Source organism: Salvelinus alpinus, chromosome 8 (genome assembly GCF_045679555.1).
Source record: "Salvelinus alpinus chromosome 8, SLU_Salpinus.1, whole genome shotgun sequence".
Lineage (NCBI taxonomy): Eukaryota > Metazoa > Chordata > Actinopteri > Salmoniformes > Salmonidae > Salvelinus > Salvelinus alpinus.
This window is the reverse complement of record NC_092093.1, coordinates 17,723,249-17,795,337: the sequence shown is the minus strand read 5'-3', so window position 1 is coordinate 17,795,337 and position 72,089 is coordinate 17,723,249. Positions and strand designations below refer to the sequence as shown.

At 44.3% G+C, this 72,089-nt stretch overlaps 1 protein-coding gene across 2 annotated transcripts; it reads left to right on the top strand.

Annotated features, from left to right (window-relative positions):
- The first annotated feature begins 19,015 nt into the window (after window positions 1-19,015).
- LOC139582653 (synaptosomal-associated protein 25-A) lies at window positions 19,016-68,492 on the top strand. 2 transcript variants are annotated; one of them, XM_071412848.1, is made up of 8 exons: window positions 19,016-19,302; window positions 33,820-33,963; window positions 36,853-36,894; window positions 39,658-39,706; window positions 44,233-44,350; window positions 51,669-51,788; window positions 65,776-65,920; window positions 66,929-68,492. In XM_071412848.1, exons 2-8 carry the CDS (start codon window positions 33,892-33,894, stop codon window positions 66,995-66,997), a joined length of 615 nt encoding a protein of 204 aa, XP_071268949.1. In that variant the 5' UTR covers window positions 19,016-19,302; window positions 33,820-33,891; the 3' UTR covers window positions 66,998-68,492. The 2 variants fall into 2 exon arrangements, with proteins under 2 accessions (XP_071268949.1, XP_071268950.1); XM_071412849.1 differs by lacking the exon at window positions 44,233-44,350 and adding an exon at window positions 43,927-44,044.
- The last annotated feature ends 3,597 nt before the right edge of the window (window positions 68,493-72,089 follow it).

The window sequence follows — 72,089 nt, the reverse complement described above, 5'->3', positions numbered from 1 at the left end:
GAGACTACTACATTACTAAACCATCAGTAATGGTCCTGAAGAGACTTCTACATTACTAAACCATCAGTAATGGACCTGGAGAGACTACTACATTACTAAACCATCAGTAATGGACCTGGAGAGACTACTACATTACTAAACCATCAGTAATGGACCTGGAGAGACTACTACATTACTAAACTATCAGTAATGGACCTGAAGAGACTACTACATTACTACACCATCAGTAATGGACCTGGAGAGACTACTACATTACTAAACCATCAGTAATGGACCTGGAGAGACTACTACATTACTAAACCATCAGTAATGGACCTGGAGAGACTACTACATTACTAAACCATCAGTAATGGACCTGAAGAGACTACTACATTACTAAACCATCAGTAATGGACCTGGAGAAACTACTACATTACTAAACCATCAGTAATGGACCTGGAGAAACTACTACATTACTAAACCATCAGTAGTGGACCTGGAGAGACTACTACATTACTAAACCATCAGTAATGGACCTGGAGAGACTACTACATTACTAAACCAACAGTAATGGACCTGGAGAGACTACTACATTACTAAACCATCAGTAATGGACCTGGAGAGACTACTACATTACTAAACCATCAGTAATGGACCTGGAGAAATACTACATTACTAAACCATCAGTAATGGACCTGGAGAGACTACTACATTACCAACCATCAGTAATGGACCTGGAGACACTTCTACATTACTAAACCATCAGTAATGGTCCTGAAGAGACTTCTACATTACTACACCATCAGTAATGGACCTGGAGAGACTACTACATTACTAAACCATCAGTAATGGTCCTGAAGAGACGTCTACATTACTACACCATCAGTAATGGTCCTGAAGAGACTACTACATTACTAAACCATCAGTAATGGACCTGGAGAGACTTTTACATTACTACACCATCAGTAATGGACCTGGAGAGACTACTACATTACTACACCATCAGTAATGGACCTGGAGAAACTACTACATTACTAAACCATCAGTAATGGACCTGGAGAGACTACTACATTACTACACCATCAGTAATGGACCTGGAGAGCCTACTACATTATTACACCATCAGTAATGGACCTGGAGAGACTACTACATTACTAAACCATCAGTAATGGACCTGGAGAGACTACTACATTACTAAACCATCAGTAATGGACCTGGAGAGACTACTATATTACTAAACCATCAGTAATGGACCTGGAGAGACTACTACATTACTAAACCATCAGTAATGGACCTGGAGAGACTACTACATTACTAAACCATCAGTAATGGACCTGGAGTGACTACTACATTACTAAACCATCAGTAATGGACCTGAAAAGACTACTACATTACTACACCATCAGTAATGGACCTGGAGAGACTACTACATTACTAAACCATCAGTAACGGACCTGGAGAGACTACTACATTACCAACCATCAGTAATGGACCTGAAGAGACTACTACATTACTAAACCAACAGTAATGGACCTGGAGAGACTTCTACATTACTAAACCATCAGTAGTGGACCTGAAAAGACTACTACATTAGTACACCATCAGTAACGGACCTGGAGAGACTAATACATTACTACAACCATCAGTAACAGACCTGGAGAGACTACTGCATTACTACACCATCAGTAATGGACCTGGAGAGACTACTACATTACTAAACCATCAGTAACAGACCTGGAGAGACTACTACATTACTACACCATCAGTAATGGACCTGGAGAGACTACTACATTACTACACCATCAGTAATGGACCTGGAGAGACTACTACATTACTACACCATCAGTAATAGACCTGAAGAGACTACTACTTTACTAAACCAACAGTAATGGACCTGGAGAAACTACTACATTACTAAACCATCAGTAATGGACCTGGAGAGACTACTACATTACTAAACCAACAGTAATGGACCTGGAGAGACTACTACATTACTAAACCATCAGTAATGGACCTGGAGAGACTACTACATTACTAAACCAACAGTAAAGGACCTGGAGAGACTACTACATTACTAAACCATCAGTAATGGACCTGGAGAAACTACTACTTTACTAAACCAACAGTAATGGACCTGGAGAGACTACTACATTACTAAACCATCAGTAATGGACCTGGAGAGACTACTACATTACTACACCATCAGTAATGGACCTGGAGAGCCTACTACATTACTACACCATCAGTAATGGACCTGGAGAGACTACTACATTACTAAACCATCAGTAATGGACCTGGAGAGACTACTACATTACTAAACCATCAGTAATGGACCTGGAGAGACTACTATATTACTAAACCATCAGTAATGGACCTGGAGAGACTACTACATTACTAAACCATCAGTAATGGACCTGGAGAGACTACTACATTACTAAACCATCAGTAATGGACCTGGAGTGACTACTACATTACTAAACCATCAGTAATGGACCTGAAGAGACTACTACATTACTACACCATCAGTAATGGACCTGGAGAGACTACTACATTACTAAACCATCAGTAACGGACCTGGAGAGACTACTACATTACCAACCATCAGTAATGGACCTGAAGAGACTACTACATTACTAAACCAACAGTAATGGACCTGGAGAGACTTCTACATTACTAAACCATCAGTAGTGGACCTGAAAAGACTACTACATTAGTACACCATCAGTAACGGACCTGGAGAGACTACTACATTACTACAACCATCAGTAACAGACCTGGAGAGACTACTACATTACTACACCATCAGTAATGGACCTGGAGAGACTACTACATTACTAAACCATCAGTAACAGACCTGGAGAGACTACTACATTACTACACCATCAGTAATGGACCTGGAGAGACTACTACATTACTACACCATCAGTAATGGACCTGGAGAGACTACTACATTACTACACCATCAGTAATAGACCTGAAGAGACTACTACATTACTAAACCAACAGTAATGGACCTGGAGAAACTACTACATTACTAAACCATCAGTAATGGACCTGGAGAGACTACTACATTACTAAACCAACAGTAATGGACCTGGAGAGACTACTACATTACTAAACCATCAGTAATGGACCTGGAGAGACTACTACATTACTAAACCAACAGTAAAGGACCTGGAGAGACTACTACATTACTAAACCATCAGTAATGGACCTGGAGAAACTACTACTTTACTAAACCAACAGTAATGGACCTGGAGAGACTACTACATTACTAAACCATCAGTAATGGTCCTGTAGAGACTACTACATTACTAAACCATCAGTAATGGAACTGGAGAAACTACTACATTACTAAACCATCAGTAATGGAACTGGAGAGACTAATACATTACTACACCATCAGTAATGGACCTGGAGAGACTACTACTTTACTAAACCATCAGTAATGGACCTGGAGAGACTACTACATTACCAACCATCAGTAATGGACCTGGAGAAACTACTACTTTACTAAACCAACAGTAATGGACCTGGAGAGACTACTACATTACTACACCATCAGTAGTGGACCTGGAGAGACTACTACATTACTAAACCATCATTAATGGACCTGGAGAAACTACTACTTTACTAAACCAACAGTAATGGACCTGGAGAGACTACTACATTACTACACCATCAGTAATGGACCTGGAGAGACTACTACATTACTAAACCATCAGTAATGGACCTGGAGAGACTACTACATTACTAAACCATCAGTAGTGGACCTGGAGAGACTTCTACTTTACTAAACCAACAGTAATGGACCTGGAGAGACTACTACATTACTACACCATCAGTAGTGGACCTGGAGAGACTACTACATTACTAAACCATCAGTAATGGACCTGGAGAAACTACTACATTACCAACCATCAGTAATGGACCTGGAGAAACTACTACTTTACTAAACCAACAGTAATGGACCTGGAGAGACTACTACATTACTACACCATCAGTAGTGGACCTGGAGAGACTACTACATTACTAAACCATCAGTAATGGACCTGGAGAAACTACTACTTTACTAAACCAACAGTAATGGACCTGGAGAGACTACTACATTACTACACCATCAGTAATGGACCTGGAGAGACTACTACATTACTAAACCATCAGTAATGGACCTGGAGAGACTACTACATTACTAAACCATCAGTAGTGGACCTGGAGAGACTTCTACTTTACTAAACCATCAGTAATGGACCTGGAGAGACTACTACATTACTACACCATCAGTAATGGACCTGGAGAGACTACTACATTACTAAACCATCAGTAACGGACCTGGAGAGACTACTACATTACTAAACCATCAGTAATGGACCTGGAGAGACTACTACATTACTAAACCATCAGTAACGGACCTGGAGAGACTACTACATTACTAAACCATCAGTAATGGACCTGGAGAGACTACTACATTACTACACCATCAGTAATGGACCTGGAGAGACTACTACATTACCAACCATCAGTAATGGACCTGGAGAGACTACTACATTACTACACCATCAGTAATGGACCTGGAGAGACTACTACATTACTAAACCATCAGTAATGGACCTGGAGAGACTACTACATTACTAAACCATCAGTAATGGACCTGGAGAGACTACTACATTACTAAACCATCAGTAATGGACCTGGAGAGATTACTACATTACTAAACCATCAGTAATGGACCTGGAGAGACTACTACATTACTAAACCATCAGTAATGGATCTGGAGAGACTTCTGCATTACTAAACCATCAGTAATGGACCTGAAGAGACTACTACATTACTACACCATCAGTAACGGACCTGAAGAGACTACTACATTACTTCACCATCAGCATTGGACCTGAAGATGGCGGTAATGGGGGAGTTGATTGGCTGACCGGAACGCTGATCTCCATAACCCAGAAACAGGACAACACAGAGCATGAAGCATCCCCTGAGGAGCACTGGACAACAAAGAGCATGAAGCATCCCCCGAGGAGCACTGGACAACACAGAGCATGAAGCATCCCCCGAGGAGCACTGGACAACACAGAGCATGAATCATCCCCCGAGGAGCACTGGACAACACAGAGCATGAAGCATCCCCTGAGGAGCACTGGACAACACAGAGCATGAAGCATCCCCCGAGGAGCACTGGACAACACAGAGCATGAAGCATCCCCCGAGGAGCACTGGACAACACAGAGCATGAAGCATCCCCCGAGGAGCACTGGACAACACAGAGCATGAAGCATCCCCCGAGGAGCACAGGACAACACAGAGCATGAAGCATCCCCCGAGGAGCACTGGACAACACAGAGCATGAAGCATCCCCCGAGGAGCACTGCAAGGTTAGGTGAGGGGAACACACACACATAAAAATAATAAATAATAACTGTAATTCCTGAACCAACACTTGCACAATATCCCTTCCTTCCTCTGCCTCTGACAGCTGCTTCATTGAGGAAAATGTACTTACTATGACTCTGCTATGTGGTTGTCCCATCTAACTTTCTTAAGATGAATGCACTAACTGTAAGACGCTCTGGATAAGAGCATCTGCTAAATTACTAAAATGTCAATCTAAAAATGGAGGTGATCCAATGGCACACTGACAGCACTCTCTCACAGGGTCTTTAAAACAATAACGTCCCTCTTCCCCTACTCCCCTACTCAGCAGTCACCAGCTTTGTCTAAACATCCTAATCATCATCATACGTTCATTAGAAATCATTTTTTCAATTTTGATAGAGACCTCATTGCATCTGCTCATGGGGCATATCAAAATGTAGTCATGCAGCAAGAGGATCTCAGCTGTTCCAATGTTTTATCCCCTGATGCAAATGCTCAAGTAAACACACACACACAGTACACACACACAGTACACATGCACATATGGAGACTAAGAATACACACATTTGTGTTCAGTTGGCAATAACATGCCACTTCCTGTGAGTTAGCCAGAAGGGACGTTCTGTTTTGGTCCAGTGCACCGAAGAATTACAGCATTCAGCTCCGGTCTGCCATCCTGCACTACACGGCTGTCCACGCACACAGAATGGCATCTCTGAACCTTTAAACCCTACTTTCTCTGCATCTCTCTCTCTCTCGTGCGCTTTTTCTCTCTCGCTTTTTCTCTCTCACTTTTTCTCTCTCTCTCTCTCCCTCTATTTATTCTGTCTCAGCCTCTCCCTATCCCTCTCTTTAAATATCGACCACATTCTCTCACTCTGTCACTCTTTAATCCTTCAGTTCTCCTCCTCTCCCATCCAGAGGTAGTAGTGTAGTATGAGGCAGCATTAGCTGTGATGTGATGTGGAGAGAAAGGCCTGTGGGGTGTAGAGATTAATTTCAATAGCAAGTCAATATTCTCCCTGACAGCCATCCTTGCCATTGGATACAAGACCTTCAGTCTCACATTTATCAATGTCACGACATAGCCCGAATCTATCAATACATCAATTATCAGATCTATCAATACCTCAATTATCAGGTTGAATATCACTCTCTGCGGTCGACACTGAGGCTGAGAGACGTTCCTTCTTCTGGCCTCATTAAGTTTGTGTGAGGTTGAAGCACCTTCGCTATACTATGCAACACAATCCCATACAATAAATTGGTTTTATTTACACACATACAAAAACATGTGCCACAATGGTGCACTTGAGCAGTTTCTACTACAGAGAGCTGCGTTGCAGTATAGTGTACATGTTGAGAAAGCAGTCCATAGGGTGTTATTGAGAATGATAACAATAAATAACAAACAAACTGAAACGCATATAGTAACTCAACAGTGCCTGCACACAATGATTTAATTTATGTTACCACGGTAACAGAATCACAGAGACACTAGTGATTATTAGATCAGAGAATTTACTGGGAAAGAAACCAGATCAGTTGTAACTACTGTATTGAACTGAACAAGAGCTATACAAAATGACAGTTGGATGATATACTGTAGGGTACTGTATCAAGACAAGAACAGTATTCAGTGACTACATCCGGACAGGTATGCAGTACATATATGAGTGCGTTTGCTCTAGTAACTGAGGTGTGACATTAAGCCTCTCTATCACCGCCAGGTGAACAGAACAGTTGTTTTTTTGTGGAATATGCTGAGTCACAGGATGAGCCCATAGCTGCAGCAGCAGCAGCCTCCCCTCCCTGCATCTCTCCTCCCCACCCTCCCCTCCACCACCCTCTCCTCCACCATACATCCTCCCCACCCTCCCCGCATCTCTCCTCCCTATCACTCTTTCACTCTATCTCTCTTGCAAATCTCTTCCCTCTATCTCTCTCTCTGTCTCCTTCAGTCCCTATCTCACTCTCTCTGTCTACCTCCATCTTTCTCTCCGTCCCCCCTCCCTCTCTCAGTAGTTTAATAAGAATGAAACCATTCTGAGAGAGATGGGATGTCAGAGATTACAGGCTAGCCTGATACAGAGCTGATAATTCTGCTGTTACTGCTAATCTCCCTCTCCAGCCACTGCTTCTGCTCTCTGACCGCTAAAAACAGCAACACTCTATCCTCTATCCCTCCCTCCCTCCCCTCCAACCAGAACACTCACAACTTCAAAGAGACTATTTTTGAAAAGTTTGACGTTTTCTTTTATGTCCTGGAGAAGGAAAAACGACAGGCAGAGAGGATGAGAAGAAAATGGAGGTCTTGTTTAGCATGTGAGATACTCTTCTTCTCCAAGACAGATTGTCAGTGACTGCTACTCTGCTGGTGTTCTTACCTACATGAAGGATGTTTTATTCAAATAATAAATAAATAACTGACGATGCAGGATACGGATCACTTTAAGCTGTCACTGTTACCATACAAAAGTCTCATGTTTTTCTGTGATGCATTTGTCAAATGTTAATTCATTACCATAGTAGTAAAATTATAGAAAATGAATATACTTTACATTTAGTAAATCTGCAAAGCTGCGAGCATATGAAGAGTTCATTTCCAAAGCTATATATCCAACAACTTTTCACATTTGTGTTTTTTCAGATTGCTTGTGTGTACCTTCATGTGCGTTTAAAATATTACTGTTCTCAGATGTTTCATTGATAGATTTTAGATGTGTAGTATTTTTGTTGTTGTTTTTTTCTACGGCTGGTCATGCTTTCCACCTGGCTACCCCTTCCCCGGTCAACAGCACTGCACCCCCCACAGCAACTCGCCCAAGCCTTTCCCATTTCTCTTTCTCCCAAATACAGTCAGCTGATGTTCTGAAAGTGCTGCAAAATCTGGACCCTTACAAATCAGCCGGGCTAGATAATCTGGACCCTTTCTTTCTAAAACTATCTGCTGAAATTGTTGCCACCCCTATTACTAGCCTCTTCAACCTCTCTTTCGTGTCGTCTGAGATTCCCAAAGATTGGAAAGCAGCTGCGGTTATCCCCCTCTTCAAAGGGGGGGACACTCTTGACCCAAACAGCTACAGACCCATATCTATCCTACCCTGCCTTTCTAAGGTCTTCGAAAGCCAAGTTAACAAACAGATTACCGACCATTTCGAATCCCACCATACCTTCTCCGCTATGCAATCTGGTTTCAGAGCTGGTCATGGGTGCACCTCAGCCACGCTCAAGGTCATAAACGATATCGTAACCGCCATCGATAGGAAACAATACTGTGCAGCTGTATTCATTGACCTGGCCAAGGCTTTTGACTCTGTCAATCACCGTATTCTTATCGGCAGACTCGACAGCCTTGGTTTCTCTAATGATTGCCTCGCCTGGTTCACCAACTACTTCTCTGATAGAGTTCAGTGTGTCAAATCGGAGGGTCTGTTGTCCGGGCCTCTGGCAGTCTCTATGGGGGTGCCACAGGGTTCAATTCTTGGACCGACTCTCTTCTCTGTATACATCAATGATGTCGCTCTTGCTGCTGGTGAGTCTCTGATCCACCTCTACGCAGATGACACTATTCTGTATACTTCTGGCCCTTCTTTTGACACTGTGTTAACAACCCTCCAGGCGAGCTTCAATGCCATACAACTCTCCTTCCGTGGCCTCCAATTGCTCTTAAATACAAGTAAAACTAAATGCATGCTCTTCAACCGATCGCTGCCTGCACCTGCCCGCCTGTCCAACATCACTACTCTAGACGGCTTTGACTTAGAATATGTGGACAACTACAAATACCTAGGTGTCTGGTTAGACTGTAAACTCTCCTTCCAGACTCACATCAAACATCTCCAATCCAAAGTTAAATCTAGAATTAGCTTCCTATTCCGCAACAAAGCATCCTTCACTCATGCTGCCAAACATACCCTTGTAAAACTGACCATCCTACCAATCCTCGACTTCGGTGATGTCATTTACAAAATAGCCTCCAATACCCTACTCAATAAATTGGATGCAGTCTACCACAGTGCCATCCGTTTTGTCACCAAAGCCCCTTACACTACCCACCACTGCGACCTGTACACTCTCGTTGGCTGGCCCTCGCTTCATACTCATCGCCAAACCCACTGGCTCCAGGTTATCTACAAGACCCTGCTAGGTAAAGTCCCCCCTTATCTCAGCTCGCTGGTCACCATAGCAGCACCTACCTGTAGCACGCGCTCCAGCAGGTATATCTCTCTGGTCACCCCCAAAACCAATTCCTCCTTTGGCCGCCTCTCCTTCCAGTTCTCTGCTGCCAATGACTGGAACAAACTACAAAAATCTCTGAAACTGGAAACACTTATCTCCCTCACTAGCTTTAAGCACCAGCTGTCAGAGCAGCTCATAGATTACTGCACCTGTACATAGCCCATCTATAATTTAGCCCAAACAACTACCTCTTTACCTACTGTATTCATTTATTTATTTTTGCTCCTTTGCACCCCATTATCTCTATCTCTACTTTGCACTTTCTTCCACTGCAAACCAACCATTCCAGTGTTTTTTTACTTGCTATATTGTATTTACTTCGCCACCATGGCCTTTTTATATTTTTATTTATTTTTATATATATTTTGTTTGCCTTCACCTCCCTTATCTCACCTCACTTGCTCACATTGTATATAGACTTATTTTTCACTGTATTATTGACTGTATGTTTGTTTTACTCCATGTGTAACTATGTGTTGTTGTATGTATCGAACTGCTTTGCTTTATCTTGGCCAGGTCGCAATTGTAAATGAGAACGTGTTCTCAATTTGCCTACCTGGTTAAATAAAGGTGAAATAAAAAAATAAAAAAATAAACACAATATTGTTGAGCTGGAATGTAATGTCTGTATCATATTTGACTGTGATATGTGGTTGTCTCCTCTAGCTATCTTAAGATGAATACACTAACTCTGAGTCACTCTGGATAAGAGCATCTGCTAAATGACTAACATGTCAAATGTAAATGTTTTACATACATATCTCATATTACTGTACTGATGTCACAATTGTATCATTTGTACAGTTCTTTATTTTTTTTTAAAAGTGTTATTTGTTGCATTTGACTGTGTAAACCTAGCAAGACTACTTATTTATCTGAGAGCGAGGCGGATACATAGCATTTTGCAAAAAAACATAATTATTTGTCCCTCTGAAAGGACGCCATCAAGTGATAGATTTTAAACAAATACATGTCTGTCATTGAATAACTCCATGCCATGATTAGATAGTGAAAAAAACACACCAATCTTTTCATAATATCTTTAAACAATAAATGTGTTTTGGAATAAACTCTTCATATCTACTATGTTCTGTATTACAAATGCACAACTTTTCATGGTACTGGTAGTATGGAACTGCAAAATAGCTGGCAATCTATAAATACATGCAGTTACTATCTGTTGGTTTCATGAATGGAATGGCCTGCAAGAATCTTCTTTGCCCCTCTCTCTCTCCCTCTCTCTCCCCATCTATCTATATCTCTCTCTCCCCCATCTCTCTTTCCCCATCTATTTCTTTCTCTCCTTCTCCTCTCTAAATTGATTTTTCATGCAGTGTTATCATTATCATTAATTTAGGAGACAGGAAGGCTTCAGAGCCATAGAAGATATATTTATTAGACTGCCAAACAGAGGTAGAGAGGGGAACATTCCCACGCTGCCTGGAGAAGTCTACACTGCTCATTAGGAAATATCAACTACTAATTTCCCATGTTAATTTCCTTTGATTGATACGAAATTAAAGCCTGTGTTTATCATCCATGTGTCTATGATTATATTGATAACTCCCTCATACATGACTGTGATTATCCTTGTCTTGAATACATGTACTGTAAGACAACGGTTAGGTGTTGCTGGCATTGTAACGGTGGTCCTCCTCTTCAATCGAAAAGGAGGAGTAGTGATGGAACCAAGGCGCAGCGGGTTGTGAACACATAATTTATTAAAGAAAACACGAACTTGACTAAAACTAACAAAACAACAAACGGTGTAGACAGACCTGGGGCCTGTTGCACAAAACTAGGATAAGGGATTAAGCCAGGATATCTTGGTGATCCTGGCTCAATTGATCCGTAATCCGGTTGCACTAAAGATGGATAGGGGGCAGGAGGATATGTTATGGTATAAATTACCATGGAGATTTATTCTGTGGAGCTAGCCTGCTCCAGACCAGGCTAAATTCCAGGATCTATTTATTCTCATCCCTAATGTCAGTCAGCAGTCACCACAAATGGAAACCAATAGTTATTTCACTGCTCACTATACATTGTTATCACATAACTAGACCCACTGTTATTATTTAAACGTTTGTGATCATTAATTTCAATGATTTTGGATAAAAAATGATTTTTAGATGATGTTGCTATCATTAGATAATTTACAGTTTCCCATAGACTATAAGGCTATATATAAAATGATAGAATATTAGGGCCACAGAGGGGAAAAAAACACAAGTCATAATATTGTAACCAGTTGTTTTAAAGGACAGTTGTTAAAATGACAGATGTGGGGCATTTCGTGAAATTGTACTTCAGTATGGTTTCATAAACAAAGACATGCTGATGTGCCAGAATATTAAGTATCACATTGTCATAAGTATCAAAACTGTAAAAACAATATGTAGCTTTTCTGCAGAAAGAACCAGCCTCATAAATTTATGACTTTATCCTTTTTCTTCAGTGTCAAATCAAATCAAATTTTATTAGTCACATACACATGGTTGACTAAAACTAACAAAACAACAAACGGTGTAGACAGACCTGGACGACGAACTCACATAAACACGAAGAACGCACGAACAGGGAAAATAGCCTACACATAAATGACGAATGAACAAAACAAACCGAACAGTCCCGTATGGTGCGACAAAACACTGACACGGAAGACAACCACCCACAACAAACACTGTGAAACAACCTACCTAAATATGACTCTCAATTAGAGGAACGCCAAACACCTGCCTCTAATTGAGAGCCATACCAGGCAACCCTTAAACCAACATAGAAACAGACAACATAGAATGCCCACCCAAACTCACATCCTGACCAACTAACACATACAACAAACTAACATAAATAGGTCAGGAACGTGACATAACCCCCCCCTTAAGGTGCGAACTCCGGGCGCACCAGCACAAAGTCTAGGGGAGGGTCTGGGTGGGCATCTGACCACGGTGGTGGCTCAGGCTCCGGACGCTGTCCCCACACCACCATAGTCACTCCCCGCTTCTGTATCCCCCTCCCAATGACCACCCTCCAACTAAACCCACCTAGATGAAGGGGCAGCATCGGGATAAGGGGCAGCAGCTCCGGGCTGAGGGACTCTGGCAGGTCCGGGCTGAGGGACTCTGGCAGGTCCGGGCTGAGGGACTCTGGCAGGTCCGGGCTGAGGGACTCTGGCAGGTCCGGGCTGAGGGACTCTGGCAGGTCCGGGCTGAGGGACTCTGGCAGGTCCGGGCTGAGGGACTCTGGCAGGTCCGGGCTGAGGGACTCTGGCAGGTCCGGGCTGAGGGACTCTGGCAGGTCCGGGCTGAGGGACTCCGGCAGGTCCGGGCTGAGGGACTCCGGCAGGTCCGGGCTGAGGGACTCCGGCAGGTCCGGGCTGAGGGACTCCGGCAGGTCCGGGCTGAGGGACTCCGGCAGGTCCGGGCTGAGGGACTCCGGCAGGTCCGGGCTGAGGGACTCCGGCAGGTCCGGGCTGAGGGACTCCGGCAGGTCCGGGCTGAGGGACTCCGGCAGGTCCGGGCTGAGGGACTCCGGCAGGTCCGGGCTGAGGGACTCCGGCAGGTCCGGGCTGAGGGACTCCGGCAGGTCCGGGCTGAGGGACTCCGGCTGGTCCGGGCTGAGGGACTCCGGCTGGTCCGGGCTGAGGGACTCCGGCTGGTCCTGGCTGGAAGGCTCTGAAGGCTGGTCCGGTCTGGCGGAAGGCTCTGGCTGATCCGGTCTGGCGGAAGGCTCTGGCTGATCCGGTCTGGCGGAAGGCTCTGGCTGATCCGATCTGGCGGAAGGCTCTGGCTGATCCGATCTGGCGGAAGGCTCTGGCTGATCCGATCTGGCGGAAGGCTCTGGCTGATCCGATCTGGCGGAAGGCTCTGGCTGATCCGATCTGGCGGAAGGCTCTGGCTGATCCGATCTGGCGGATCCGATCTGGCGGAAGGCTCTGGCTGATCCGATCTGGCGGAAGGCTCTGGCTGATCCGATCTGGCGGAAGGCTCTGGCTGATCCGATCTGGCGGAAGGCTCTGGCTGATCCGATCTGGCGGAAGGCTCTGGCTGATCCGGTCTGGCGGAAGGCTCTGGCTGATCCGGTCTGGCGGAAGGCTCTGTAGGCTCATGGCAGACGGGCAGCTTTGCAGGCTCATGACAGACGGGCAGTTCAGGCGCCGTTGGGCAGACGGACAGTTCAGGCGCCATTGGGCAGACGGGCAGTTCAGGCGCCGCTGGGCAGACGGGCAGTTCAGGCGCCGCTGGGCAGACGGGCAGTTCAGGCGCCGCTGGGCAGACGGGCAGTTCAGGCGCCGCTGGGCAGACGGGCAGTTCAGGCACCGCTGGGCAGACGGGCAGTTCAGGCGCCGCTGGGCAGACGGGCAGTTCAGGCGCCGCTGGGCAGACGGGCAGTTCAGGCGCCGCTGGGCAGACGGGCAGTTCAGGCGCCGCTGGGCAGACGGGCAGTTCAGGCGCCGCTGGGCAGACGGGCAGTTCAGGCGCCGCTGGGCAGACGGGCAGTTCAGGCGCCGCTGGGCAGACGGGCAGTTCAGGCGCCGCTGGGCAGACGGGCAGTTCAGGCGCCGCTGGGCAGACGGGCAGTTCAGGCGCCGCTGGGCAGACGGGCAGTTCAGGCGCCGCTGGGCAGACGGGCAGTTCAGGCGCCGCTGGGCAGACGGGCAGTTCAGGCGCCGCTGGGCAGACGGGCAGTTCAGGCGCCGCTGGGCAGACGGGCAGTTCAGGCGCCGCTGGGCAGACGGGCAGTTCAGGCGCCGCTGGGCAGACGGGCAGTTCAGGCGCCGCTGGGCAGACGGGCAGTTCAGGCGCCGCTGGGCAGACGGGCAGTTCAGGCGCCGCTGGGCAGACGGGCAGTTCAGGCGCCGCTGGGCAGACGGGCAGTTCAGGCGCCGCTGGGCAGACGGGCAGTTCAGGCGCCGCTGGGCAGACGGGCAGTTCAGGCGCCGCTGGGCAGACGGGCAGTTCAGGCGCCGCTGGGCAGACGGGCAGTTCAGGCGCCGCTGGGCAGACGGGCAGTTCAGGCGCCGCTGGGCAGACGGGCAGTTCAGGCGCCGCTGGGCAGACGGGCAGTTCAGGCGCCGCTGGGCAGACGGGCAGTTCAGGCGCCGCTGGGCAGACGGGCACACCTGTAGGGAGGAGACGGAGAGACAGCCTGGTGCGTGGGGCTGCCACAGGACCCACCAGGCTGGAGAGACCTACAGGAGGCTTGATGTTAAGAGGCACCTGAAGGACCGGGCTGTGGGGGAGTACTGGAGCTCTGGTGCGCAGCCTTGGCACCACTCCCCCAGGCTGGAATACTACACCAGCCCGTACCCTCCAGAGTGCAGGCACAGGTTGAACCGGGCTGTGGATGAGCACTGGAGATCTAGTGCCTACTACGCGCACTTCTCTCTTAGGCTCCACTACCACATTTGCCCGGTACGAGCGGAGCGTAGGCATAGGACGCACTGCACCCTCCCAGCGCTCCGGAGACACAGCACGCAGAGCCGGCGCAGGATACCCTGGACCGAAACTGCGTACCGGAGACCAGACGCGCTGAGCAGGCACAATACGCCCCGGCTGGATGCCCACACTCACATGACACTTTCGGGGGGCTGCTCTATAGCGCACCGGGCTATGGGCACGCACTGGCGACACCGTGCGCTTAACCGCATAACACGGTGCCTGACCAGTGACGCGTTGCTTATAATAAGCACGAGTGCGCTCAGGTCTGCTACCTGGCTTAGCCACACTCCTCTCTAGCCCCCCCCAAAAAAAAATTCTGGGGTTGCCTCTCGTACCTGTCCCGCTGCCGTGCTGCCTCATGTCGCCGCCGCTCAGCTTTCGCTTCCTCCAGCTCAGCTTTGGGGCGGCTATACTCCCCAGCCTGTGCCCAGGGTCCTTCTCCGTTCAACTCGTCCTCCCAAGTCCACAAGTCCTGGTTGCTCTGTTGAGCTCTCCCTTTTCCCCGCTGCTTGGTTCTGGTAATTTGGTGGGTGGTTCTGTAACGGTGGTCCTCCTCCTCTTCAATCGAAAAGGAGGAGTAGTGATGGAACCAAGGCGCAGCGGGTTGTGAACACATAATTTATTAAAGAAAACACGAAAACACGAACTTGACTAAAACTAACAAAACAACAAACGGTGTAGACAGACCTGGACGACGAACTCACATAAACACGAAGAACGCACGAACAGGGAAAATAGCCTACACAAAAATGACGAATGAACAAAACAAACCGAACAGTCCCGTATGGTGCGACAAAACACTGACACGGAAGACAACCACCCACAACAAACACTGTGAAACAACCTACCTAAATATGACTCTCAATTAGAGGAACGCCAAACACCTGCCTCTAATTGAGAGCCATACCAGGCAACCCTTAAACCAACATAGAAACAGACAACATAGAATGCCCACCCAAACTCACGTCCTGACCAACTAACACATACAACAAACTAACATAAATAGGTCAGGAACGTGACAGGCATAGGCTGAAGACATAGGTTGGAAGAAGCAATCATGGTTTCTAGTGAAAGCTAAGCACACCAAAAGGTAGGCTGTAAGAGGTCAGGCTTGCAATTTCCCCCGAACAAGCCAGAGAGAATTGGCTTGTACTTTCCAATCAAATCTAATCTAATTGTATTAGTCATGTACACAGTTTACAGCAGGTATAAAAGGTGAAGTGAAATACTTGTGTGCTAGCACCCTCAACATAACAGTACAATAACCAATATAAATAATTGGAGTCAAATCAAGTAATAGTAGAACTAGTATGCATAATAAGAGCCTGATATGTACACAATAGAATAATAGATCATGAATGTGCTGTCAAGTGTGACTGTGTTTACAAATGTAAAGTGGGTAGTGTCTTCTGGTTGTGCAGTTGAATAAATAGTATATACTTGTGCATGCATGCGTGTGTGTGTGTGTTTGTGTCTATGTCTGTGTGTGCATGCGTGTGTGTCTATGTCTGTGTGTTTGTGTGTGCATGCGTGTGTGTGTGTGTGTGTGTCTATGTCTCTGTGTGTGTGTGTGTGTGTGTGTGTGTGTGTGTGTGTGTGTGTGTGTGTGTGTGTGTGTGTGTGTGTGTGTGTGTGTGTGTGTGTGTGTGTGTGTGTGTGTGTGTGCGTGTGTGTGCGTGTGTGTGCGCATGCATGTGCGCGTGCGTGTCTGTGTGTTCTTGTATGTGCTTCATTACCTCTGCTAATTCTACTGTTAGCACTGTTACCACTAGAACTGGCACTATCATTGCTTTCTCCTGAAAAAAAGTATTCCGCATGAGTAGGGGAGACCAGGGTTGGTTCACACTTTTTACTCTTGTGTGTATTTCTCAACACCTGTATATCTTACAAGACTTTTTTCAATATTAGGAGAAAGACCAAAGTCTTGGGTTGAAATGGAGACCTTTTATATCATTATATCGTATTCCAATATGTTGTTATAAGCCATCAAACACACTCTGTCCACCAGCGCCATCGCAGGGTTGGATGTCACACAGAAGTATTTATTTTTTTACCTTTATTTAACTAGGCAAGTCAGTTAAGAACAAATTCTTATTTTCAATGACAGCCTAGGAACAGTGGGTTAACTGCCTTGTTCAGGGGCAGAACGACAGATTTGTACCTTGTCAGCTTGGGGATTCGAACTTGCAACCTTTCGGTTACTAGTCCAATGCTCTAACCACTAGGCTACCCTGCCAAATGGGGTTGGATGTCACACAGAATGAGGTTGGAGGTCACAATGTAACTTATTTTGTAACAGGAAATTAAGCAATATGGCATACAGAGCCGTTCTTTGATCAAATTATATTTACTAACAAAATTCTGCATTTTGTGTCTTGAGAACAACAGATTGAGTAAATGTGTTTGTGTATGAATGTGTGGGTGTGTGACAGAAAACAATGTGTATAAGAGAGAAGCAATGAAGGGATCTCTTCATAGCACATACTGTAAGAGCTTGGGATTTATTGTAAACTGGCAGTGGCAATGTTGATTGTGACAACCAACCCCACATTCCATGTGACAACCATCCCCAACAACATAATTGTTCATGGATACTCCCATAATTCAAACATTTATGAAGAAAATTCCAAGATATTTTTTTAACCACCTATGAAAAACACTAATTCCCATCAGCTCAATGTTTTGTCATGCTGACATGAATTGACCAGGTGGAGGATCCGCCCCTTTTTCCAATTTTGGCCTACAATGACATATCAAATCTAAGTGCCTGTAACTCAGGCCCTGAAGCAAGGATATGCATATTCTTGGTACCATTTGAAAGGAAACACTTTGAAGTTTGTGGAAATGTGAAAGGAATGTAGGAGAATATAACACAATAGATCTGGTAAAAGATAATACAAAGACAAAACCAACCGTTCTATTGTATTTTATTTGTACCATCATCTTTGAAATGCAAGAGAAAGGCCATCATGTATTATTCCAGCCCAGCTGCAATTTAGATTTTGGCCACTAGATGGCAGCAGTGTATGTGCAAAGTTTTAGACTGATCCAATGAACTATTGCATTTCTGTTCAAAATGTTGTTTCAAGACTGCCCAAATGTGCCTAATTGCTTTTTTAATAACTTTTCATATTCAAAACTGTGCACTCTCCTCAAACAATAGCATGGTATCCTTTCACTGTATTAGCTACTGTAAATTGGACAGTGGAGCTAGATTAACAAGAATTTAAGCTTTCTGCCAATATCAGATATGTCTATGTCCTGGGAAATGTTTGTGTAACTTACAACCTCATGCTAATCGCATTAGCCTAAGTTAGCGCAACGTCCCGCAGGGGACCCACTGATCCTGAAGAAGTTTTTTAACGAATTCACACAATTTAACTTGAAAATTATTACACAACTCCATTTAGATTGGGAGTAATTAGCACTGTGACAACCAACCCATGAGACAACCAACCCGGTCTCCCCTAACTTATAGAAGTTAGAGTAGTGATTCAAAACTTTACTTGTGTCCTTTCTGTTTTGTTTGGGATTCACAGTGACTGAAGTACAGTGTGCATTGTTAGGTTAAAATGTGGGTGAGTCAGGAAAATAATGACTGTAAAATGTCAATATATAAAAAAGCAATGCGTCATTGCTGTTAGAGAAAGTAACGACCACCCATTAGTATAACGCTATAGACTATTCACAATTCTGTTTCAGAGCATCCAATAGGGTTATGTTGTTGTGCGGGTGCTGTTTGTTTCAATAGGACTAAATCACACGTTAGTAGTAAATCCTCAATAATATCGTCATACCGAGCATGTGTAGGCCTATTATGCTACCTATTTCTCATCATAAAGCCACATAAATATCTGTTTTGGGCGAGAAACTGTTTAGAATCGATGGCTGAAATGTGATACCATGACACGACACATGTAAACACATTCACAGGCTGTTGTTTGCCCAAAAAAATACATGGCGATTTCCGTTGAGCAGTTACCGGTGCGCATGCAGCTGCTCATTACCAAGCTTGCAGAAGTGCCTCTCTTTTTGACAGATAGGCCTATCTATTAAAAGCTGCTGACGTCAAAAGCGACTGCCATCTTTGACTAGGGCAGAGCTGCTGCGTTCCATTGAAGAACTGAGGAGGTATCAACCACGCGCAGTGCCTTTGCAGCAATCCAGTCCTTACAGAACGGGAGTGATATCGGTTAGTTGTTGAAATACGCAGACATTTCCTCCTGCTGACTGCAAGCCACCGACCACGGCACAGGTAGGAGAACACTTTAGATTTCTCTATTCTATTATAACGCAAATGTTTTATTTTCGGGGGTTTTCAACAAAATATTTTCAGTACAAAATTAAGTACTCGTTTTTTTAATTGTGAAGCCGTTTTCGATTGAGAGCATCGGAGGATATGTTTTGATAAACCCGCATGACGGTAGCACTTGCTTAATAAAGGTTTATTCGTTGCCTTTTTGTTGAATTCGCATGTCTGATTTTGAAATATATCAATTGTAGACATGCCGGGGTTTGCCTCTTTCTAATTACATGAACCTTGTGCTGTGCGTGTAAATCTCCACGAGCAGTCGATTTTCTGAAATTGAAGGATGCTGTATGTGCTAATGCGTAAGGTGTGGGCGTTTTCTGCGTTTCAGCACCTTGGACAATGACAGCTGGGGCTCGGCTGCGCTGTTGTCTCTCTTGCTCTCAAACTCTCTCAGAAAATAAACAGACAAACACGCACAAGAAATTCAACAAAGCCACGGCATTCTGCTTTATTAGATATTCAAACCGTATTAGATATGACTTGTTGTGTTTTGCACCAGCATGCTTTGAAACGTGTGTTTATTTAGAAGCTTTTGGGGATTTTGCGCAGAGCTGGTTTATCACTCCCTCGAGTGATGCTTAAGAGGATGGTATTTTACGACCGCTTCTGAAATATGGGTAGGAAACAGCTCACTGCTAATGCCGCAGTGGAATCGTGAATGATAGTAAGTTTAGCAAATCAAAAGTGGGGGTGATTTAGTGCAGATTTGGAGCCTAATGTGCGTTAAAAATGCAGTTGGGGAGAAACATCCCAAGGGGGTGAAAGAAGGGGTCCTCAATTGATTTGGGGAATGTCATTATAGTAAACTGCGCCAGAGTGTGTCGATGGGAGGAGGGAGGGGGGGGGGGGTAAATAGGGGAGACACGACCGACAATCCTCATCAATATGCCACTATATATGTACGTCCGTCCGTGCTCGCTGGCTGTAGCCTACTCAGTTTGTTGCGTCAAAATGGCCACATCCCTGCCATGCCATTTAGGTGACGAGGCATCGGTAATTACCGTCTGTGTCTTCCCGGTGCTAGAGGATGGGCGGGGGCTCGAGGCGAGAAGAGCGGGGGAGGACGGTGAAACCCGCACTATGACATCCTATAAGCCCCCATCCATCCTCGCCATCCTATACGTATATGGACTGCACCTCGACTACATCAAACCACAGATGAGATCCTTAGATCGTCGACTTGTCAAGCACGAAGCATGTGGTGAAATTTACACCAAATCTGTTATGATGTATGTGCATTTAAATGGTCTTCTCTCCATCATGGCTCAATGGAACGTTGTTGATTGCTGACCAGACCTTTAAGGTTTGCGGCAAATTAGTTATTTAGGTCACGTGCTCCTCTACGTGCTCTTCTTCGCAGGTCGCACCTGGAAATACAGTTTTTATATTTCAGCACCACGTGATGTTGGACCACCGTCGCATCTCCCCCATTTGCTCTACCTGAGGGTTTTCAGTCTCTTGTGCCATAACATCAGAGGGAAAGACAGAGAGACAGAGACAGGAAGAAAGAGACAGCGAGAGAGAGCGAGGAAAGAGAGAGAGAGAGAATATCAAAATGGAGAAGCTAGTAACAGGCCGTTAGATATGAGAGGAATCCAGCATTGAATGGGGTGTTGAGAGGGCCGGTGTTGAGCTGACAAATAAAAGGACATGCACGCATGCTTTCGGTTGACATGGCTGCTATAGCCTACCATATCGCATCATGCGGCTTCCATCGGTTTGACTGCAGAGCGTGGGCGGCACTATAGGGCTTTTTCCACGAGTAAATGGTGACTCATATACCATCAGCGGTAGCGGTTGATTGTTTTTCGGAACAGCCGAAAAACATTTATATAGCTGCTCTCTCTCTCTCTCGCTATGTGTGTCTGGTATACCGAGCTGAAATCTATAGAATCAAACCAATGCCTCGGAAATCAATGTTTTTTTCAGACTTGCTGAACTGTGCATTGTGCGTATTGGTGCATGCGGCTATCCATATTTTTTTCTGGGCATATACTCTCCAGATAACAGTAAATGACTGCCGACGTTACCAAATTTCTCCCTAAAAAGCTATACTGAAATGGACATTTGGCCAAGAAGTCCGTTGGGAGTGAATCGATTTCAGAACATTTAACTTATATCACAATCTATATGATTGCAGCCTTGGATTAATTAATTCACTTTTTTTTGCCAAACATACCAACGAATAAATGCCTCACTGTTACTGATTGATAATGATGCTTGTCAACTGAACGAACCATGGCATTCTACTGTAATTCGACGTGCATTTGTGATGTACTGTATGCCTTGAGGAAGCTGAAGAATCGTGCATTTGTGATGTACTGTATGCCTTGAGGAAGCTGAAGAATCGTGCATTTGTGATGTACTGTATGCCTTGAGGAAGCTGAAGAATCGTGCATTTGTGATGTACTGTATGCCTTGAGGAAGCTGAAGAATCGTGCATTTTGTTCTGCTTTTTAATTTGATATAAGAATCACAATATCATATAATTCAGTTTCAAGCCAAATAGTCGATGTCAGGAGGACTGTGTGTGATGGTATCTCCATAATGAGGTCTGTTATGATGTTGAGTAATGTGCTGTTCTGACCAACGGAGACTAGTGGACGCTATTCTAGGTTCTTGGCCCTGGAAAAGGACTGTAGATTAGGTTTTCTGTCAGGAAGTACTGTATTTTGCGTTCCAAAGGGCACAGTATTCCATATTTAGTGCACTACTTTTGGCCTGGGCCCATAGGGCTCGGGTCAAAAGTAGTGCATTATGTAGGGAATATGGTGCCGTTTGCAAAATATGTGTATGGATTGACTGTATTGATATCATAATCTGGCAATTTTTGTGTAGGCTATTATCAATTCAGAAACCTATAAGATCTAACACATACGTGGAAACATTAAAGTATGTCGCATGATAAGATTCAATCCGACACTATGTTTAAGCATTTCAGAGTATGTATAGGCTTCTATCAGGTACAGCGTATTCTGTCTCGCTACATAACAGAGGCCTACTCCAGTAGCATCAGTTTCACCAAGAGAGTTAACCTTGCCTTTGACCTGATGACAGTAGTGGAACAGGAGGAGGGGAGAGGATTTGGCATCTACTCTTTACCACAAGGGAGTTAGTCTCATTTTCCCTGAGACAATCAGGTAGTAAACAATAAGACAAAATGGCTGCTGCTGTAGAGCAGAGGAAGCTGTGGCGATGTCCGAAGATTGAGGACTTTGGCGCGTTCCCTCCGTGACTGCCTATGACACATGGCTGGGACACATCGATGGGAGAATCTCTCGATAACAATCTGCATCAGCCCTGGGACAAAGGAGTTGTACAATTTTGTTAGAAGATGTTGTAGAATTTTTCTATACCTGAAAGCTCCTCGTCTTTGTAGTGAAGATGAAACAGAGAGCTATGATGTCACCTTTCGTTGCAGTCTTTGAGATAGTTGTATAATGTTATGTAGGCTCCAACTAATGATTCCATTTGGCTGACAGTCATATAGTTATATTTCCTGCAAATGTCAGAGTCATCAACATGGTTGTTGGTTTTCGATGTACTTTACTGAGCTGCATTGCACTATTCAGCTTTTCAATCAATCAAATTGTGTTTATATAGCCAGAACCCTAGCCCATGGACCCCCACAGAGCATGTTGCTAACAATTATTCATTGGTAATAATAGTGAGAGAGGCTGGAGTGTCACTCTGGGGGCTGTTCCCATCTGAGCTCTTCTTCGCTGGTGCTACTGGAGTTTTTACCATGATCCTCTCTTCCCACCACCCACCAATCAGAGGAGGGGCTGGTGTTCCTCAGAATTATGGAAAAGAGAAGATAATGGTGAATGAAAGGATTAGTGAGAGAAAGAGAGAGAGTGATAAAGAGAGAGAGCGAAGAGGAAGAGAGATTGTACCTTTAATCTTCTATACTGCAATGACAATGCATCAAAACATTTAATCCACTGCAGGTACAGTAGTACATCTACTAAATGTTTACTTTCGAGTAGAGATGGCCAAATCTGATGAGGGTGAATTATCCTTGGTAAATATTGTTTGTCTTCTTGTTGTTGGACCTTCTCCAAATCATATAGCACATATATCATAAAAGCTTTTGTAAAGAATATTTGTTGGTTTTCATAGACCTCATAAACTATCTCTGTTTTTAGAACATTACATTGGTCAGTGATGACAAGACATATGGTGTGAGCAGGCCTGCCAGTAACAAGGTATGACGCAGACTGCAAAAGTACTAAGTCTCGTGCTGCAAGTTGCTGTAACCACAGATATCATCTTCCCAGTCAGTTGTATGATGGAAGGATTCCTCTGTGTTGAGTTACGAGGCATATGATTGGTTGAAACCTCCCTGGTCTGGACTGAAGCACGGACATCGCCATCGAATCCCTTCTTCAGTGAGCCACGTTAACCAAGTCATCTGGTCTAGTCAACATGAATGTGCTTGGGCCGTTTACCATTACATGTCCTATAGTGAGCTCAGGTGCCTGACAATAGGCCAGACACACATTAGTATTGTGTTGACTCTGGGCTGCATTCAACACCATTACTGTATCTTATTCAGAAGCCAATGAAGCGTGGCGAGTCTCTGTGGTGATATTGTTGCTCTACCTTTGTCAATCTGAGGCTGGGTAATTTAAGATGCTGCAGTGCAGGCAGTGGGGGTTCTGGTAGATTATTCCGGGGGTTTTCTGGCTTGTAAACAACTCAGTTGTTGTTAGACTGTCTGCCCTAAGATTGGAAGGTTGGGTGTTCGATCCCCAGGCAAGTCATATAAAAGACAGTTAAAAAAATAAATAATGGGACCCTATGTGTTTCTGCTTGGCACTCAGCATTAAGGAGATAGAATTCGGAGTAAGGCCCTCTGATAGACTAGTATCCTGTCCAGGGGGTTGCTTGTACATCACACTATAGAAACAGGAGATTGGCTCCTGCTGTTGTGAGCCAAGGCTACTTACTTTATTCTGGCTTGCACATACTGTACCTAGAACTGCCTGATCAGAATTCACAGTGAATGAGTAATGACCCTCTGACTGTATGCAATACATTGGCTTTATTGTCATCACTGCCTGGGATTGGATCTTTCTCCTCTCTTTCTCTTTCTCTCTTTCTCTCACCTGCACGCATGCATGCACATGCACACACACATTTGATTTGCCTGAGAGATTTTGATTTGATCTAATCTGTGTGTGTGTGTTCTTCGTATAGCCGTAATATGATAATGATGCAGATGTTGGTTCACTGAGCTAAAGCTTCATGGCAACATAGAGAATATCAATTAGGGACAATTCTAGGTAACATGCTTCAATTTCCTGCCTGGCCAATCAGCTCAATGCATATTTGTCTTGACTGGATTTACACTCATAATAAGTGATTTTTCTCTCCGTCTGAAGTCTTTTTCATAGTGGATTATGAACATCTCTCTCTTTTGCTTGCTACTAGTAACATGTAATAAATAGTAGGTTAGAACATGCTTATTACATGTATTAGCACCTATTAATGTTAATATTTAACCAAATGTAAAGATAATCATGAGGGATTGGGCAGAAGAAGAAGAGGAAGAGAAGAAGAATAGCAGTACACTCTTAGAGATCCTGTCTGTAATTCAATGAGTGCACTAGGGAATAATACGATGTCATTCAGACATAGCTATTATTATTAGATATTGTGAGTGAGGGTCTTGTCAGAATGTGTTTCTTGGCCCGGGGGCCCGCTAATTGCTTTTTAATGTCTTTGTCTTTATGACTCCTCAGATATTTAATAGCCTCTAATGCTGCCACTTCTTGGCTACTGAGGCTGCTGTCGCAGGACAACGGAGAAATTACATTTTGGGGCTGATTTGACTGATTCATGGCAATTCTTCCCACATAATTCAATGTGTCCCAGATGACAGCCTATCCATTTGGGACACAGATAAATGATGTGGGGAAAATTGCCATAAATCAGTCAAAAATAAGCCATGAATGTGTTCACGGAATCGGAACATCTATGGAATTGGAACATCAACGTGTTTGAATGGAACATTGTGGGGTAGGAATCTGAATAGGCTGTATTACAGTACAAACACATTCCAGAGTAAAAAAACATGATTAAGGGGATAATGAAACAAATCAATATTGATTAAGACAAAACACTTTGATTATCTATTACCACAGCATCAGTAAACCATCTGTAATTGTATCTGCATGTTCCTTTCAGGGATGGGGATTGGGTACTTCAATGTGCCCCTTGCGATTCAATTCCATCAAATATCACAACATAAAAAAGCATCTGCTGCAGGTTTCGGTGTGCCTCTGCATCTCGACACGGTTTTATCGTCTCAGTCCATTAAAAACTGGAAGGTCATGCTTTTAATTCAAAACAGGCTGCCGACACGTCTCGTAGGGCTGGGACAATAAACTGAAAATGATCGACACCGACCAAACAGACCACTTATTGTGGACATTTAGCTGATATCGTTCATTATGATAAGTAGCCTATACTAGAGAAATGTGAAGTTTAAAATTAAGTTTGCTAATATGGGTGATTGTTGGGACAATTGATAGCTACTACATTCAAACTAGCAGTAGTAGTTTGAAGGGTAATATAAAAAACTGGTGGACATTGTTATAAACTATTTATCGTTATGGTGTTGATTCAGTCAATTTATCTTAAAATTGATTTTTGTCCATATCGCCCAGCTCTAGTGTCTGGTACAGTAGGTTCAGATCATATCCCAGCTCTAGTGTCTGGTACAGTAGGTTCAGATCATATCCCAGCTCTAGTGTCTGGTACAGTAGGTTCAGATCATATCCCAGCTCTAGTGTCTGGTACAGTAGGTTCAGATCATATCCCAGCTCTAGTGTCTGGTACAGTATGTTCAGATCATATCCCAGCTCTAGTGTCTGGTACAGTAGGTTCAGATCATATCCCAGCTCTAGTGTCTGGTACAGTATGTTCAGATCATATCCCAGCTCTAGTGTCTGGTACAGTAGGTTCAGATCATATCCCAGCTCTAGTGTCTGGTACAGTATGTTCAGATCATATCCCAGCTCTAGTGTCTGGTACAGTAGGTTCAGATCATATCCCAGCTCTAGTGTCTGGTACAGTAGGTTCAGATCATATCCCAGCTCTAGTGTCTGGTACAGTATGTTCAGATCATATCCCAGCTCTAGTGTCTGGTACAGTAGATTCAGATCATATCCCAGCTCTAGTGTCTGGTACAGTAGGTTCAGATCATATCCCAGCTCTAGTGTCTGGTACAGTAGGTTCAGATCATATCCCAGCTCTAGTGTCTGGTACAGTAGGTTCAGATCATATCCCAGCTCTAGTGTCTGGTACAGTAGAATTTCTCTACAGATCTATCGTCTCGTAACAGGTTGTCTCCTCCTGCCTCTCCCATAACCTCTCATTCCCATTCTCTCCCTTCTCTCCCCTCTCACTATTTTCCCCACCTCCCCCCACCCCTCTCCCCATCCATCTCACCTCTACCCCCTCCCACCTCTCTCCCCCATCCCACCTCTCTCCCCTCTCCCCCTGTCCCTTGCCAACCTCTGCGGCGGCCGCTCTTTGTCGTGTTTGGCTTGTCACTTGTCATATTTCCCAGGCCCTCCGCGGGCAGTCTGCTGTTAGTTAATGTTCCCAAGAGGAAGGGAATGAGCTAGTTTTGACCAGCCCAGCTGGGTGCCTCCCTGGCCCTAACCGTAACCCTACACAAGGAGACCGCAGAGGTGACTGCCGTGACTGCCTGCCACTGTCAGAGGGGAGATAGGGCTCCTGCTCTGCAGTACATGGGGAGATAGGGCTCCTGCTCTGCAGTACATGGGGAGATAGGGCTCCTGCTCTGCAGTACATGGGGAGATAGGGCTCCTGCTCTGCAGTACATGGGGAGATAGGGCTCCTGCTCTGCAGTACATGGGGAGATAGGGCTCCTGCTCTGCAGTACATGGGGAGATAGGGCTTCTGCTCTGCAGTACATGGGGAGATAGGGCTCCTGCTCTGCAGTACATGGGGAGATAGGGCTCCTGCTCTGCAGTACATGGGGAGATAGGGCTCCTGCTCTGCAGTACATGGGGAGATAGGGCTCCTGCTCTGCAGTACATGGAGAGATAGGGCTTCTGCTCTGCAGTACATGGGGAGATAGGGCTTCTGCTCTGCAGTACATGGAGAGATAGGGCTTCTGCTCTGCAGTACATGGGGAGATAGTATTTGTTTTCTTTCAAGTACTTTGTTGAGCATTTGATTTAGTTGCTGTTTTCTGAAGGGCCAGCAGATGGGCGCGGTTTGCACCTTTGGGACTATTCCATTGGCTCCATTGCTTCTGGCACCGCAAGCTTTAATCAAACATATTGACAGAAAACATGTGTTATCACACTACCTCAATAGTACCTCTACAATATGAGTTTTGGTTCTGACTATTTCAGGGAGATTTGACTGATTGATGGATGAGAAGCAGGTACACATTTTTGTGTGTGGTTTGTATTGAGGATTGGCGGAGGACAATCAACTGTAGAGAGGTGATTTTGAGAGGACAATCAGCCTTTTGAAACAGCCTGTGTGGTGTGAGAAGGTCATGAATGCAAACAGCAGGGTCAGCTACCTTATATCCCAGTGTAAACAGCAGGGTCTGCTACCCTATATCCCAGTGTAAACAGCAGGGTCAGCTACCTTATATCCCAGTGTAAACAGCAGGGTCAGCTACCTTATATCCCAGTGTAAACAGCAGGGTCAGCTACCTTATATCCCAGTGTAAACAGCAGGGTCAGCTACCCTATATCCCAGTGTAAACAGCAGGGTCTGCTACCCTATATCCCAGTGTAAACAGCAGGGTCAGCTACCCTATATCCCAGTGTAAACAGCAGGGTCAGCTACCCTATATCCCAGTGTAAACAGCAGGGTCTGCTACCCTATATCCCAGTGTAAACAGCAGGGTCAGCTACCCTATATCCCAGTGTAAACAGAAGGGTCAGCTACCCTATATCCCAGTGTAAACAGCAGGGTCAGCTACCCTATATCCCAGTGTAAACAGCAGGGTCAGCTACCCTATATCCCAGTGTAAACAGCAGGGTCATCTACCTTATATCCCCGTGTAAACAGCAGGGTCATCTACCTTATATCCCCGTGTAAACAGCAGGGTCATCTACCTTATATTCCCATGTCAACGGGCTTTAGAAGAGAGATGACCCGATTTCAAAAACATCCTCACAATATGCTTCTTTAGCTTACGATGATTTAAAGAGGACTCATTCTTATTCCATAGGCTAATATCTCACAGATTGATGTGTAAATGGTGTTGTGGTGGATACTGTGTGTGGTATTAGCTGGAGCAAAGACTGAGATTAACCGGAGGAAGAAGAGAAAATGGCAGCCGTTGCAAACAAAGGGTCACTGTGAGCACGCAAACACGCACGCAAACGAACACACACACACAGACAAAGAGCTATTCTCTGTTTAAATGTTGGAGCAGAACAATGATTCCGCCTATTGTCAGAACAGACCATGTGCCGGTTTGTCTGTAAGGTTTGGAAATGCCAGTCTAACTGAACATCTGTTTGGTCTGAGTGCTTGAGTCAACCACATAGCTGCTGCCCAATGAATGAATGACGAAGGCAGTTACCTTCAGCTGAAGTTTCGATCAGGGCACGGAACGCATCCCTGAGGAATTTAAAGCACCTCCTTGAAATTCTCATTCCCTCGTTCATTTTGATTTCAGACAGCACGGTAATGTGTTTGTGGTTCTGTACCAGGCAGGGTCTTTATTTGATGAATACGTGTACAGTCATTTTAGGTTTTCCAGGCGAGATCATTTGCAGGCACACGAGGGAGAGCCAGCCGACAGGGGTGGGGGTGGGGGTTTTGAGTAGGGAGAGCCAGCCGACAGGGGTGGGGGTGGGGGTTGGAGTAGGGAGGGCGTTCTGTAAGTACTCTGTGATTGGACAAGGCATGAAATATGGCCGCCTCATAAGATAAGGGAACGTGTGGGGAATTCGAATGAAGCCATCTCAATAAGTTTCATTACTGGACCTGCAGTGATTATAGCTGCCTGACTGTAGCTCAGCCATATAGTCTATGAAGGGTGCCTGTTATATAATACAGTATCTTTGACAGTTACGTTTTGAAATGTGGAAATTGTAAAAGTAACAGATGCATTAACTGGTTAACTGCTTTTTAATATCTTATTAATTCCTCTTTAATATCTTATGAATAAGTCTTTAGTCAGCTAGAAGCGTACACAGTGTTTATTACCTTGGGAAATGTAAGAGCTGTCATATAAAACATTTAACAACATATTGTCTGCTGCCATAATGAAATTATGCTATAGTCAGCAAAGCTCAGTTAAACACTCCCTATAGTGTGTGTGTGTGTGTGTGTGTGTGTGTGTGTGTGTGTGTGTGTGTGTGTGTGTGTGTGTGTGTGTGTGTGTGTGTGTGTGTGTGTGTGTGTGTGTGTGTGTGTGTGTGTGTGTGTGTGTGAGAGAGAGCGAGAGAGCGAGAGAGTTTGTCTTAGCTTGTATCAGGACAAATAGTCAGTTAGGCCTAGCAGTGGCTTGCATGGAGCAGTGGTGGAGAACCTGACGTGTGTTAGAATCATCAATAAGAGGATGACACTGGAAAACATCTCCACAGAATTTTTTTAAATGATATTATGCTTCCTCTGCAGATATTTGGAGCTTCCTACGAATCCCAAATGAAACAATCACCAGTATTTTGGATTTGGAGAGAAAGAGGGAGGCAGGTAGAGGATAAGGTTTGGAGAGAAATAGGGAGGTAGAGGATGAGGTTTGGAGAGAAATAGGGAGGTAGAGGATGAGGTTTGGAGAGAAAGAGGGAGGTAGAGGGAGGTAGAGGATGAGGTTTGGAGAGAAAGAGGGAGGTAGAGGATGAGATTTGGAGAGAAATAGGGATGTAGAGGATAAGGTTTGGAGAGAAATAGGGAGGTAGAGGATGAGGTTTGGAGAGAAAGAGGGAGGTAGAGGGAGGTAGAGGATGAGGTTTGGAGAGAAAGAGGGAGGTAGAGGATGAGATTTGGAGAGAAATAGGGATGTAGAGGATAAGGTTTGGAGAGAAATAGGGAGGTAGAGGATGAGGTTTGTAGAGAAATAGGGAGGTAGAGGATGAGGTTTGTAGAGAAATAGGGAGGTAGGGGATGAGGTTTTGAGAGAAAGAGGGAGGTAGAGGATGAGGTTTGGAGAGAAAGAGGGAGGTAGAGGATGAGGTTTGGAGAGAAAGAGAGAGGAAGAGGATGAGGTTTGGAGAGAAAGAGGGAGGTAGAGGATGAGGTTTGGAGAGAAAGAAGGAGGTATAGGATGAGGTTTGGAGAGAAAGAGGGAGGTAGATGGATAGATTAGATAGTGGATGGGCTTGAAGAGGGGAGGGAGGGGAAGGAGGTCAAGGAAGGTAGAGAATAAGGCAGCGTGTCTGTCTCAGAGGCAGATGTCTGGCAGCTGTCAGAGGGAAACAGAAGACAGTAAATCATAGTAAATTAGCTGAGCCAATCAGTAAATGTGTCTGACCTTGTTAACATGACAGAAACCCATTCTCTCTCTGCTGGATCTGAGGGTAACATAAAGCTTCCTGTTTATCTGTCAGTGCAGATGGACGTGGACCGTTCACCCTCACATTGATTGTGTTGATTCTGTAGTCCAGATTTGTAGGTTGATTGTGTAGCAGCATGTTTACCTCGGGCTCTATTCAATCCGTATCGTGTTGCAGCATGATGAAAATGTAATATTCTCATGTTAGAGGAGACTGCATTCACGGTAAACTCTGCAGATTTCGGCTCAACAGGAAATGACCTTTACATTTCTAGCACGCTATCTGTAACGCTTTACAGATTGAATAGAGTTCCTTGTGTTATCTGAATATTACCTGCTGATTCCCACTTAGATTCCCGTCTATTTGCACTGCAAATAAGTAATTCAGTTGAATAGATTTTCACATGATACCTTAGATATTGTTCTCTTGTGTTATGCATATATTTGAAGTCAGAGGATTGGAATTATATAGTGCTTTTTTATATAGGGTTTTTCCAAGTGCTTTCAAGCTCTCTACATAGTAAGGAGGAGTATATGTACTGTAGCATATACAGTACGTAGGCCAGGTTGTGTCCTAGCTGTGTTTAAAGTCTCAACTAGTTATGACATATGTCTCCAAGTGGTATCCATGTTTCTGTGACAACAACCCTAGTGGATGCTCCTTCAGCATGAATCACGTCTTCACAATGTCCAAGACAGGTGAAAAACCCCGGGCTTGTAGTTCACACTCAGAATGACAACGGTCTCATCAGATCTCAATCTAAATGGATCAGAATCGAAATGGAATCTTTAGATCAGAAACTAAATGGAATCTTTAGATCAGAAACTAAATGGAATCTTTAGATCAGAATCTAAATGGTTCACACACACATATCTCTAGTCCATTGTGAAAACGTTCAATTAATAGCCGGATTAAATAATATGACTCAATAGGTTGATTAAATAAAATTCTATTAATTGATGGCATGTTTTCAGTTGCCCTCTGCACCCCTCAGTTTAGGACTGATTGATGTGCTAGTTTCAGCGGTAAACTGCAGAGGGGATAACAGGCAGCCTTGAGGGGCTCCAGAGAGAGAAGCCGGCCTGTTTGTGTTTGAGATGAAAGCCTTTCTTTCTCTGGTAACACATTTTGATGCCCTGTTTTTCAATCTAATTTGATTTTAAAGGCACTGCTTCTGCTGCTGCCCAGTCGGTAAGAGATTTCTGTAATCCAAGATGGCTGCTGGTCGTGTTTAGCCATGCAGGGGAAGGAAACGTCTAAAGAAAAGCTATGGAGGGAGGAAAGCGAACATACTGTAAACATTGTTTCCACGTCATTTCAACAAAACAATTCAATGTGATGATGTTGAATCAAGGTGGAAAACTGATTGGATTTGAAAAAAGTCATCAACGTAAAGGAATTTAATCTTCTTTTCACCCAACTTTTAACCTAAATCCAATGACAAGACAGTGACATTTTTTGTTGATTTCACATTGAATTCACGTTAGTTGACAACTCAACCAAATGTAAATCAAAACTAGACATTGAACTTACGTTTGTGCCCAGTGGGATAGTTCTCCCGTGGCTGTAAAAAAGGTTATGAGTGATACTGTATTTTGTTAATAACATGATAATATGGTCACTTCTGCATGAGAATATGTATATCTGTATGTAGGAGTCATATATTACAGTATATGACCTAGTCAGTTACCAAGAGGAAGATGGATTTATGATACTGTACGAAAGATTACTGATTACTGTAATACATCTTTAAGATTGCTGTATTAAAGATGTGGCGCTTGTTACAATCACAGATGTTGTGAGATTCCCAAGACACATGTAGGCTCCAACTGCAAGGGAACAGAACGATCTGGGGGGCAGAATATGGAATAGAATCTAGAATCCCTTGTCACGAACGATGATACACTCTCTGACACATAATATTGTACACTACTACACATACCTTTAACGTTGGTGATTTCGATGTTGTTAGGTTGTTAGGTAACCCTTGTAAAGATGATTTATTATAGTAATCAGCGGAACCTTACTGTGAAGGGTACATATATTCTGTGACATGTATACCGATACGATTGCCCCTCAGTGAATGTGAGTGGGTGCTACTGAGGAGAGATCAAACCCCTGTCTGACAGTGGAGGCTGCTGAGGGGAGGACGGCTCATAATAATGGCTGGAATGGGGTCAATGGAGTGGTATCAACCACATGGAAACCACATCTTTGATGTGTTTTGATACCATTCCATTGACTCTATTCCAGCCATTATTATGAGCCGTCCTCCCCTCAGCAGCCTCCACTGCTGTCTACTGTATGATTGAACCTCTAATGATTCTGGTCTACAGGGAAACACAGCACAGGCTTACAGTGTCCAGTGGGCTAGCTAGCCAACCCACAATATCCCTTCGACTTGACTCTCTAAGACTGCCATCATTCTGCAAACATCAATGACTTGCGCACTTCCTTTTCATTCAGTGGAACAAATGCTGTTGCAGTCACTAATCCTCTATTATACTGGGCTCTAACTGCGCCAGGGACTGCAGATGGAAAGCGACTGCCGTTCATTCGCCTGAGATCCAAGAAAATAGAGACAATGTGATCAAACAAAACACACCTGTTTTGGGGGGGAGGTGGGTAGATTCACTTTTGATGTGTAGGTTAATTACTGTGGCATTGGGCAAAACACATCTCAGAAAATAACATGATATAGCACCCTTCCTAAAAAGACACAAATATCTACACTAGCACTGAAGCAATGTATTTGGCACGCATTCTAAGTGGTATTCTAGTATGTCAATTGGAACGTAACCTTAGCACTGGGAACATACTTGTTTAGCTTAGCATGCTAAAGGCTGTCGTTTAGCTTAGCAGACTAAATGATGTTTCTAGCTTAGCGTGCTAAAGACGTTCTTTAGCTTAGCATGATAACATGTGTTGTTTTGTGTCTCCTTTCCTCCGCTAGTCTTCCCCGGCCTCCCAGTAGGATCTATTCTTTCCCGTTGGAGACCAACTCCACCCCGTACAGCCAGTAGCCATGGCTGAAGACTTGGACATGCGCAATGAGCTGTCGGATATGCAGCAACGCGCCGACCAGCTTGGAGATGAGGTGAGCAACACAACCCCTACCCATGCTACTGTTTACCACATCTTCAACAGATTTAGAGGCACGTGAGAGACACTCAAGCCTTCAGGGAGTACACAGAAAATCATCCAGAAATAGGCATATGCAACCACTACACGTAAAACAAATATGAAAAGATGACCTTGGAATAAAAAGGTGTAGAATTGATGATAAACTCATTCCTCACTCTCCACTTGACATAAAATCCACAGATCCAGTTAAATACATCTTCCACCTAAAGTGACACGTTACAGTGTCACACATTACCATAAGATAGCCTGCTAGATGACCTCATCCTGGCAGCAGCAGCCAGTTCCTATAGAGAAGGGTAATGTGCTGTTGGCCTCATCGGCTGCTCAATGCCAGGGTCTGTGTGTCAGGTGGAGGGAGTGTCCAACTGCATCCAGTCTTATGTAACTGTGAAGTGTGTGTGTGTTAGTTTGTACGTGTGTGTGTGTGTGTGTGTGCCTCAGTACTAGCCTGCAGCAGCCTAGCCCACATTTCTCCCGCCTCTCCGATGACTCACACTTTCACAGCTGAGCAGAATATTAAACACTCACACACACATGCAACACAACCAGGACATACAATGGTGGTTCCAATCACAGTTTCCTCTCTCTCTCTGTCCAATCACGTCGCTAATGCTAAACAACATCTCACCTTGAGACGTTTCTTACACAACGGCCATCTTGAAGCTGTATCTCTGAGATTCAGAGTATAGTGGTGGTCACTTGGTTTCTGATGGGGGTGGGGGAGAAGATGACTGTAGAAGAGAGGCTGACTGTAAACGTTACAGCGTTGAGGCTCAGCCTGTGAGCCCGGGCTGTGTCACCTCCCTCTCCCCACCCCCCTCCCCCACCCCCGGGGGCTCAGCAGTGCAGTGAGCTGCCTCACAGAGCGGATCCGAGCTGCAGCCATGCAAAAGGGATAAGATATCACAGCTCCCACAGAAACCCCACAGCCCCAGTACAGCCAGAGCCTCACAGCCACATGCTTAATGATCTCTATTTAGAGAGAAAATTGGAGCATGCCGCTATCGCTCGCTAGCTTGCTAGCTGGCCAACAGTAGAATAGGTTGAAAAGGGGGCTGTGAAATTGATCCCAAGCCTTCAATGTAGAGTATATGCAGTTATTTTACGACATGGTTTACAACAGTTTGAATGATACTGATAAATAGAAGCACTGTTTTAATCTTATTTAAATGCAAATGTATTTAAAATACAAGTTCAGTAATGCTTCCAAACCTTTTAAATGTATTGTTTGCACAGTATTGTCACGATTGTGCATCATTTGGGATTTTGTGTTTTTTTGTGCCTCTAAAGAAACACATCTTATAACCGACTCCCTGTAGCTACATCAGACTTCTGTTATTTCTTATAACCGACTCCCTGTAGCTACATCAGACTTCTGTTATTTCTTATAACCGACTCCCTGTAGCTACATCAGAGTTCTGTTATTTCTTATAACCGACTCCCTGTAGCTACATCAGACTTCTGTTATTTCTTATAACCGACTCCCTGTAGCTACATCAGAGTTCTGTTATTTCTTATAACCGACTCCCTGTAGCTACATCAGAGTTCTGTTATTTCTTATAACCGACTCCCTGTAGCTACATCAGAGTTCTGTTATTTCTTATAACCGACTCCCTGTAGCTACATCAGAGTTCTGTTATTTCTTATAACCGACTCCCTGTAGCTACATCAGAGTTCTGTTATTTCTTATAACCGACTCCCTGTAGCTACATCAGAGTTCTGTTATTTCTTATAACCGACTCCCTGTAGCTACATCAGAGTTCTGTTATTTCTTATAACCGACTCCCTGTAGCTACATCAGAGTTCTGTTATTTCTTATAACCGACTCCCTGTAGCTACATCAGAGTTCTGTTATTTCTTATAACCGACTCCCTGTAGCTACATCAGAGTTCTGTTATTTCTTATAACCGACTCCCTGTAGCTACATCAGAGTTCTGTTATTTCTTATAACCGACTCCCTGTAGCTACATCAGAGTTCTGTTATTTCTTATAACCGACTCCCTGTAGCTACATCAGAGTTCTGTTATATCTTATAACCGACTCCCTGTAGCTACATCAGAGTTCTGTTATTTCCATGATGGTCATTGTAACAATTCACCCTACTGATACGCAACATTATATTTTTAGTTTAACCTTAAAGGTCCAATGCAATAATTTTTATCTCAATATCAATCATTTATGGGTAGCAGTTAAGTATCTTACTGTGATTGTTTTAAATCCAAATGGTCAAAAAGAAACAAAAATAGCTTCTTAGCGAAGAGCAATTTCTCAAGCAAGACTGTCTGGGAGTGGTCTGAGTGGGAATGGCAAAACTGAAAACTAGCTGTTACTGGCAGAGAGGATTGGAACTCAATCCTCCTAACCACTCCTAACCAATCCTCCTAACCACTAAGCTACCTGCCTCTAACCACTAGGCTACCTGCCTCTAACCACTAGGCTACCTGCCTCTAACCACTAGGCTACCTGCCTCTAACCACTAGGCTACCTGCCTCTAACCACTAGGCTACCTGCCGCCACAGTATCATTTTGATTATCATTTTGATTGGATTGGTAATCGATTCCAGTTACAATTTTAGGCAATTATATTTCACGAACAAACATATGGTGATATCTAGAGTAGACCATATGGTGCTATCTATAGTATACCATATGGTGATATCTATAGTATACCATATGGTGATATCTAGAGAATACCACATGGTACAATCTATAGTATACCATATGGTGCTATCTGGAGTGGACCATATGGTGCTATCTAGAACTGCATCTCAACCTCCAGTCATATCTGTCATGTCTTCTGATGCTTTCCAGTTCTAATGTTTCTTCTCCTTTCTGTCCACAGTCACTGGAGAGCACTCGTCGTATGCTACAACTGGTGGAAGAGGTAAGAGAAAGACACTATTCATACTTACAGTGTTCACAACGCCAAGCCAGAATACAATGCCGAGCTGTGCGAGGTATTGACATGGGTAAGACATGCACTGTGTGTTCTTGCATGCACAGAACCAGGATCTGCCTGGCACAGCAAATTTACTGGAGCACATTTAACTCGGAGAGTGTTAAATGTATAACTTTTACAGTGCACGTATGAGTCCTACTAATACAGTGTTAAAATAACAGTGTTGAGAGTTTTGAAATGTTATCTTGGTAAGAAGAGTGGAGATGAGAGAGAGATCAGAGGAGCTAGAGAGAGAGAGAGAGAGAGAGAGAGAGAGGGAGAGAGAGAGATCAGAGAGAGAGAGAGAGAGAGAGAGAGAGAGAGAGAGAGAGAGAGAGAGAGAGAGAGAGAGAGAGAGAGAGAGAGAGAGAGAGAGAGAGAGAGAGAGAGAGAGAGAGAGAGAGAGAGAGAGAGGGAGAGGGAGAGAGAGAGAGAGAGAGAGAGAGAGAGAGAGAGAGGGAGAGGGAGAGAGAGAGAGAGAGAGAGAGAGAGAGAGAGAGAGAGGGAGAGAGAGAGATCAGGAGAGAGAGCGAGAGAGAGAGATCAGAAGAGAGAGAGAGAGGGATAGGGAGGGAGAGAACAGGTCTCTGATGACAGCCTTGTGCTGCATATCTCAAGGTCATATTGATCATCAGTTCATATATCTCACCGAATAGCACAGCACAGCACCACCCTGTCATCACTGGAGGGAGGGAGGGAGGGAGGGAGGGAGGGAGGGAGGGAGGGAGGGAGGGAGGGAGGGAGGGAGGAATAACAGCACCTCGGACGTGACAAACAGACAAGTGTCGGTGAAGATAGAGGGAGGGACTGTCTGACAAAAGAGAAAATGGAGGATAATGGAAAGAGGGAGCAAGAGAGGAAGAGAGGGACGGTTAGACTGCGATGATTAATCAGATGATTAGCGATAAGAGTGTATCACCCCACAGGTCCAGAACACAGATTCTATTTGATTAAAGTGATTATCTCTCTCTCTGTCGTCATAAGATTTAGGTGAGAAAATTCTCTTTTTCATACAAACAAAAATGGATCTGCATTTCCAAATACATAATGATGGAATCCAGGTGTATCCATTTCCATCCATACGGTTTGCATAAGGTGATAGTATCGAGCCAAGCTGAGCCTAGATGAGGGGTTCAGTGCAGTGCACTATGGGGATCGTATTCGATTGTGCCAAGAAGACTCCCCTGGGAGTCATATTAACTAACTTGGGATTTCTCTGGGAAGTGGAATGCTAAATTACAGAATAATTTATACACTGCAGTTGTGGCTTATTCATGTAGTTTTCTACCGACCCTGCGGAGAGTGGTTTGGGCTGGCTATTCGTGTAGTTTTCTACCGACCCTGCGGAGAGTGGTTTGGGCTGGCTATTCATGTAGTTTTCTACCGACCCTGCGGAGAGTGGTTTGGGCTGGCTATTCATGTAGTTTTCTACCGACCCTGCGGAGAGTGGTTTGGGCTGGCTATTCATGTAGTTTTCTACCGACCCTGCGGAGAGTGGTTTGGGCTGGCTATTCATGTCGTTTTCTACCGACCCTGCGGAGAGTGGTTTGGGTTGGCTATTCTTGTAGTTTTCTACCGACCCTGCGGAGAGTGGTTTGGGCTGGCTATTCATGTAGTTTTCTACCGACCCTGCGGAGAGTGGTTTGGGCTGGCTATTCATGTAGTTTTCTACCGACCCTGCGGAGAGTGGTTTGGGCTGGCTATTCATGTAGTTTTCTACCGACCCTGCGGAGAGTGGTTTGGGCTGGCTATTCATGTAGTTTTCTACCGACCCTGCGGAGAGTGGTTTGGGCTGGCTATTCATGTAGTTTTCTACCGACCCTGCGGAGAGTGGTTTGGGCTGGCTATTCATGTAGTTTTCTACCGACCCTGCGGAGAGTGGTTTGGGCTGGCTATTCATGTAGTTTTCTACCGACCCTGCGGAGAGTGGTTTGGGCTGGCTATTCATGTAGTTTCAGAACCCCAAGGTCTCCAAGTGCACTGTAATCCACAGCTGGGATTGGTGAAATGATCTTACACAGATATAGAATAGCAGTGTACAGTCTGCTGTAAGAGAAAAGATGGTGCCTGCATCGTAAATAGGCGTAAAGCCCGATTTTGGCATTATTATCAACTTTCAATCTGATGTAAAGCTTTTCATTTAGGATATTTTTTATCAATCGTCTTTGAATGTCAGCTATTTATAATGTGTCATACCAAACAAAGGGTTAATGTTCCCTGGCTTATAACCTCTGAACCTGATCAATACTACCCCACTTCCTCTCACAGGAGGGTAACAGGCGACGCCACTTTCCCTCAATATCTACATTTTTAAACATAAACGCCTACAACATTAAAACCCGAAGCGCTAACCATTACAGCAAAGTCAAAGACACACAGGTTGGCCAATCCAGTTTAAAATCACACCAGAAACGGTTAGAATATGCAAATATTCTCAGGCTGTCACGATTCGGACAATGTTACTGTTTCTTGAGAGATTTTAAGTTGAGCAAATGGCAAGACCTTGGTCTAACTTTGTCTAAGGCTTGAGGTGGGTTTTATTCTGATGGTCTCTTCCTGTTTTCCAATCATGTTGCATTTGCACTCTAATGTGTATTCTATAAGGCGTCCATGTCCGCCCTTTGTGATCTGACCTCTCTCTTTCTCTTTATTTCCTTCCATTCATCCCTTCCTTCTTCACCTCTCTCCGCGGTGGTTATTGGGGAGTAGAGTAAAGATGCTGGTATCAGGACCTTGGTTATGCTGGACGAGCAAGGAGGTAAGTGTTGGATGTCTTCCGGAAGGGAAACCCAATGGGACGACGTTCCCAGCCTTGTAACTGATGTTTCGCTATGAATAACATAACAGTGCATGTTTTGAAGTAGTTAGCTAGAACGACAGATTCTACCGTATATTTCAACTTGAGTTATTTTCAAGTGCTTTGTACATTGAAATAGACAGATATATGGATGAGTTAGAATAAACTCATATGGTTATCTTTTAGACGTTTATGTAAACAAACAAATGTAGATATTCTTGATGGTTGAATTGTTTCCTGTGGACTTGCTCTTATCCATTACATGCCAGTTCATAACTAAGGTTTTCTCCAACTACCCCCTTTGAAACAATGATTTTCATCTTTTTTAATTTCTGCCCTAATGCTTTATTATGAATTCCACTGCAGGTCAACAATTCGTTTGAAACCTGACGAAGAAACTAACAACTCTTTTTTTTTCCGTTTTCTAACTTTTGGTTTTGTTTGCTAACTGCTTGTTCTTGGTGTGCTAACATATTTTCTTTGGTTCGCTAACTTAATTACCTTAGTTTCACTAACTTATATTCTTTGGTTTTGCTAACATGTTTTCTTTGGATTCGTTAACAGTTTTTCATTCGCTTCGCTAACAGCTTTTCTCTGGTTTCGTACCCCAAAGACGACAAGTATACCTCAAAACATTCTCAGGCCAAACACCGCAACAACCACCCTTTATTTACTATATTTAAGTCTCCATTATACTTCTGTGCCAAAAGTTGAATTGGAGAAGCCCACTTATCCATAATTTGGGTGAATTCTTCCAGTCATGGAGGTTTGTCCCTAAAAGGCCACCAACCGAACAGTAGGCCAACGTGTCAAAGGTGTAGTGATAAAACCGGTTCTGTCTCAGAGTTGGGGAAGTAAATCAAGGATCGATTTAACGACAATATTCATTCTCATTCTTCCATGTATTTACACACTAACAATTGAACACACTTTTGTATCATCCCTGGTTAAATGCAGTTTGTGAATGCACTGTATTATGACATGTCATGAACAGACGTAGCCACACAGAAACAAACAGGACAAGTCAACATGTTTAACACATACTGTACTCCACTAAAGGACTACTGTGCTAGACATATTCCTTAAAGTCTTGTTACTCTATAAAGCAGACGAAGAATGCACACATGATAGTGACCAATAACAAATGTTATATAGAGAAACTAATAACATGGCCTAAACCCTGGTTCAGTTGAACCTTCCCACTGGGCACAGACATCAATTCCACGTTGGTTAAACGTCATTTAATTGAAATGACTTGGAAACAACATGGATTCAACCAGTGTGTGCGTAGTGGGTTATTGGCATTACCACTGGTTTGTTGTGCTTGGATTGACCAGAGGACATATTTGTCCTGCCGGAAGGCATTAGCCTCAATCTAGCCTTCTGATTGGCTGGTTCGACTGCTGTGATCAGATCCTAATGGGGAAAGCCCACGACCGAGGTCCTTAATTACAGACTCACGGTAATCTGCTCATTCCTTTATCATCCCTCCATATCTCAATCATCCCTCCATATCTCTGTCATCCCTCTATATCTATGTCATCCCTCTATATCTCTGTCATCACTCCGTATCTCTATCATCCCTCTATATCTCTATCATCCCTCCATATCTCAATCATCCCTCCATATCTTTATCATCTCTCCATATCTTTATCATCCCTACAAATCTTAATCATCCCTCCATATCTCTGTCATCCCTCCATGTCTTTATCATCCCTCCATATCTCTGTCATCCCTCCATATCTTTATCATCCCTCCATATCTCTGTCATCCCTCCATGTCTTTATCATCCCTTCATAGCTGTATCATCCCTCCATATCTTTATCATCCCTCCATATCTTTATCATCCCTCCATATCTGTATCATCCCTCCATATCTGTATCATCCCTCCATATCTTTATCATCCCTCCATATCTGTATCATCCCTCCATATCTTTATCATCCCTCCATATCACTATCATCCCTCCATATCTTTACCATCCCTCCATGTCTTTATCATCCCTTCATATCTGTATCATCCCTCCATATCTTTATCATCCCTCCATATCTGTATCATCCCTCCATATCTTTATCATCCCTCCATATCACTATCATCCCTCCATATCTTTACCATCCCTCCATGTCTTTATCATCCCTCCATATCTCAATCATCCCTCCATATCTTTATCATCTCTCCATATCTTTATCATCCCTCCATATCTCTGTCATCCCTCCATGTCTTTATCATCCCTTCATAGCTGTATCATCCCTCCATATCTTTATCATCCCTCCATATCACTATCATCCCTCCATATCTTTATCATCCCTCCATATCTCTATCACCCCTCCATATCTATATCATCCCTCTATATCTTTGTCATCCCTCTATATCTCTACCATCCCTTTATATCTCTATCAACCCTCTATATCTCTGTCATCCCTCTATATCTCTGTCAACCCTCTATATCTCTACCATCCCTCTATATCTCTGTCATCCCTCTATATCTATGTCATCCCTCTATATCTCTGTCATCACTCCGTATCTCTATCATCCCTCTATATCTCTGTCATCCCTCTATATCTTTGTCATCCCTCTATCAACTTATCTCTCCCCTTCTGCAATCCATCCATCCAAGGTTACAGGGAAGCGTTTTTAAATCATGAATCTTGTTCTGGAGGCAGCTCTGCAGAGTGGTCACTAGCTGGAACATAAACATCACCCTAACCTTAACCCCACTGCTAACCATAATGCCTAACCCTAACTTTAAATTAAGTCCAAAAAGCACAACAAAATCATTCATTTTTATAATATAGACAATTTTGACTTTGCAGCTGGCACATCTAGTGGAAATCGTGTAGTTCTGCCTCAAGGACAAGACTCATGACAATAAGCGTCAACCTGCTCCAGGGTTGCCTCCACAAAGCCCATTTGGACGGCTCGCTAGTTGCTGAGGTGTCTCTAAGCCTGGCTAGCTGCCCTCTGACCTCCGCTTATTGATGGTGTCGTATTGGAGAAGCCTGAGGCTGATGCAGTGCACAAGGTTTGAATTAATCACAAAGTTAAATAACAAAGAAAATTGGATGGAAAATGTAGGGTCGGGTAATGTTCCACTGGCAAATAAATGTATTATTTCCATTTTACGTTCTTCTTCTCCTCTGTTTAAGTAAAGGTCACATGACTAAGTTGTTGGTACAGTACAAAAGCATGCCAGGGATTTTACAAAGGTGGACAGTGTCAATGGGCTTAGCCTTGACTGTATTCCTGACATTCTCTACTCTACCTTCCAACCTCATCTCACTATAACACATACTGCACGTAATTCCTACGCAGTCTCCTAAACCACGACCCCAGAGTTGTCCATCCCCCACCTACCTGGGGGGCACCCCTCCCACACCAGGGCTGTGGTCAATTCCATTTTCAATAAATTTACTGCAGATAATTAAATTGAAAATGCATTAATTTAATGACAATTTGATTTAAATAAAAGTGAAATTAAATTAATGAGTAAAAAAATCCTCATAAACAATGTTGTCAATTTTCCATTCATTATGAACTTTCTGCTGAATTGACAATGGAATTTACCCCAACCCAACCCAACCCTGCCCCACACCACATCAATAGGACCCACCCAGCTACCTTCACCAGGTCCAGACCCCACTGCCCATGAACGGCATACAGAATTTCCTAGGGGAAGGATACTGTAGGGTAGAATCGGTAGGATTTCAGATTTGCCCTAAGTTTCCATGAAGCTACAACCATGGCGAACGTTGTGCAGGGTTATATCTTTACATTTTCTATTTAAACCACTAATATTTATTTCACATCATTTCCAACACTAAAAGACTTAAATAAGAAGGTCCCTATCAAACATGAACATTTGACAACAAACATCCACTTCCATCCCAAATAAAAATAGTATGTACATTCAAGTAAATAAATAAAAGTTTCTGTAATACAAATAAATAGGTGCTTTTGTGTACGTAAAATGAAATGAGTATATAAAAATGATGTATGGAAACGGAGTGTCTCAGTCATGACTTGAATCAGTCCCCAGTACTCTGAAGATCCAGCTCATGTTACACCAGTGTACTGATGCTCTCAATAGAAACTCACACACAGCTCAATGCTCCTCCTGACTCATATATTTCTGTCATAGTCAATAAAATTCATTCCACTGCTGTCATCCCTTTGTCCTGACCAGAACAACTGGATCGTGTTGAAGATGGCATGAACCATATTAACCAAGACATGAAGGAGGCCGAGAAAAGTTTAAAAGATTTAGGGAAATGCTGTGGCCTTTTCATATGTCCATGTAACAAGTAGGTACTGACCCAACGAGCCCAAAGGTTCTTCACTATGTGGTGGCGTCCAGTTCTTTTCCTTTCGTCACAGTGACTGTCTGAATCTGTTGTCTTCTCTTTGTCTTCTCTCCTCCTTTCTTTCTTTTGTTTCCTTTTCTTCTCACGTGCTTCGTTCTGTGGGGGATAAATTACTTGTGTTTAATCAGAGCAAATGGAGCGCATCGAGGAGGGAATGGACCAAATCAATAAGGACATGAAGGATGCAGAAAAGAATTTGAACGATCTAGGAGCATTCTGTGGTCTTTGCTCCTGTCCTTGTAACAAGTAGGTGCTGCCTGCCTGCCTGCCTGCCATTAAAACCAGGGTACAAGTGGCGTCATAGTGGTCAGTAGTGCGCTAGTCTTCTCCAGCTCTAACCAGACTGACTCCTCCCCTCTAACCTCTAACCTCTGACCTCTTACCTCCACGCTCAATGACTCAACCTGAACCAAGGAGGCCATGACGGCATAAGACAGGCACACAAACACATCCACACAAGACATGTTGTCTCGCACACACACACACATACACACAAGACATGTTGTCTCGCACACGCACACATCCACACAAGACATGTTGTCTCTCACACACACACACACATACACACAAGACATGTTGTCTCGCACACACACACATCCACACAAGACATGTTGTCTCGCACACACACACACATACACACAAGGCATGTTGTCTCGCACACACACACATCCACACAAGACATGTTGTCTCACACACACACACACACACACATACACACAAGACATGTTGTCTCGCACACACACACACATCCACACAAGACATGTTGTCTCGCACACACACACACATACACACAAGACATGTTGTCTCGCACACACACACACATACACACAAGACATGTTGTCTCGCACGCATGCTGTACACACACACACACACACACACACACACACACACACACACACACACACACACACACACACACACACACACACACACACACACACACACACACACACACACACACACACACACACAAAGTGACTGACAGGAGCCTCAGGTCCTCATGGGTCTCGCTCTAGTGATCCTCCGGGCAGGCCTCCAGACATATCCCAGAATCCTTTGCGCCATCCGCAGGCTCGGCTCAGGAGCTCCCCACAGGCCCATATGTCACAGCCTACGCTGAACCAGGGTGTCAGAACAGTGCATGGAGGTTGTTAACAACAATGCACTGTTAGCCTATACAGTGTGTAGAGAGTATCCGAGTTCCCCTCAGCAGCATAATAGCCAAGCTGATTACTGCCCACAAAATGTCCAAACACTTACTGTCCCTAACTAGTAATGCTAGACAGGACATTCTATGACCCCTGAACACATCCAACCACCAAATGTCTTGCCTCCTATCCATCCGCAAACCAAACTCTCCTCCACTCAGACCAGGTCAAAACTCATTAGCAGAGCCCTTCTCCAAGCACCATTCTCCAAGTACCCTTCTCGTCCAAGCAAACTTCTCGTTTGCACACTTACATAAGAGTCCATAGAACAGCACCATTCTCCTCTTGCCAGACTATCAAAGCCACTATAGTTACTATTACTATAATAGCCATTATAGCCACTACTACTATCATAGCCACTATAGTTACTACTACTATCATAGCCACTATAGTTACTATTGCTATCATGGCCACTATAGTTACTATTACTGTCATAGCCACTATAGTTACTATTACTGTCATAGCCACTGTAAGATTCCAAGACTGCTTAACATTTTCCTCATCTGCATGTAAATATACACCATTAGACAACCTAAACAAGCTGACGTCTGTAGAGTAGATCAGTAGCAGCATGGCATGCGTGAGCCATTCTCTCCCTCTCTCTCTCTCTCTCTCTCTCTCTCTCTCTCTCTCTCTCTCTCTCTCTCTCTTTCGCTCTCTTTCGCTCTCTCTCTCTCTCTCTCTCTCTCTCTCTCTCTCTCTCTCTCTCTCTCTCTCTCTCTCTCTCTCTCTCTCTCTCTCTCTCTCTCTCTCTCTCTCTCTCTCTCTCTCTCTCTCTCTCTCTCTCTCTCTCTCTTTTGCTCTCTCTCTCTCTCTCTCTCTCTCTCTCTCTCTCTCTCTCTCTCTCTCTCTCTCTCTCTCTCTCTCTCTCTCTCTCTCTCTCTCTCTCTCTCTCTCTCTCTCTCTCTCTCTCTCTCTCTCTCTCTCTCTCTCTCTCTCTCTCTCTCTCTCTCTCACACACCCAACACAAGAATGACTACTGACTGGAATGACAGGAAAAGCATGACCCTTGAATGCCATGCATGCTGATAATGCACTGAGAGTAATGGTACACATGATGAAATACTGATGCTGATGATGTTCATGATGAACTCCTGTTATTTGTCATATAATTGTAGTAATTTACCACTATTATGGAAGCCACTAGAACATTTAGTATATGAGGTTGACTGAAACCCAGGGCTACATTCTAGTTCTCTAGATCTATACTGGAGAAAAAATCTCAACCCCCTGGATTTAACCTCTATTGTAGGTGTCATTTTTCTTATTTCAATCAAATGGAATTGATCCAATCAAATTGATTTGGTCCAATCGAATGGAATTGATCCAATCAAATGGAATGAAGCTTCTTCACTAGTAGGACGATTGGGATTTAATATTTTATCAGCCTGTCAATCAAAAGCGTTCACCTTGATGAGGGTCTGTCTGCATGTCTGATTTACATAATATCCAAATAGGTCCAGTTATACTGTAAGTTGATGGAGGTTATACAGTATGTGTTACCCAAACAGATTCACTCCCATCAGGGACTTGGGAGTTTATCACCCAAAACATATTTTTAGCTGATAAAAGGAGAAAGATAGAAAGCTATAGCGAGAAAGATACACATGGCACATGGAAAGGATGTGATAACCGAACTGTAGCATATACAACACAAATTGTATAACATCATTGAGACGGGTGAATGTAGGAGGAGAGGAGGAGAGTTAACCAGGCAGTATGTCTGACTGTGTGTGTTTACCACAGTGGTCTGTCAGCGCTGTCAGAGAGCCAAGAGAACCGTCGCCCCAGTCCATTTCTATAAATACTAGCTCAGTGGGAGGGTTTATAATCAGCAATCTTTTCTATCCTCTGATAAAACAAGAAATGTTACAGAAAGGAAATATCTACTGTCCCCAAGCTCCAAGGTTACAGAAAGGAAATATCTACTGTCCCCACGCTCCAAGTTTACAGAAAGGAAATATCTACTGTCCCCAAGCTCCAAGGTTACAGAGAGGAAATATCTACTGTCCCCACGCTCCAAGGTTACAGAAATGTTATATCTACTGTCCCCAAGCTCCAGGGTTACAGAAAGGAAATATCTACCGTCCCCAAGCTCCAAGGTTACAGAAAGGAAATATCTACTGTCCCCAAGCTCCAAGGTTACAGAAAGGAAATATCTACCGTCCCCAAGCTCCAAGGTTACAGAAAGGAAATATCTACTGTCCCCAAGCTCCAAGTTTACAGAAAGGAAATATCTACTGTCCCCACGCTCCAAGGTTACAGAAAGGAAATATCTACCGTCCCCAAGCTCCAGGGTTACAGAAAGGAAATATCTATTGTCCCCAAGCTCCAAGGTTACAGAAAGGAAATATCTATTGTCCCCAAGCTCCAAGGTTACAGAAAGGAAATATCTATTGTCCCCAAGCTCCAGGTTTACAGAAAGGAAATATCTACTGTCCCCAAGCTCCAGGGTTACAGAAAGGAAATATCTATTGTCCCCAAGCTCCAAAGTTACAGAAAGGAAATATCTATTGTCCCCAAGCTCCAAGTTTACAGAAAGGAAATATCTACTGTCCCCAAGCTCCAAGTTTACAGAGAGGAAATATCTACTGTCCCCAAGCTCCAAGTTTACAGAGAGGAAATATCTACTGTCCCCAAGCTCCAAGGTTACAGAAAGGAAATATCTACTGTCCCCAAGCTCCAAGTTTACAGAGAGGAAATATCTACCGTCCCCAAGCTCCAAGGTTACAGAAAGGAAATATCTACTGTCCCCAAGCTCCAAGGTTACAGAAAGGAAATATCTACTGTCCCCAAGCTCCAAGTTTACAGAGAGGAAATATCTACCATCCCCACGCTCCAAGTTTACAGAAAGGAAATATCTACTGTCCCCAAGCTCCAAGGTTACAGAAAGGAAATATCTACCGTCCCCAAGCTCCAGGGTTACAGAAAGGAAATATCTATTGTCCCCAAGCTCCAAGTTTACAGAAAGGAAATATCTATTGTCCCCAAGCTCCAAGGTTACAGAAAGGAAATATCTACCGTCCCCAAGCTCCAGGGTTACAGAAAGGAAATATCTATTGTCCCCAAGCTCCAAGTTTACAGAAAGGAAATATCTACCGTCCCCAAGCTCCAGGGTTACAGAAAGGAAATATCTATTGTCCCCAAGCTCCAAGGTTACAGAAAGGAAATATCTATTGTCCCCAAGCTCCAAGGTTACAGAAAGGAAATATCTACTGTCCCCAAGCTCCAAGTTTACAGAAAGGAAATATCTACTGTCCCCAAGCTCCAAGGTTACAGAAAGGAAATATCTACTGTCCCCAAGCTCCAAGTTTACCGAAAGGAAATATCTACTGTCCCCAAGCTCCAGGGTAACAGAAAGGAAATATCTACTGTCCCCAAGCTCCAGGGTTACAGAAAGGAAATATCTACTGTCCCCACGCTCCAAGTTTACAGAAAGGAAATATCTACTGTCCCCACGCTCCAAGTTTACAGAAAGGACATATCTACTGTCCCCAAGCTCCAAGGTTACAGAAAGGAAATATCTACTGTCCCCAAGCTCCAAGTTTACAGAAAGGAAATATCTACTGTCCCCAAGCTCCAAGGTTACAGAAAGGAAATATCTACTGTCCCCACGCTCCAAGGTTACAGAAAGGAAATATCTACTGTCCCCAAGCTCCAAGTTTACAGAAAGGAAATATCTACTGTCCCCACGCTCCAAGTTTACAGAAAGGAAATATCTACTGTCCCCAAGCTCCAAGGTTACAGAAAGGAAATATCTACTGTCCCCAAGCTCCAAGTTTACAGAAAGGAAATATCTACTGTCCCCAAGCTCCAAGTTTACAGAAAGGAAATATCTACTGTCCCCAAGCTCCAGGGTTACAGAAAGGAAATATCTATTGTCCCCAAGCTCCAAGGTTACAGAAAGGATATATCTATTGTCCCCAAACTCCAAGGTTACAGAAAGGAAATATCTACTGTCCCCACGCTCCAGGGTTACAGAAAGGAAATATCTATTGTCCCCAAGCTCCAAGGTTACAGAAAGGATATATCTATTGTCCCCACGCTCCAAGGTTACAGAAAGGAAATATCTATTGTCCCCAAGCTCCAAGTTTACAGAAAGGAAATATCTACTGTCCCCAAGCTCCAAGGTTACAGAAAGGAAATATCTACTGTCCCCAAGCTCCAAGGTTACAGAAAGGAAATATCTACTGTCCCCGCGCTCCAAGGTTACAGAAAGGAAATATCTACTGTCCCCAAGCTCCAAGTTTACAGAAAGGAAATATCTACTGTCCCCAAGCTCCAAGTTTACAGAAAGGAAATATCTACTGTCCCCAAGCTCCAAGGTTACAGAAAGGAAATATCTATTGTCCCCAAGCTCCAAGTATACAGAAAGGAAATATCTACTGTCCCCAAGCTCCAAGGTTACAGAAAGGAAATATATACTGTCCCCAAGCTCCAAGGTTACAGAAAGGAAATATATATTGTCCCCAAGCTCCAAGGTTACAGAAAGGAAATATCTACTGTCCCCAAGCTCCAGGGTTACAGAAAGGAAATATCTATTGTCCCCACGCTCCAGGGTTACAGAAAGGAAATATCTACTGTCCCCAAGCTCCAAGGTTACAGAAAGGAAATATCTACTGTCCCCAAGCTCCAAGGTTACAGAAAGGAAATATCTACTGTCCCCAAGCTCCAAGGTTACAGAAAGGAAATATCTACTGTCCCCAAGCTCCAAGGTTACAGAAAGGAAATATCTACTGTCCCCACGCTCCAAGGTTACAGAAAGGAAATATCTACTGTCCCCAAGCTCCAAGTTTACAGAAAGGCATTAAATCAATTCAGCCATTTGGTTGCAGACTGAGGACAGACAGACATGGTTTTAGGGAAAGAAATGAAATGAAAAGAAAAACACAGGTAAATATAAAAACGATAGCTCAGGGTTCTCTCATGTTCCATGTTGAATGTTATGAAGCAGAGAACATTTTAAATAATTGCCTACTAGATACAGTATATCATACATTTCACACAGACAGATCTTTTGTGATGATTGTTACCATCTTAACAACTGCAGTGTACTAATAGACTCATTAGACGGAGCCTGAAGCATAGACTCACCCAGGGCCTCCTTTGACACTTGTCATGGTTAGATCTCTGTCAGACAGAGTACATAGAAAATCTAGATACAGCTATATAATTAGTCTTCAATTCATCTTGTTTACCTCGCAGTATTTGTTAGATCCACTGCTATATACTTCTAATAATGTATTTATATATTTATAAAGCGTATTTCTCACACTCGAGGCGCTAAAAGGTATTGCATAAATAATATTTATTCCCTGAATCAAAATCAAATCAAATTGTATTTGTCACACGCGCTGAATACAACAGGTGTAGGTAGACCTTACCGTGAAATGCTTACTTACAAGCCCTTAACCAACAATGCAGTTTTAAGAAAAATATTTACTAAATAAAATTACATTTTTTTTTTTTTAAAGAGTAACAATAAAATAACAATGACGAGTGTATATACAGGTGGTACCGGTACCGAGTCGCGAAACCGAAATCGAGGAAGCCTACGTTTTGTCAAAGATCTCATCTTCTGACTGAGCCGGATAACTTTCACTGATCGACCTTAAGTCTATGTAGTTTCCTTCATTACGAGATTTACAACCTGAACAAGACACTTGATGTTGAAAAAGAAGCATACTCTACAGTAGGGTGTTACATTCTGTTACGTCCCTCCAGTTTGTTTTCTTTTGCAGTTCTTCACACCTGTCCCCAACGATGTGGCAGTCCAGTCCTGTTTCTCAGTGTTGTCTGTCTGCCAAAGCCTTGTGTCTCTGTTCTCTGTCACGTATAGTCACACTGAGTCTGTGTCTCAGATGGCACCCTATTCCCAATGCTGGATGTGTGTAGGGAATAGGATGCCATTTCAGATGCAACCTAGGATATACCTTTGTGAGGGGGGAGGTGGGGGGGACATTTCAATATGAAGGAATGCTTTGGGGCGGGTGGGGGAGGGTGGCACAAAGTGAGTAATCCTAACTGTTGTTTACAAAATGCATGTAAATACTAATGTCACATCTTTCAGCTGGGAAAAGGCATGTGTCTCAGCATACCTTATGCCTTAATACAGTACAGTATGTTATATACCTAGGAGATATAACATCGCATCACACTAATGATGATACAATTAGAGAATGATGGAATGACCAAACCCATGCCTGCTCTCTCTGCTTTGCTTGGTTAGTCTCTAGTCTTCAAGCTATTTCTCATATTTCTATGTGACGGATCGATGCATGATGCTACAGTTACACCTGATAGATGATATCTAGCAGTGGTTAAGCCTCACCCTCCTCTTCCTCGGTCCACTGCAGGATGAAGAGTGGAGGCAGCAAGGCTTGGGGGAACAACCAGGATGGAGTGGTGGCCAGCCAGCCTGCCCGCGTGGTGGACGAACGCGAACAGATGGCCATCAGTGGAGGATTCATCCGCAGGTGAGGGGGGTTAGGGTTGGGGGGGTGACGTGGAGGAACCGGTGGGTTGTTGCTGTAGGGACCAGGGATATCCTGTTAGATAGAGTTGATGGAGCTGTAGGGACCAGGGATATCCTGTTAGATAGAGTTGGGGGAGCTGTAGGGACCAGTGATATCCTGTTAGATAGAGTTGGGGGAGCTGTAGGGACCAGGGATATCCTGTTAGATAGAGTTGATGGAGCTGTAGGGACCAGGGATATCCTGTTAGATAGAGTTGAGGGAGCTGTAGGGACCAGGGATATCCTGTTAGATAGAGTTGGGGGAGCTGTAGGGACCAGGGATATCCTGTTAGATAGAGTTGAGGGAGCTGTAGGGACCAGGGATATCCTGTTAGATAGAGTTGAGGAGCTGTAGGGACCAGGGATATCCTGTTAGATAGAGTTGAGGGAGCTGTAGGGACCAGGGATATCCTGTTAGATAGAGTTGAGGGAGCTGTAGGGACCAGGGATATCCTGTTAGATAGAGTTGAGGGAGCTGTAGGGACCAGGGATATCCTGTTAGATAGAGTTGAGGGAGCTTTAGGGACCAGGGATATCCTGTTAGATAGAGTTGAGGGAGCTGTAGGGACCAGGGATATCCTGTTAGATAGAGTTGAGGAGCTGTAGGGACCAGGGATATCCTGTTAGATAGAGTTGAGGGAGCTGTAGGGACCAGGGATATCCTGTTAGATAGAGTTGAGGGAGCTGTAGGGACCAGGGATATCCTGTTAGATAGAGTTGGGGGAGCTGTAGGGACCAGGGATATCCTGTTAGATAGAGTTGAGGGAGCTGTAGGGACCAGGGATATCCTGTTAGATAGAGTTGAGGAGCTGTAGGGACCAGGGATATCCTGTTAGATAGAGTTGAGGGAGCTGTAGGGACCAGGGATATCCTGTTAGATATAGTTGAGGGAGCTGTAGGGACCAGGGATATCCTGTTAGATAGAGTTGAGGGAGCTGTAGGGACCAGGGATATCCTGTTAGATAGAGTTGAGGGAGCTGTAGGGACCAGGGATATCCTGTTAGATAGAGTTGGGGGAGCTGTAGGGACCAGGGATATCCTGTTAGATAGAGTTGAGGGAGCTGTAGGGACCAGGGATATCCTGTTAGATAGAGTTGAGGAGCTGTAGGGACCAGGGATATCCTGTTAGATAGAGTTGAGGGAGCTGTAGGGACCAGGGATATCCTGTTAGATATAGTTGAGGGAGCTGTAGGGACCAGGGATATCCTGTTAGATATAGTTGAGGGAGCTGTAGGGACCAGGGATATCCTGTTAGATAGAGTTGAGGGAGCTGTAGGCACCAGGAATATCTTGTTAGATAGAGTTGAGGGAGCTGTAGGGACTATGGATATCCTGTTATATAGAGTTGAGGGAGCTGTAGGGACCAGTGATATCCTGTTATATAGAGTTGAGGAACTGTAGGGACCAGGGATATCCTGTTATATAGAGTTGAGGGAGCTGTAGGGACCAGGGATATCCTGTTATATAGAGTTGATGAGCTGTAGGGACCAGGGATATCCTGTTATATAGAGTTGAGGGAGCTGTAGGGACCAGGGATATCCTGTTAGATAGAGTTGAGGGAGCTGTAGGGACCAGGGATATCCTGTTATATAGAGTTGAGGGAGCTGTAGGGACCAGGGATATCCTGTTATATAGAGTTGGGGAGCTGTAGGGACCAGTGATATCCTGTTATATAGAGTTGAGGAGCTGTAGGGACCAGGGATATCCTGTTATATAGAGTTGGGGAGCTGTAGGGACCAGGGATATCCTGTTATATAGAGTTGGTGGAGCTGTAGGGACCAGTGATATCCTGTTATATAGAGTTGAGGAACTGTAGGGACCAGGGATATCCTGTTATATAGAGTTGAGGGAGCTGTAGGGACCAGGGATATCCTGTTTTATAGAGTTGAGGAGCTGTAGGGACCAGGGATATCCTGTTATATAGAGTTGAGGGAGCTGTAGGGACCAGGGATATCCTGTTAGATAGAGTTGAGGGAGCTGTAGGGACCAGGGATATCCTGTTAGATAGAGTTGAGGGAGCTGTAGGGACCAGGGATATCCTGTTATATAGAGTTGAGGGAGCTGTACGGACCAGGGATATCCTGTTTTATAGAGTTGAGGGAGCTGTAGGGACCAAGGATATCCTGTTAGATAGAGTTTAGGGAGCTGTAGGGACCAGGGATATCCTGTTATATAGAGTTGAGGGAGCTGTAGGGACCAGGGATATCCTGTTAGATAGAGTTGAGGCAGCTGTAGGGACCAGGGATATCATGTTAGATAGAGTTAAGGGAGCTGTAGGGACCAGGGATATCATGTTATATAGAGTTGAGGGAGCTGTAGGAACCAGGGATATCCTGTTTTATAGAGTTGGGGAGCTGTAGGGACCAGGGATATCCTGTTAGATAGAGTTGAGGGAGCTGTAGGGACCAGGGATATCCTGTTATATAGAGTTGAGGGAGCTGTAGGGACCAGGGATATCCTGTTATATAGAGTTGAGGGAGCTGTAGGGACCAGGGATATCCTGTTATATAGAGTTGGGGAGCTGTAGGGACCAGGGATATCCTGTTTTATAGAGTTGAGGGAGCTGTAGGGACCAGGGATATCCTGTGTTATAGAGTTGGGGAGCTGTGGGGACCAGGGATATCCCGTTATATAGAGTTGAGGGAGCTGTAGGGACCAGGGATATCCTGTTAGATAGAGTTGAGGGAGCTGTAGGGACCAGTGATATCCTGTTATATAGAGTTGGGGAGCTGTAGGGACCAGGGATATCCTGTTATATAGAGTTGAGGGAGCTGTAGGGACCAGGGATATCCTGTTAGATAGAGTTGAGGGAGCTTTAGGGACCAGGGATATCCTGTTAGATAGAGTTGAGGGAGCTGTAGGGACCAGGGATATCCTGTTATATAGAGTTGAGGGAGCTGTAGGGACCAGGGATATCCTGTTATATAGAGTTGAGGGAGCTGTAGGGACCAGGGATATCCTGTTAGATAGAGTTGAGGGAGCTGTAGGGACCAGGGATATCCTGTTAGATAGAGTTGAGGAGCTGTAGGGACCAGGGATATCCTGTTATATAGAGTTGAGGGAGCTGTAGGGACCAGGGATATCCTGTTAGATAGAGTTGAGGGAGCTGTAGGGACCAGGGATATCCTGTTAGATAGAGTTGAGGGAGCTGTAGGGACCAGGGATATCCTGTTTAATAGAGTTGGGGAGCTGTGGGGACCAGGGATATCCCGTTATATAGAGTTGAGGGAGCTGTAGGGACCAGGGATATCCTGTTAGATAGAGTTGAGGGAGCTGTAGGGACCAGTGATATCCTGTTATATAGAGTTGGGGAGCTGTAGGGACCAGGAATATCCTGTTATATAGAGTTGAGGGAGCTGTAGGGACCAGGGATATCCTGTTAGATAGAGTTGAGGGAGCTTTAGGGACCAGGGATATCCTGTTAGATAGAGTTGAGGGAGCTGTAGGGACCAGGGATATCCTGTTATATAGAGTTGAGGGAGCTGTAGGGACCAGGGATATCCTGTTAGATAGAGTTGAGGGAGCTGTAGGGACCAGGGATATCCTGTTAGATAGAGTTGAGTGAGCTGTAGGGACCAGGGATATCCTGTTAGATAGAGTTGAGGAGCTGTAGGGACCAGGGATATCCTGTTAGATAGAGTTGAGGGAGCTGTAGGGACCAGGGATATCCTGTTAGATAGAGTTGAGGGAGGTGTAGGGACCAGGGATATCCTGTTAGATAGAGTTGGGGGAGCTGTAGGGACCAGGGATATCCTGTTAGATAGAGTTGAGGGAGCTGTAGGGACCAGGGATATCCTGTTAGATAGAGTTGAGGAGCTGTAGGGACCAGGGATATCCTGTTAGATAGAGTTGAGGGAGCTGTAGGGACCAGGGATATCCTGTTAGATATAGTTGAGGGAGCTGTAGGGACCAGGGATATCCTGTTAGATAGAGTTGAGGGAGCTGTAGGGACCAGGGATATCCTGTTAGATAGAGTTGAGGGAGCTGTAGGGACCAGGGATATCCTGTTAGATAGAGTTGGGGGAGCTGTAGGGACCAGGGATATCCTGTTAGATAGAGTTGAGGGAGCTGTAGGGACCAGGGATATCCTGTTAGATAGAGTTGAGGAGCTGTAGGGACCAGGGATATCCTGTTAGATAGAGTTGAGGGAGCTGTAGGGACCAGGGATATCCTGTTAGATATAGTTGAGGGAGCTGTAGGGACCAGGGATATCCTGTTAGATAGAGTTGAGGGAGCTGTAGGGACCAGGGATATCCTGTTAGATAGAGTTGAGGGAGCTGTAGAGACCAGGGATATCCTGTTAGATAGAGTTGAGGGAGCTGTAGGGACTAGGGATATCCTGTTATATAGAGTTGAGGGAGCTGTAGGGACCAGTGATATCCTGTTATATAGAGTTGAGGAACTGTAGGGACCAGGGATATCCTGTTATATAGAGTTGAGGGAGCTGTAGGGACCAGGGATATCCTGTTATATAGAGTTGATGAGCTGTAGGGACCAGGGATATCCTGTTATATAGAGTTGAGGGAGCTGTAGGGACCAGGGATATCCTGTTAGATAGAGTTGAGGGAGCTGTAGGGACCAGGGATATCCTGTTATATAGAGTTGAGGGAGCTGTAGGGACCAGGGATATCCTGTTATATAGAGTTGGGGAGCTGTAGGGACCAGTGATATCCTGTTATATAGAGTTGAGGAGCTGTAGGGACCAGGGATATCCTGTTATATAGAGTTGGGGAGCTGTAGGGACCAGGGATATCCTGTTATATAGAGTTGGTGGAGCTGTAGGGACCAGTGATATCCTGTTATATAGAGTTGAGGAACTGTAGGGACCAGGGATATCCTGTTATATAGAGTTGAGGGAGCTGTAGGGACCAGGGATATCCTGTTTTATAGAGTTGAGGAGCTTTAGGGACCAGGGATATCCTGTTATATAGAGTTGAGGGAGCTGTAGGGACCAGGGATATCCTGTTAGATAGAGTTGAGGGAGCTGTAGGGACCAGGGATATCCTGTTAGATAGAGTTGAGGGAGCTGTAGGGACCAGGGATATCCTGTTATATAGAGTTGAGGGAGCTGTAGGGACCAGGGATATCCTGTTTTATAGAGTTGAGGGAGCTGTAGGGACCAAGGATATCCTGTTAGATAGAGTTTAGGGAGCTGTAGGGACCAGGGATATCCTGTTATATAGAGTTGAGGGAGCTGTAGGGACCAGGGATATCCTGTTAGATAGAGTTGAGGCAGCTGTAGGGACCAGGGATATCATGTTAGATAGAGTTAAGGGAGCTGTAGGGACCAGGGATATCATGTTATATAGAGTTGAGGGAGCTGTAGGAACCAGGGATATCCTGTTTTATAGAGTTGGGGAGCTGTAGGGACCAGGGATATCCTGTTAGATAGAGTTGAGGGAGCTGTAGGGACCAGGGATATCCTGTTATATAGAGTTGAGGGAGCTGTAGGGACCAGGGATATCCTGTTATATAGAGTTGAGGGAGCTGTAGGGACCAGGGATATCCTGTTATATAGAGTTGGGGAGCTGTAGGGACCAGGGATATCCTGTTTTATAGAGTTGAGGGAGCTGTAGGGACCAGGGATATCCTGTGTTATAGAGTTGGGGAGCTGTGGGGACCAGGGATATCCCGTTATATAGAGTTGAGGGAGCTGTAGGGACCAGGGATATCCTGTTAGATAGAGTTGAGGGAGCTGTAGGGACCAGTGATATCCTGTTATATAGAGTTGGGGAGCTGTAGGGACCAGGGATATCCTGTTATATAGAGTTGAGGGAGCTGTAGGGACCAGGGATATCCTGTTAGATAGAGTTGAGGGAGCTTTAGGGACCAGGGATATCCTGTTAGATAGAGTTGAGGGAGCTGTAGGGACCAGGGATATCCTGTTATATAGAGTTGAGGGAGCTGTAGGGACCAGGGATATCCTGTTATATAGAGTTGAGGGAGCTGTAGGGACCAGGGATATCCTGTTAGATAGAGTTGAGGGAGCTGTAGGGACCAGGGATATCCTGTTAGATAGAGTTGAGGAGCTGTAGGGACCAGGGATATCCTGTTATATAGAGTTGAGGGAGCTGTAGGGACCAGGGATATCCTGTTAGATAGAGTTGAGGGAGCTGTAGGGACCAGGGATATCCTGTTAGATAGAGTTGAGGGAGCTGTAGGGACCAGGGATATCCTGTTTAATAGAGTTGGGGAGCTGTGGGGACCAGGGATATCCCGTTATATAGAGTTGAGGGAGCTGTAGGGACCAGGGATATCCTGTTAGATAGAGTTGAGGGAGCTGTAGGGACCAGTGATATCCTGTTATATAGAGTTGGGGAGCTGTAGGGACCAGGAATATCCTGTTATATATAGTTGAGGGAGCTGTAGGGACCAGGGATATCCTGTTAGATAGAGTTGAGGGAGCTGTAGGGACCAGGGATATCCTGTTATATAGAGTTGAGGGAGCTGTAGGGACCAGGGATATCCTGTTATATAGAGTTGAGGGAGCTGTAGGGACCAGGGATATCCTGTTATATAGAGTTGGGGAGCTGTAGGGACCAGGGATATCCTGTTTTATAGAGTTGAGGGAGCTGTAGGGACCAGGGATATCCTGTTTTATAGAGTTGGGGAGCTGTGGGGACCAGGGATATCCCGTTATATAGAGTTGAGGGAGCTGTAGGGACCAGGGATATCCTGTTAGATAGAGTTGAGGGAGCTGTAGGGACCAGTGATATCCTGTTATATAGAGTTGGGGAGCTGTAGGGACCAGGGATATCCTGTTATATAGAGTTGAGGGAGCTGTAGGGACCAGGGATATCCTGTTAGATAGAGTTGAGGGAGCTTTAGGGACCAGGGATATCCTGTTAGATAGAGTTGAGGGAGCTGTAGGGACCAGGGATATCCTGTTATATAGAGTTGAGGGAGCTGTAGGGACCAGGGATATCCTGTTATATAGAGTTGAGGGAGCTGTAGGGACCAGGGATATCCTGTTAGATAGAGTTGAGGGAGCTGTAGGGACCAGGGATATCCTGTTAGATAGAGTTGAGGAGCTGTAGGGACCAGGGATATCCTGTTATATAGAGTTGAGGGAGCTGTAGGGACCAGGGATATCCTGTTATATAGAGTCGAGGAGCTGTAGGGACCAGGGATATCCTGTTATATAGAGTTGGGGAGCTGTAGGGACCAGGGATATCCTGTTATATAGAGTTGGTGGAGCTGTAGGGACCAGTGATATCCTGTTATATAGAGTTGAGGAACTGTAGGGACCAGGGATATCCTGTTATATAGAGTTGAGGGAGCTGTAGGGACCAGGGATATCCTGTTTTATAGAGTTGAGGAGCTTTAGGGACCAGGGATATCCTGTTATATAGAGTTGAGGGAGCTGTAGGGACCAGGGATATCCTGTTAGATAGAGTTGAGGGAGCTGTAGGGACCAGGGATATCCTGTTAGATAGAGTTGAGGGAGCTGTAGGGACCAGGGATATCCTGTTATATAGAGTTGAGGGAGCTGTAGGGACCAGGGATATCCTGTTTTATAGAGTTGAGGGAGCTGTAGGGACCAAGGATATCCTGTTAGATAGAGTTTAGGGAGCTGTAGGGACCAGGGATATCCTGTTATATAGAGTTGAGGGAGCTGTAGGGACCAGGGATATCCTGTTAGATAGAGTTGAGGCAGCTGTAGGGACCAGGGATATCATGTTAGATAGAGTTAAGGGAGCTGTAGGGACCAGGGATATCATGTTATATAGAGTTGAGGGAGCTGTAGGAACCAGGGATATCCTGTTTTATAGAGTTGGGGAGCTGTAGGGACCAGGGATATCCTGTTAGATAGAGTTGAGGGAGCTGTAGGGACCAGGGATATCCTGTTAGATAGAGTTGAGGGAGCTGTAGGGACCAGGGATATCCTGTTATATAGAGTTGAGGGAGCTGTAGGGACCAGGGATATCCTGTTATATAGAGTTGGGGAGCTGTAGGGACCAGGGATATCCTGTTTTATAGAGTTGAGTGAGCTGTAGGGACCAGGGATATCCTGTGTTATAGAGTTGGGGAGCTGTGGGGACCAGGGATATCCCGTTATATAGAGTTGAGGGAGCTGTAGGGACCAGGGATATCCTGTTAGATAGAGTTGAGGGAGCTGTAGGGACCAGTGATATCCTGTTATATAGAGTTGGGGAGCTGTAGGGACCAGGGATATCCTGTTATATAGAGTTGAGGGAGCTGTAGGGACCAGGGATATCATGTTAGATAGAGTTGAGGGAGCTTTAGGGACCAGGGATATCCTGTTAGATAGAGTTGAGGGAGCTGTAGGGACCAGGGATATCCTGTTATATAGAGTTGAGGGAGCTGTAGGGACCAGGGATATCCTGTTATATAGAGTTGAGGGAGCTGTAGGGACCAGGGATATCCTGTTAGATAGAGTTGAGGGAGCTGTAGGGACCAGGGATATCCTGTTAGATAGAGTTGAGGAGCTGTAGGGACCAGGGATATCCTGTTATATAGAGTTGAGGGAGCTGTAGGGACCAGGGATATCCTGTTAGATAGAGTTGAGGGAGCTGTAGGGACCAGGGATATCCTGTTAGATAGAGTTGAGGGAGCTGTAGGGACCAGGGATATCCTGTTTAATAGAGTTGGGGAGCTGTGGGGACCAGGGATATCCCGTTATATAGAGTTGAGGGAGCTGTAGGGACCAGGGATATCCTGTTAGATAGAGTTGAGGGAGCTGTAGGGACCAGTGATATCCTGTTATATAGAGTTGGGGAGCTGTAGGGACAAGGAATATCCTGTTATATATAGTTGAGGGAGCTGTAGGGACCAGGGATATCCTGTTAGATAGAGTTGAGGGAGCTTTAGGGACCAGGGATATCCTGTTAGATAGAGTTGAGGGAGCTGTAGGGACCAGGGATATCCTGTTATATAGAGTTGAGGGAGCTGTAGGGACCAGGGATATCCTGTTATATAGAGTTGAGGGAGCTGTAGGGACCAGGGATATCCTGTTAGATAGAGTTGAGGGAGCTGTAGGGACCAGGGATATCCTGTTATATAGAGTTGAGGAGCTGTAGGGACCAGGGATATCCTGTTATATAGAGTTGAGGGAGCTGTAGGGACCAGGGATATCCTGTTAGATAGAGTTGAGGGAGCTGTAGGGACCAGGGATATCCTGTTAGATAGAGTTGAGGGAGCTGTAGGGACCAGGGATATCCTGTTAGATAGAGTTAAGGGAGCTGTAGGGACCAGGGATATCATGTTATATAGAGTTGAGGGAGCTGTAGGGACCAGGGATATCCTGTTTTATAGAGTTGGGGAGCTGTAGGGACCAGGGATATCCTGTTAGATAGAGTTGAGGGAGCTGTAGGGACCAGGGATATCCTGTTATATAGAGTTGAGGGAGCTGTAGGGACCAGGGATATCCTGTTATATAGAGTTGAGGGAGCTGTAGGGACCAGGGATATCCTGTTATATAGAGTTGGGGAGCTGTAGGGACCAGGGATATCCTGTTTTATAGAGTTGAGGGAGCTGTAGGGACCAGGGATATCCTGTTTTATAGAGTTGGGGAGGTGTGGGGACCAGGGATATCCCGTTATATAGAGTTGAGGGAGCTGTAGGGACCAGGGATATCCTGTTAGATAGAGTTGAGGGAGCTGTAGGGACCAGTGATATCCTGTTATATAGAGTTGGGGAGCTGTAGGGACCAGGGATATCCTGTTATATAGAGTTGAGGGAGCTGTAGGGACCAGGGATATCCTGTTAGATAGAGTTGAGGGAGCTTTAGGGACCAGGGATATCCTGTTAGATAGAGTTGAGGGAGCTGTAGGGACCAGGGATATCCTGTTATATAGAGTTGAGGGAGCTGTAGGGACCAGGGATATCCTGTTATATAGAGTTGAGGGAGCTGTAGGGACCAGGGATATCCTGTTAGATAGAGTTGAGGGAGCTGTAGGGACCAGGGATATCCTGTTAGATAGAGTTGAGGAGCTGTAGGGACCAGGGATATCCTGTTATATAGAGTTGAGGGAGCTGTAGGGACCAGGGATATCCTGTTAGATAGAGTTGAGGGAGCTGTAGGGACCAGGGATATCCTGTTAGATAGAGTTGAGGGAGCTGTAGGGACCAGGGATATCCTGTTAGATAGAGTTAAGGGAGCTGTAGGGACCAGGGATATCATGTTATATAGAGTTGAGGGAGCTGTAGGGACCAGGGATATCCTGTTTTATAGAGTTGGGGAGCTGTAGGGACCAGGGATATCCTGTTAGATAGAGTTGAGGGAGCTGTAGGGACCTGGGATATCCTGTTATATAGAGTTGAGGGAGCTGTAGGGACCAGGGATATCCTGTTATATAGAGTTGAGGGAGCTGTAGGGACCAGGGATATCCTGTTATATAGAGTTGGGGAGCTGTAGGGACCAGGGATATCCTGTTTTATAGAGTTGAGGGAGCTGTAGGGACCAGGGATATCCTGTTATATAGAGTTGAGGGAGCTGTAGGGACCAGGGATATCCTGTTATATAGAGTTGAGGGAGCTGTAGGGACCAGGGATATCCTGTTATATAGAGTTGGGGAGCTGTAGGGACCAGGGATATCCTGTTTTATAGAGTTGAGGGAGCTGTAGGGACCAGGGATATCCTGTTTTATAGAGTTGGGGAGCTGTGGGGACCAGGGATATCCCGTTATATAGAGTTGAGGGAGCTGTAGGGACCAGGGATATCCTGTTAGATAGAGTTGAGGGAGCTGTAGGGACCAGTGATATCCTGTTATATAGAGTTGGGGAGCTGTAGGGACCAGGGATATCCTGTTATATAGAGTTGAGGGAGCTGTAGGGACCAGGGATATCCTGTTAGATAGAGTTGAGGGAGCTGTAGGGACCAGGGATATCCTGTTATATAGAGTTGAGGGAGCTGTAGGGACCAGGGATATCCTGTTATATAGAGTTGAGGGAGCTGTAGGGACCAGGGATATCCTGTTAGATAGAGTTGAGGGAGCTGTAGGGACCAGGGATATCCTGTTAGATAGAGTTGAGGAGCTGTAGGGACCAGGGATATCCTGTTAGATAGAGTTGAGGGAGCTGTAGGGACCAGGGATATCCTGTTAGATAGAGTTGAGGGAGCTGTAGGGACCAGGGATATCCTGTTAGATAGAGTTAAGGGAGCTGTAGGGACCAGGGATATCATGTTATATAGAGTTGAGGGAGCTGTAGGGACCAGGGATATCCTGTTTTATAGAGTTGGGGAGCTGTAGGGACCAGGGATATCCTGTTAGATAGAGTTGAGGGAGCTGTAGGGACCTGGGATATCCTGTTATATAGAGTTGAGGGAGCTGTAGGGACCAGGGATATCCTGTTATATAGAGTTGGGGAGCTGTAGGGACCAGGGATATCCTGTTTTATAGAGTTGAGGGAGCTGTAGGGACCAGGGATATCCTGTTTTATAGAGTTGGGGAGCTGTGGGGACCAGGGATATCCCGTTATATAGAGTTGAGGGAGCTGAGGGAGCTGTAGGGACCAGGGATATCCTGTTAGATAGAGTTGAGGGAGCTGTAGGGACCAGTGATATCCTGTTATATAGAGTTGGGGAGCTGTAGGGACCAGGGATATCCTGTTATATAGAGTTGAGGGAGCTGTAGGGACCAGGGATATCCTGTTAGATAGAGTTGAGGGAGCTTTAGGGACCAGGGATATCCTGTTAGATAGAGTTGAGGGAGCTGTAGGGACCAGGGATATCCTGTTAGATAGAGTTGAGGGAGCTGTAGGGACCAGGGATATCCTGTTAGATAGAGTTGAGGGAGCTGTAGGGACCAGGTATATCCTGTTATATAGAGTTGTGAGCTGTAGGGACCATGGATATCCTGTTTTATAGAGTTGTGAGCTGTAGGGACCAGTGATATCCTGTTATATAGAGTTGAGGGAGCTGTAGGGACCAGTGATATCCTGTTAGATAGAGTTGAGGGAGCTGTAGGGACCAGTGATATCCTGTTTTATAGAGTTGGGGAGCTGTAGGGACCAGTGATATCCTGTTATATAGAGTTGAGGGAGATGTAGGGACCAGTGATATCCTGTTATATAGAGTTTAGGGTGCTGTAGGGACCAGGGATATCCTGTTATATAGAGTTGGGGGAGCTGTAGGGACCAGGGATATCCTGTTATATAGAGTTGGGGGAGCTGTAGGGACCAGGGATATCCTGTTATATAGAGTTGGGGGAGCTGTAGGGACCAGTGATATCCTGTTAGATAGAGTTGGGGGAGCTGTAGGGACCAGGGATATCCTGTTATATAGAGTTAGGGGAGCTGTAGGGACCAGGGATATCCTGTTATATAGAGTTGAGGGATCTGTAGGGACCAGTGATATCCTGTTATATAGAGTTGGGGAGCTGTAGGGACCAGGGATATCCTGTTATATAGAGTTGAGGGAGCTGTAGGGACCATGGATATCCTGTTAGATAGAGTTGAGGGAGCTGTAGGGACCAGGGATATCCTGTTATATAGAGTTGAGGGAGCTGTAGGGACCAGGGATATCCTGTTATATAGAGTTGAGGAGCTGTAGGGACCAGGTATATCCTGTTATATAGAGTTGAGGGAGCTGTAGAGACCAGGGATATCCTGTTATATAGAGTTGGGGGAGCTGTAGGGACCAGGTATATCCTGTTATATAGAGTTGAGGGAGCTGTAGGGACCAGGGATATCCTGTTATATAGAGTTGGGAAGCTGTAGGGACCAGGGATATCCTGTTTTATAGAGTTGGGGAGCTGTAGGGACCAGTGATATCCTGTTATATAGAGTTGAGGGAGCTGTAGGGACCAGGGATATCCTGTTATATAGAGTTGAGGGAGCTGTAGGGACCAGTGATATCCTGTTATATAGAGTTGAGGGAGCTGTAGGGACCAGTGATATCCTGTTATATAGAGTTGGGGAGCTGTAGGGACCAGGGATATCCTGTTTTATAGAGTTGGGGAGCTGTAGGGACCAGTGATATCCTGTTATATAGAGTTGAGGGAGCTGTAGGGACCAGGGATATCCTGTTATATAGAGTTGAGGAGCTGTAGGGACCAGGGATATCCTGTTTTATAGAGTTGAGGGAGCTGTAGGGACCAGTGATATCCTGTTATATAGAGTTGAGGAGCTGTAGGGACCAGGGATATCCTGTTATATAGAGTTGAGGGAGCTGTAGGGACCAGTGATATCCTGTTATATAGAGTTGAGGAGCTGTAGGGACCAGGGATATCCTGTTATATAGAGTTGAGGGAGCTGTAGGGACCAGTGATATCCTGTTATATAGAGTTGGGGAGCTGTAGGGACCAGGGATATCCTGTTTTATAGAGTTGGGGAGCTGTAGGGACCAGTGATATCCTGTTATATAGAGTTGAGGGAGCTGTAGGGACCAGGGATATCCTGTTATATAGAGTTGAGGGAGCTGTAGGGACCAGGGATATCCTGTTATATAGAGTTGGGGGAGCTGTAGGGAAAGGGCAGTTTGATGGGAGGCAGAATGTCTACAGGTATGGCGATAGGGAGAGGGGGGGTAAACAGATAGAGGTGGAGGTCATGAACGATTTCCATATGAAGCTTTAAAGGTGTGTGTAAGGACGATAGGGGTTGTGAGCAGTAGTTACCATCTGCTGGTATGACGGGGGTAGCGTAGAGCATTTTGTTGAGGGTACACAGGGTGTTGTTTAGCCAGCTGTTTGGGCAGGAGGCTGAGGTTCTCAAAGCAGGAGAAATCAAAGGTGAAGCATGTACAGGACCAATATGTAACATAACATGTGCATACACACACCCCATTTATAGTCTCACACATTTTAGGTCTCTCTTTGTGTGTGTGTGTGTGTGTGTGTGTGTGTGTGTGTGTGTGTGTGTGTGTGTGTGTGTGTGTGTGTGTGTGTGTGTGTGTGTGTGTGTGTGTGTGTGTGTGTGTGTGTGTGTGTGTGTGTGTGTGTGAGCTTAAATTCAGTTCCTTAACCAGGTGTGTGTTTCTTCCACAGGGTAACGGATGATGCCAGAGAAAATGAGATGGATGAGAACCTGGAGCAGGTGGGAGGCATCATCGGTAACCTGCGCCACATGGCCCTGGATATGGGCAATGAGATCGACACCCAGAATCGCCAGATCGACAGGATCATGGAGAAGGTACTGCTGCTGTTCCTCTATTGATCCTCTATTGGTCCTCTATTGATTGTCTATTGGTCCTCTATTGATCCTCTATTGATTCTCTATTGGTCCTCTATTGATCCTCTATTGATCCTCTGTTGATTCTCTATTAATCCTCTATTGGTCCTCTATTGATACTCTGTTGGTCCTCTATTGATCATTTATTAGTCCTCTATTGATCCTCTATTGGTCCTCTATTGGTCCTCTATTGATTGTCTATTGTTCCTCTATTGATCCTCTATTGGTCCTCTATTGATCCTCTGTTGATCCTCTGTTGATCCTCCATTGGTCCTCTATTGATCCTCTATTGATCCTCTATTGGTCCTCTATTGGTCCTCTATTGATCCTCTATTGGTCCTCTATTGATACTCCATTGATCCTCTGTTGATCCTCCATTGGTCCTCTATTGATCCTCTGTTGATCCTCTATTGGTCCTCTATTGATCCTCTATTGGTCCTCTATTGATCCTCTATTGATCCTCCATTGGTCCTCTATTGATTGTATATTGGTCCTCTATTGATCCTCTATTGATCCTCCATTGGTCCTCTATTGGTCCTCTATTGATTGTCTATTGGTCCTCTATTGATCCTCTATTGATTCTCTATTGATTCTCTATTGTTCCTCCATTGATCCTATATTGATCCTCTATTGATTCTCTATTAATTCTCTATTGGTCCTCTATTGATTCTCTATTGATTCTCTATTGGTCCTCTATTGATCCTCTATTGATTCTCTATTGGTCCTCTATTGATCCTCTATTGATCATCTGTTGATCCTCTATTAATCCTCTATTGGTCCTCTATTGTCTATCTGCTATTATTTAGAGTTGTTGTCCAAATATTTTTTACTTCACATGACAAACAAGAGTCATTAGCCTCACATGTCAAAATGTTATTATCTGTGTATATTATCTGCAAAACAGAACCACAAATAACTAATGTTCCTCTCTCTCTCTCGCTCTCTCTCTCTGCCCCTTTCTTTATACAGGCTGATTCCAACAAGACCAGGATTGATGAAGCCAACCAGCGGGCCACAAAGATGCTGGGCAGTGGCTAAGCTCCCGGAGCACGTTGCTTCTCCCGCAAGCGCAGTTTGTCACAAGGCGCAAACATGCTTTTATCATGGTATTTACCTTCTAGGTTTGCACACATGCACATATCACCTCCCCCCATTGTAAATGTTGTTATGTGTATTGTCTGTCTGGCTTTTTCAATGATTGTCCTCGTAAACAAAAGTATTTCTTATACTCCGTATCATTCTTTCCAAAGGTTGTATATAGTGCTGACTCGATGGCTCTAGCTCACTTGTGAAGTTTTTATTCTCTTTATCAAATATATATATATATATATATATATATATATATATATATGATATATATGTGATATATATATCATATATATATATGTATAAAGGTACACTGCTGGATGACAAGTATAATAGGAATGCTATACAAGGTGTTTTTCCTTTTCAGTATATCAGTATTGTCTTAGTAAAACTGTGTCATTCCATCAGCTGCTGTCATGCTCCTTATTTTGATGTTGTCATGACGAATGAAGAAGAGGAAAAAATAAGATGATAACAAACGATAGTAAATTCAAAAAGCACTTACGTACAATCACTGTCTTTGGTTCCTTTCCCTCACCGCAATTATCATGAGTTACTGTTTAGACAATGTGCAACTAGATTTGCTGTAATAGACATTGCATTCCAAGTGATGTGAATTGTGCGTTCTGCATGACAAATGGTAGATTTTAGAGTCATATACATAAAACCTGTCTTAAAAATATATAAAAACAATAACATGGCAGTAGCAAAGTTGACAAAAGCATGCTCAGTATTAGGACACAGTTGAACGTTCCATACTCTCCTGCAAGTTTGCAATAGTGCCACTATTCCTGTCAAAATATATTTACAGACTGTGACCATCGTTGTAAAATAATGCAAAATGATTTTAACGTGAAGAGATGATGATGGAAGAATGAGGATATGGCTGTAACCGCAAAAAATGATGTGTTTTTTTCTAAATGAATATGCAGTTCAGTGAAGATATGGAATACGTGCTGAAGGGTGAGGTACTGGTTGTGTATTGTATCATAGATTTTGGATGCTCTGAAAAAATGAACAAATTACACATTGTTTGCAATGTAAAGCAAAGACGCGTATTTCTGAGAGACCTTACTTTTATAAGAAGACTGTATCCTGTTAGTTTAATCTCCCCGTGTGGTTTGTTATTGGTAAAATAATAATGATAACTAAATAATATGAATATCATAATAATAACAAGTTTTGAAACAAAAAATGGCATACAAAAGTTTTGTTTGCTTCTGTACTTTTAGAGCTATGCACACCAAATCACCAAGATGTTGAGTAGTTAGAATAATATGATGAACAAATACCTTCTCTGAATGACACAATAGATTAAACTGTGAGATTGATGTCCTCAAAACGCATGTGATATTCAAACTCCCTCTGTATCCTGTCAGTTTGTGAAGTCGTGGAACATTTTGTAGCTAGCTGAATTGATTAAAAGTAATAAACCCTATTCTCTGTGCTCTGTGTAAATTGGTCTTTATTTCTCTTGTCAATCAATGGTTTGTCTCCGTAGAAAAACAGTTGTTAATACAGTTGAAGTCGGAAGTTAACATACACCTTAGCCAAATACATTTAAACTCAGTTTCTCACAATTCCTGACATTCAATAGTAAAAATTCCCTGTCTTAGGTCCGTTATGATCACCACTTTATTTTAAGAATGTGAAATGTCAGAATAATAGTAGAGAGAATTATTTATTTCACCTTTAATTTCTTTCATCACATTCCCAGTGGGTCAGAAGTTTACATACACTCAATTAGTATTTGGTAGCATTGCCTTTAAATTGTTTAACTTGGGTCAAATGTTTTGGGTAGCCTTCCACAAGCTTCCCACAATAAGTTGGGTGAATTTTGGCCCATTCCTCCTGACAGAGCTTGTGTAACTGAGTCAGGTTTGTAGGTCTCCTTGCTCGCACATGCATTTTCAGTTTGGCCCACACATTTTCTATAGGATCGAGGTCAGGACTTTGTGATGGCCACTCCAATACCTTGACTTTGTTGTCCTTAGGCCATTTTGCCACAACTTTGTAAGTATGCTTGGGGTCATTGTCCATTTGGAAGACCCATTTGCGACCAAGCTTTAACTTCCTGACTGATGTCTTGAGATGTTGCTTCAATATATCCACATAATTTAGCTTCCTCATGATGCCATCTATTTTGTGAAGTGCACCAGTCCCTCCTGCAGCAAAGCACCCCCACAACATGATGCTGCCACCCCCGTGCTTCACGGTTGGGATGGTGTTCTTCGGCTTGCAAGCCTCCCCCTTTTTCTTCCAAACATAACAATGGTCATTACGGCCAAACAGTTCTATTTTTGTTTCATCAGACCAGAGGACATTTCTCCAAAAAGTATGATCTTTGTCCCCATGTGCAGTTGCAAACCGTAGTCTGGCTTTTTTGTGACGGTTTTGGAGCAGTGGCTTCTTCCTTGCTGAGCGGCCTTTCAGGTTATGTTAATATATCTCGTTTTACTGTGGATATAGATACTTTTTGTACCTGTTTCCTCCAGCATCTTCACAAGGTCCTTTGCTGTTGTTCTGGGATTGATTTGCACTTTTCGCACCAAAGTATGTTCATCTCTATGAGACAGAACGTGTCTCCTTCTTGAGCGGTATGGCGGCCGAGTGGTCCAATGGTGTTTATACTTGCGTACTATTGTTTGTACAGATGAACGTGGTACCTTCAGGCGTTTGGAAATTGCTCCCAAGGATGAACCAGACTTGTGGAGGACTACAATTTTTTTTCTGAGGTCTTGACTGATTTCTTTTGATTTCCAATGATGTCAAGCAAAGAGGCACTGTGTTTGAAGGTAGGCCTCGAAATACATCCACAGGTACACCTTCAATTGACTCAAATGATGTCAATTAGCATATCAGAAGCTTCTAAAGCCATGATATCCTTTTCTGGAATTTTCCAAGCTGTTTAAAGGCACAGTCAACTTAGTGTATGTAAACTTCTGACCTACTGGAATTGTGATACAGTGATACAGTAAACAATTGTTGGAAAAATGACATGTGTCGTGCACAAAGTAGATGTCCTAACCGACTTGCCAAAACTATAGTTTGTTAACAAGAAATGTGTGGGGTGGTTGAAAAACTAGTTTTAATGACTCCAACCTAAGTGTATGTAAACTTCTGACTTCAACTGTATATGTCTGTCTTTATCTGTTAGTCAGACTCACCTGGACAAAGACATCAATATTGTTTTACCCACACTGACATACAGTATAACAGCAACATAATATACATCTAAATGTGTATGAACATTTAAGGTGTATTGAACGGTATGTGTAATGACAACCTGAACCCCCAGTATAGAGTGACAGTGCCTTCAGACAGTACTCTATCCAGACCCCTTGACTTATTCCACATTTTGTTGTTACAGCCTGAATATTTTTCTCAACCATCTACACACAATACCCCATAATGGCAAAGTGAAAACATGTTTTTTGACATTTTAGCAAATGTATTGAAAATGAAATACAGAAATACCTCATTTACGTACAGTACAAGTCAAAAATATGGACACAGCTACTCATTCCAGGGTTTTTCTTTATTTTTACTATTTTCTACATTGAAGAATAATAGTGAAGACATTAAAACTATGAAATACATGGAATCATGTAGTAACCAAAAAAAGTGCTAAACAAATCTAAATATATGTTATATTTGAGATTAGCCACCCTTTGCCTTGATGATAGCTTTGTACACTCTTGGAATTCTCTTAACCAGCTTCATGAGGTAGTCACCTGGAATGCATTTCTTCCTTTCCTGTGGCGGTCCTCATGAGAGCCAGTTTCATCATATTGCTTGATGGTTTTTGCGACTGCACTTGAAGAAACTTTAAAAGTTCTTGAAATTTTCCTCATTGACTTACCTTCATGTCTTAAAGTAATGATGGACTGTCGTTTCTCTTTGCTTGTTTGAGCTATTCTTGCCATAATATGGACTTGGTATTTTACCAAATAGGACTATCTTCTGTATACCACTCCTACCATGTCACAAACAACTGATTGGCTCAAACACATTAAGAAGGAAAGAAATTAAAGAAATTAACTTTTAACAAGGCACACCTGTTAACTGAAATGCATTCCAGGTGACTACCTCATGAAGCTGGTTGAGAGAATGCCAAGAGTGTGCAAAGCTGTCTTTAAGGCAAAGGGTGGCTACTTTGAACAATGTAGAAAATAATCAAAATAAAGAAAAACCCTTGAATGAGTAGGTGTGTCCAAACTTTTGACTGCCGATGTAAGTATTCACACTCCTTTGCTATGACACTCCAAATTGAGCTCAGGAGCATCCAATTTCCTTTGATCATCCTTGATGTCACTACAGCTTGATTGGATTCCACCTGTGGCCAATTCTAATGTTTGGACATGATTTAGAAAGAAACACATCTATCTATATACCATTCTGTATACGTCTGTACGTTTGTTTATCCCATGTGTAACTCTTTGTTGTTGTTTTTGTCGCACTGCTTTGCTTTATCTTGGCCAGGTTGCAGTTGTAAATGAGAACTTGTTCTGAACTAGCCTACCTGGTTAAATAAAGGTGAAATACACTGCTCAAAAAAATAAAGGAAACACTTAAACAACACAATGTAACTCCAAGTCAATCACACTTCTGTGAAATCAAACTGTCCACTTAGGAAGCAACACTGATTGACAATAAAATTCACATGGTGTTGTGCAAATGGAATAGACAAAAGGTGGAAATTATAGGCAATTAGCAAGACACCCCCAATAAAGGAGTGGTTCTGCAGGTGGTGACCACAGACCACTTCTCAGTTCCTATGCTTCCTGGCTGATGTTTTGGTCACTTTTGAATGCTGGCGGTGCTTTCACTCTAGTGGTAGCATGAGACGGAGTCTACAACCCACACAAGTGGCTCAGGTAGTGCAGCTCATCCAGGATGGCACATCAATGCGAGCTGTGGCAAGAAGGTTTGCTGTGTCTGTCAGCGTAGTGTCCAGAGCATGGAGGCGCTACCAGGAGACAGGCCAGTACATCAGGAGACGTGGAGGAGGCCGTAGGAGGGCAACAACCCAGCAGCAGGACCG

What these genes read in the sequence shown, in the direction of transcription:
- LOC139582653 (XM_071412848.1), top strand. Translation starts at nt 33,892, where the DNA reads ATGGCTGAAGACTTGGACATGCGCAATGAGCTGTCGGATATGCAGCAA. An exon ending in TATGCTGGACGAGCAAGGAG is followed by an intron (nt 39,707 to 44,232) that starts GTAAGTGTTGGA and finishes GTGTTTAATCAG; the next exon opens with AGCAAATGGAGCGCATCGAG. An exon ending in TGCTCCTGTCCTTGTAACAA is followed by an intron (nt 44,351 to 51,668) that starts GTAGGTGCTGCC and finishes GGTCCACTGCAG; the next exon opens with GATGAAGAGTGGAGGCAGCA.